At 43.0% G+C, this 60,948-nt stretch overlaps 2 protein-coding genes across 2 annotated transcripts; one reads left to right on the top strand and one right to left on the bottom strand.

Moving 5' to 3' along the window:
• Window positions 1-625: 625 nt before the first annotated feature.
• On the bottom strand, window positions 626-28,029 carry ALG12 (ALG12 alpha-1,6-mannosyltransferase). The gene is made up of 10 exons (XM_083701557.1): window positions 27,962-28,029; window positions 22,567-22,748; window positions 20,449-20,581; window positions 18,652-18,825; window positions 17,100-17,294; window positions 15,998-16,101; window positions 14,761-14,984; window positions 13,981-14,150; window positions 8,574-8,649; window positions 626-1,081 (listed from the first exon to the last, which is right to left on the bottom strand). The coding sequence occupies exons 2-10, from the start codon at window positions 22,726-22,728 to the stop codon at window positions 844-846; spliced, it is 1,476 nt and encodes a 491-aa protein (XP_083557683.1). The 5' UTR covers window positions 22,729-22,748; window positions 27,962-28,029; the 3' UTR covers window positions 626-843.
• Window positions 28,030-29,464: 1,435 nt separating this feature from the next.
• Window positions 29,465-51,065, top strand: CRELD2 (cysteine rich with EGF like domains 2). Its single transcript, XM_083701617.1, has 10 exons — window positions 29,465-29,809; window positions 33,266-33,348; window positions 35,807-35,917; window positions 40,562-40,653; window positions 42,133-42,309; window positions 43,945-44,040; window positions 45,822-45,905; window positions 47,618-47,713; window positions 48,156-48,296; window positions 50,539-51,065. Exons 1-10 carry the CDS (start codon window positions 29,642-29,644, stop codon window positions 50,589-50,591), a joined length of 1,101 nt encoding a protein of 366 aa, XP_083557743.1. The 5' UTR covers window positions 29,465-29,641; the 3' UTR covers window positions 50,592-51,065.
• Window positions 51,066-60,948: the final 9,883 nt, after the last annotated feature.

Genomic DNA, 60,948 nt, shown 5'->3' with positions numbered 1-60,948 from the left:
TATGTTTCCGAGCACAATTCAAAGTGTTGGTGCTGACCTTTAAAGCCCTAAACGGCCTCGGTCCAGTATATCTGAAGGAGATTCTCCACTCCCATCATTCTACCCGGACGCTGAGGTCCAGCACCTAGGGCCTTCTGGCGGTTCCCTCACTGCTAGAAGCCAAGTTAGAGGGAACCAGGCAGAGGGCCTTCTTGGTAGTGGCGCCCTCCCTGTGGAACGCCCTCCCACCAGATGTCAAAGAGAACAACAACTACCAGACTTGTAGAAGACATCTGAAGGCAGCCCTGTTTAGGGAAGCTTTTAGTGTTTGATGTATTACAGTATTTTAATATTTTTTTTGAAGCCGCCCAGAGTGGATGGGGAAGCCCAGCCAGATGGGCGGGGTATAAATAATAAATTATTATTATTATTATTATTATTATTATTAACAACAACAACAACAACAACAACAAAGGTTTTTACCTAGCAGTCAGCTGTGGAAGGTGGGGGATGGGGGACGGACACACGCAGTTTTTTACCTTTCACATTTACGTAAACGCGCAAGAAATAACATAAAAACACGACACATCTGTCAGATGTTTCAAAGTGTGCATCACATCTTTCTGGGACACACAATAAACAACTGTCTGCACGATTTATTTATTTTTTGCTATCAGGTTTTAGTTGTGTGGTAATACATATAGAATGTGCCTTATATATTGACATATAAATGCATGTCTATGCGATCCTCTGGCAAGAAAGGGGGGGGGGGTTTCTCCCAATCTTCCACAGCCACTGCGTTCCAGTTTGCAAGTGGCGCAACATCACTTCTCTGGCAAACATATGCGGCACTTGTTTGCAAAATTACGTTCCAGCCGACGAGGGGAACTTTTCCAACAATACTAATTTGGATTTCAAGTTCAAAGAAACAGGAGGCAGCGCAGTAAAATTCAATCTGATCCCACTGGTCCCATGTATGTGCGCCAGCACTCGGTGAGTCTTCTCGTAATGTGACAAGTGAACAGGGTTCATCTCCATAAGTATATGTGTGTAAGAAAACATGAGTGGGTCACCTGGCATGAGGTCTTCCCGTTTGTCATACCTGTTAAGGGAACAAGCAATAAGAAACTGCTATAAGTTTTATTTTTTCTTTTCAAAAGTAAGACCAGTCTGGAAATAAGCAAGGCATAGTAGTGGGAGCATTATTATTATTATTATTATTATTATTATTATTATTATTATTATTATTTTATCACATGCTGTTCCCTTTTCTTTCTTTCTTTTTTTTTTGCTTCTATTCATTCTTTTATTTATATTTTATATTTATTTACATTTTAAACATTCTTTTTTAATTGTAATTTTATTTTAACAAAGTAATAAAAAGGTAAAGGGACCCCTGACCATTAGGTCCAGTCGTGGCCGACTCTGGGGTTGCGGCGCTCATCTCTCTTTATTGGCCGAGGGAGCCGGCGTTTGTCCGCAGACAGCTTCTGGGTCATGTGGCCAGCATGACTAAGCTGCTTGTGGCGAACTAGAGCAGTGCATGGAAACACCGTTTACCTTCCCACCAGAGAGGTACCTATTTATCTACTTGCACTTTGACGTGCTTGCGAAATGCTAGGTTGGCAGGAGCTGGGACCGAGCAACGGGAGCTCATGCTGTTGCAGGGATTCGAACCACCAACCTTCTGAAGTCCTAGGCTCTGTGGTTTAACCCACAGCGCCACCCGCGTCCCAACAAAGTAATAATCATAAGTAAATAAGAATTAAGGAAATGCACCCCACCACCGAGACCATTCCATGGTAACTCCCCAAACTCCCAAAATTTCAACACCTCTTCCGATGGTTTGACCCCATTCCGTTTTAACAGTACACATTGTACAAACACCCTCCATATCTCCTCAGAATCATTTCTCCTGCATATTCCCCGTCTTACCTTAATGGCACATATTAATTTATCATTAATAGTTATATCCCACACCTTTTTATGCCATTCTTCCATTTTATATTCACCTTGCCCCTTCCACTTCCTAGCTATCATAATTTGTGCAGCTGTCAATAAATTTGTGAGCAAGTCCTTCATAGGAAGTCAGAAGAAGGACACTCTTTCCCACTTCCTCTTTCATCTCTATGTGCTTGTCAAAGCTCAGGTTAATTCTACTGGATCTGACCTCCACGGCCCATGGCACTCACTCAAAAAACCTGCAGGCACAAAAAAGGTTGCCGACCTAGGGCTACTGCAACAACTATTCCTGCACTATACCCAACTTTAGTAAAGGTAAAGGGACCCCTGACCATTAGGTCCAGTCGTGACCGATTCTGGGGTTGCGGCGCTCATCTCGCTTTATTGGCCGAGGGAGCCGGCGTACAGCTTCCGGGTCATGTGGCCGGCATGCCTAAGCTGCTTCTGGCGAACCAGAGCAGTGCACGGAAACGCCGTTTACCTATACCCAACTTTAAAACCCAGCAATAAAAATTGTGCATGCCACACAGCTTGTGACGCTGGACTCGTAATTCACATTACTCTCTGCTGTCATGGTGAGGAATAATAATGCTAGGCAACAACATCAGGAGGGCAGTGTTCAAAATTTGCCAGGCGCATTTTGCACCTGGATATTGGCCTCTTGCAACCAAGTGAAGACGCCCGGGCACCAGGATGGCGCATGACGTCTCCACCAACTGGAGGTTCCTGCTTGGGGGATCTTTGGATCTTGACTGTTTTCGGCCCCGCGTACCCATGATATTTCATCTGCATCATCAGAATGAAGCAGCCTTGGTGGTAGGAGTCCTCAACTTCTATCTCCTGGAGATGCTCCAGAAGGACACTATGGTCCACAGTACCAACAGCTGCCAAGAGATCCAACTGAACGAGCAGAGTGGTTCTCCCCCCATCTCCTTCCTGACAAATATCCTCCACCCGGGGTGCCAAGGCAGTCTGAGTGCCGTGACCAGGCCTGAAGCCAAGCCGGAATGGATCCCAGTAATCGGTTTCCTCCAAGCATGCATGAAGAAAACCAATGGCTGATGCCAAGAGTGGCGGGGAGTGCAGTTAATAACGCGCATGAGTGTCTTGTGATGTCTGCACCGACGGATCTGTGCCGGTTTTGTCAGCCTCTGCTCCTTGGTCTGCAAAAGTTCATGAGTTGCTTCTAGAGCGTTCAAAACGCTCTGCAGAATTTAAGGAGGGGGAAATGGTGGAGACCAGGGGTCAGCAAACTTTTTCAGCAGGGGGCCAGTCCACTGTTCCTCAGACCTTGTGGGGGCCAGACTATATTTTTTGGGGGGAAATGAACGAATTCCTATGCCCCACAAATAACCCAGAGATGCATTTTAAATAAAAGCACACATTCTACTCATGTAAAAACACGCTGATTCCCAAACCGCCTGCAGGCCGGATTGAGAAGGCGATTGGGCTGGATCTGGCCCCTGGGCCTTAGTTTGCCTACCCATGGTTGAGACTGTTCCAGCGTGGAAGGACTTGGGTTGTGGTGGGGCTCCAGAGCCACATTCTCTCTCTTTTGCATAGAACTTTTATTAAATTTTCTGTTTTACTCATTTTTACACCCTTGAAATATAAATGACTTCCTTTCTTCTCTTTCCACGGTTCATTCTGCATATCATAAATCCTTGCATATTTTACAGAAACTATACCATTCAGCATTCCATTATAACATCCATCAAAACTTATTTACACTGTTGAATTTATCTTAATGCTGCCAGCGTTTTCGGCTGTACACAGTTATTCCCCATATATTCAATAAACGTTTTCCAATCTTCTCTAAATGTTTGATCTTCCTGTTCTCATATTCTGTATATTAGGTCCGCAAGCTGTGCATATTCCATCATGTTAAATTGCCACTCTGGTAGGGATCTCGCTCATTTTCCATTTTGGGGCAAACAAAAACAGGCTGCAGTAGTGGCATACATAAATAACCTTTTTTGACACCTGGGAATTTCAGTCTGAATTATCCCCAACAGAAAGGACTCTGGGGTTTTTTTTTTTAGGAAAGTACTTTTAAACATTTTTTCCCAAATCATTATGGATCATTTCCCAATACACTTTTACCCTTTTACAAGCCTACCACATATGAAAGAACATTCCCTCCACCTCTATGCATCTCCAGCACCTATCTGATTCAGTCTTTATACATCTTAGCAAGTCTAAAGGTAAAGGTAAAGGGACCCCTGACCATTAGGTCCAGTCGTGACAGACTCTGGGGTTGCAGCGCTCATCTCGCTTTATTGGCCAAGGGAGCCGGCGTACAGCTTCTGGGTCATGTGGCCAGTATGACTAAGCCGCTTCTGGCGAACCAGAGCAGTGCACGAAAATGCCATTTACCTTACCGCTGGAGTGGTACCTATTTCTCTACTTGCACTTTGACATGCTTTTGAACCGCTAGGTTGGCAGGAGCAGGGACCGAGCAACGGGAGCTCAGCCCGTCGCAGGAATTCGAACCGCCGACCTTCTGATCGGCAAGCCCTAGGCTCTGTGGTTTTAACCCACAGCGCCACCCGCATCCCCTTAGCAAGTCTACTTGAAGTTAAATACTATCGGTAAATCATTTTCAAGTAGTTCTCCAAAGAATAACAGCATGTTATTCGAGAGCCACATTCTCATAAGGACAACCTTCACACGCACAACTCCCCATCCTTTTTCCGGGCAAGAGAGAGGCATCATCATTCAAGGTCACATTCCAGTCCCTCAAAAATGACTACAGAAGGGGGCAGAACACTGTCTGAGAGACAGAGTGGCCTAGGCAGTTTGCCCAGAAGAAGATAGGTCTGTGGACCACATTCAACTCCTGGGCCATAAATAGAACAGTGTGGAAAGAAACATGGGAGGTTATCTATGATGTTCTAGGGAGCAAGGAAGATTTTCCAAAAAAAAATATGCCAAACTTGGGCAATTTTTTAAAGCTAGGCTGTTTTGCCTATCCCACCACCCTATTGTTTTGTAAGTGAATAGCACAGATACTTATTTGCACTTCATTTCATTAAAAAAAAATAAAGGATTGTGGCAGCTGTTGCAGAAAGGGGAGGTGCAACATTAGACCTGCAGACACTGAAATCTGTCACCATCTACCCCAAAGAGTATCTAGCATAGATGTCACGAATACAGCGGTACCTCGGGTTACAGTCGCTTCAGGTTACATACGCTTCAGGTTGCAGACTCTGCTAACCCAGAAATAGTACCTCGGGTTAAGAACTTTGCTTCAGGATGAGAACAGAAATCGTCCTCCGGCGGCGCAGCAGCAGGAGGCCCCATTAGCTAAAGTGGCACCTCAGGTTAAGAACAGTTTCAGGTTAAGAACGGACCTCCAGAACGAATTAAGTTCTTCACCCGAGTATCACTGTACCCAAATCAACTGTGTTAGGACAAAGTGGGCATAGGTCAGAATGGCACATTGAAACACAACCAGAAGGGGCTGCTAATCAGCAGCGGAAGGAGCTACACCAAGGCAAGCCCGCGATAGGGGGCATCAAGCCTTTTCGGTGGGGCTGAAGCAGCAACAGGGCATAGCTGCCCGACTTGTAGCGATGGCAGAATGCCTGTGCGCATGGACTAAATGCAGCCCTGCCCACTATTCCGATTGCAAAAAGCTGCACGTCTTATTCACCTCCCCAAATCCTAAACAACATGTACTTCCCTTTGCTATTAACAATGCCCCAGAGAGAGGCATTAAAATTGATACAAGTTTCTTTGGGGATGCTTCAGGCGATTTAGCCGCATTTTCCAGACAGAACGGAGAACATGATGTGCACAGAAAATACTGGTCCAGTAAACATCTCATTAAGTCTACCTCATTTGCAAACTGTGTCTACGGCCAAGATGTAAAGAGCGTCTGATGTCTTTATTCTTTTTAAAAAATTCAAAACTGGAACCTGCCTTTAATGCTAAATCAGACTTAAGGTTTGTGAATAACAAACAGAACCGCATCCCTGCCATCAGTCTCTGTCTATCCCAAAGCATCTGAGATTAGGACAATGATTTCAAGTTCAGCGGATGCGATTCCTACGCAGCATTGAGCCCTGCCTTATTTTAAACACAATGCCTTATGGTCAGTGGAGGCCGCTACTTTATACATGCCAAACTTGGAGTCTAACCCACTGAGCCTCTTGGGCTTGTGGATCGGAAGGTCAGAGGTTTGAATCCCCGTGACAGGGTGAGGTCCCGTTGCTCTGTCTCAGCTCCTGCCAACCTAGCAGTTCGAAAGCACACCAGTGCAAGTAGATCAATAGGTACCGCTCCAGAAGGAAGGTAAACAGCATTTCCATGTGCTCTGGTTTCCGTCATGGTGTTCCATTGCGCCAGAAGCGGTTTAGTCATGCTGGCCACATGACCTGGAAAGCTGGACTTAACCCCCCCCCCCATATTTCATCTTCACAACAACCCAGTGAGGTGGAAAAAGTAAAAGGAACCCTGGACGGTTAAGTCCAGTCAAAGGCGACTATGGGGTTGCGGTGCTCAGCTCACTTTCAGGCCAAGGGAGCTGGCGTTTGTCCACAGACAGCTTTCCAGGTCATGTGGCCAGCACGACTAAACCGCTTCTGACGCAACGGGACACTGTGATGGAAGCCAGAGCACACGGAAACGCCATTTACCTTCCCGCTGCAGTCGTACCTATTTATCTACTTGCGCTGGTGTGCTTTCAAACTGCTAGGTTGGCAGGAGCTGGGACAGAGCAACGGGAGCTCACCCCGTTATCCGGATCCAAACCGCCAACCTTCTGATCGGCAAGCCCAAGGGGCTCAGTGGTTTAGACCACAGCGCCACCCGCGTCCCAGGTTAGGCTAAGAGATGGCAACTGGCCTAAGGGCACCCAGAGGGCTTCACTGTCTGATTGGGGATTTGAACCCTGCTCTCCCAAGGTCCTAGTCTGGCACTCTAACAGTTACGCCACCCTGGCTCTTCTCACAAACCGCACAGAAGGCGACGCAAACTTCTGTAGCAGACCACTACGACTCTTCCTCGCTAGCTATGGGTGACAAATTGTTCTGATTGTTCCCCTAATTTTTCACCCTTGTGCATCAGCTCTGCAACACTCGCTTGGCTTCCTCCGGCATCAGGGAAAGGTAGGCTGCGCATAGACACCCGGGGAGCTAAGGGAATAGCCAGGCTGGCTGGCTCCAGTTAATCGCACCCATTAATGTATTCAGCCCTGTGTTAGCAGCGCAGCCTATCTGAACTACAGGATCTGCAGCCCAAAATATCTAAGAGGCACCAGGTTGGCCAAGGTCCGGCCGAAAAGAACAACAACAGGCTGTCTGCTCCTCAGAATAATCTCCCTCCATCCCTAAGTATGAAGAACAAGTCTTGTGCAAAACAGTGTAGACTTTTTTGTTTGAGGAACCTGGCCTGTCACTGGGCAGATGATCCCGCCCTCATAAATTGGGTTGCAGTTGCCAGCTGCACGTAATCTAAGCTAGCTGCTAATTGAAACAGTAAGTATGGGATGCTTGCAGGAGAAAACCAAACACCTGGCTGGCTCCTCGGGTAATACTTTGCCCCCGGCTACTGAAGAAGCTGTCATTAAGGCGCAAGCTCTGCCAAACACTATTATTCAGCCCCATCCTTTCATCCTGGTTTTGCCCAGATGATAGAGAGCACGCCTTGTGTTAGCATGTCTGTCAAGCTGATGCGCCGTCAGTCACCGGAGGAAGACAATCAGCCGCCAGCCATTTTTCTTGAGGCAGATTTGAGGCACGGTGATGAAAAGGCAGCTCAGGTGTCCTATATGAGTCACTGAGTTTATGTAGGTGCTCAGAGCTGAAACACGGGCTCCTGCCGAAGGGCCGAGGCTTCTCACACACATCTTAGTCGTGCTGACATCCATTTAATTGAATTTAGGCAGTTCTGAAGGCGAAGGTTTGGGAAAAAGATTTGCCTAGATTTCCATTAATGGGAAATGGGGAAATTCCTATATCTGGCGATATAGTAAGCCCACAACTTACTCAATTTGCAGATTGCATCAAAAGCCAAAACTGCATCTAGAATAGAATCCTAGTTCTTATTCGCATTAAGAAGAATAAGAAATCAAGATAACATTTTCATATTTATTTTTTTTACAAAAGAACGGAAACGGTTTATTGAATATTTACCGATAAATTATAAACAGATAAAAACATTGGCAGGATTATGGTAATAACCTGCAGTTTTATAAGAGTATATATTTAAAGAAGATGAATAAATGAGTAAATTCAGTTAGTTTGGATATGCAGAAGATATGAAATTTTTTTGAAGGAAGCGCAGAAAGAGGCGGAAGGAAGTCAAGTTTTGAAATGTCAAAATGACTGTAAAATTAGTGAAATGTATAAACTTGAAAAGCATAAATAAATAAATAGTTTTATATTAATGATAAAATAATAGAATCCTAGAATTATAGAGTTGGAAGGGATCCCAGGGGTCATCTAGTCCAAACCCCTGCGATGCAGGAATCTCAGTTGTTGTACAACACTTTATCTAAATTATACAATTTGGCATTTGAAAAACTGGTATTAATAACTGTATTATAAATTGGTATTGTTGTAATGAGGCGATCACTGGACTGTAATGGAAAACTAATAAAAAATATTATTATATTTTAAAAATCTTACTTCCAATGCGAATTCACTTCTAAAAACCGAGACACTCCGGTCTGCGCTGCAGCTGCATCGATATGGACAGAAACATCTGAGGAGAGAACGAAAAAGTGCTTCTAAATAAATAAACGAAACGCTCGAAAGGAAGGAGTAAAACTTAATCTACACTGGGGCAGGGAGAATTTACATGCTTTTTAGTACGACCCTGTGTGTTGTCCGCCAGCTGGAGCCTGGTGTAAAATAATGGACATATACTTGGAATTACACTGGCTCCCAGTACATTTCCGAGCACAATTCAAAGTGTTGGTGCTGACCTTTAAAGCCCTAAATGGCCTCGGTCCAAGCTGAAAAAACACAAGAACTATCGTCCCATCTCCCTTTTAAATGTGGATTACAAAATATTTGCAGACGTTTTGGCAAGTAGACTTAAAAAAGTATTAAATGAAGTAATTCATAAAGACCAGGCAGGCTTTCTCCCAGGTAGACACCTGTTTGCTAACACAAGGAACATCATTGACATTTTGGAACTTTTGCAAACAGACATAAATACAAAAGCAGTGTTAATTTTTATAGATGCGGAGAAGGCCTTCGACAATATCTCTTGGAAATTTATGAAGGGGAATTTAAAAGAAATGGGAGTGGGACGGGGTTTTGAAAATGGGATTGATGCAATATATTCAGAACAAAAGGCTAAATTGATAGTTAACAATGTGGTTACAGAAGAGTTTAAAATTGAAAAAGGAACACGACAAGGCTGCCCTATTTCCCCTCTGCTATTTATTTCGGTTTTGGAGGTGCTCTTGAATATGATCAGAGGGGACCGGTTGGTGGAAGGAATCCAGGTCGGAGCGAAACAATACAAACTTAAAGCTTTTGCAGATGACCTAGTTTTGACCCTGCAGGAGCCAGAATCTAGTACGAAAAGAGTATTACAACTGATTCAAGACTTTGGTCGGGTGGCGGGATTTAAATTAAACAAACAGAAAACTAAGGTGTTGGGAAAAAATTTGACAGATACAGAGTCAGAACGGTTTCAGAGAGAGACAGAACTAACTGTGGTTAAAAAAGTAAAGTACCTAGGGGTAAACATAACAGCAAAAAATCTGAGTCTTTTTAAGGATAACTATGAAAAATGCTGGTCCGAAATTAAGAGAGACTTAGACAGTTGGACAAAATTGAAACTTTCTTTGTTAAGCCGAATTGCTGCTATTAAGATGAATGTATTGCCAAAAATGTTGTTTTTGTTTCAAACACTACAGATTGTGGACAAGACGGAGTGCTTCCGGAAGTGGCAGAGAGACATCTCTAAGTTTGTCTGGTAGGGCAAAAAGCCCAGAATTAAGTTTAAGATATTAACTGATGCGAAAGAAAGAGGGAGCTTTGCCCTGCCAGACCTAAACCTGTACTATGAGGCCGCAGCTTTCTGCTGGCTAAAAGACTGGCTACTTCTCGAGGACACTGACGTTCTGGATCTGGAAGGTTTTAACAATGCTTTTGGTTGGCATGCATACTTATGGTATGACAAGGTTAAGATCAATAAGGCCTTTACGAACCATATTGTCAGAAAAGCAGTGTTTAATGTCTGGACAAAATATAAAGACTTATTGGAAAATAAAACTCCAAGGTGGCTTTCACCGCTGGAAGCTAAGGCCCGAAAAAGACCCAATATGGAGGCCAAATGGCCAAAATATTGGGAAATATTAGAAAAAGATGGAGACAATTGGAAATTGCAGAGTTTGGAGAAAATGAAGGATAAAGTGCGAGACTGGTTACACTACGCTCAGATTAAAAAAGTTTTTAAAAAATGACAAAAAGTTAGGGTTCCAGGTGGAGAAATCGAAATTGGAAACAGAACTGTTAGAACCTAAGACTAAGGTACTTTCAAGAATGTATAACTTGCTGTTAAAATGGAATACACAAGATGAAATGGTTAAATCGGCTATGATAAAGTGGGCACAGGACATTGGGCATAATATCATGTTTGAGGACTGGGAAAGGTTGTGGACCAACGGGCTGAACTTCACTGCATGTAATGCTTTGAAGGAAAATGTAATGAAAATGATATATAGATGGTACATGACCCCAGTTAAACTTGCCAAAATATACCATTTGTCTGATAACAAATGTTGGAAATGTAAAGAAAATGATGGAACATTCTTTCACCTCTGGTGGACCTGCCCTAGAGTGAAGGCCTTCTGGGAAATGATATATAATGAGCTGAAAAAGGTATTTAAGTATACCTTTATTAAGAAACCAGAGGCCTTCCTTTTGGGTATTGTCGGCCAGAAGGTGTTAAAGAAGGACCGAACATTTTTTATGTATGCAACAAGGGCAGCAAGGATACTCATCGCTAAGCACTGGAAAACTCAAGATCTACCCACACTGGAAGAGTGGCAGATGCAGCTGATAGACTATATGGAACTAGCCGAGATGACCGGCAGAATCCGAGACCTGGGAGAAGAGAAGGTTGAAGAAGATTGGAAGAAATTTAAGATTTATTTAAAAAAGCACTGTAATTTGGTTGAATGTTAAGATGGAGGCTAGATCATAAATAATTGAGCATCACTAAATTAGATGGAATTAGGATGATAAGTGAGATTGAGGAAAAATCATAAACCTTTGGAAGAATTATTAGATTATATTTTAAATGAATGGGACACAAGAATGTAAACAAGATGATAAATTGCGGGCAAGAATTGACAACGATGCAAGTGGGAGCGGGAGACGTGAGGGAGTCCAAAGAAGTTAAGAAATTATGTTATGATATATGTTACATTGTTCATTATTTTTGCATTTATGTTTAAAAATCTTAATAAATATATATATATTTTTTAAAAAATGGCCTCGGTCCAGTATACCTGAAGGAGCCTCTCCACCCCCACCGTTCTGCCTGGACACTGAGGTCCAGCGCCAAGGGCCTTCTTGCGGTTCCCTCACTGCGAGAAGTGAGGTTACAGGGAACCAGGCAGAGGGCCTTCTCAGTAGTGGCACCCGCCCTGTGGAACACCCTCCCACCAGATGTAAAAGAGAAAAACAACTACCAGACTTTTAGAAGACATCTGAAGGTAGCCCTGTTTAGGGAAGCTTTTAATGTTTAATAGACTATTGTATTTTAATAGTTTGTTGAAAGCTGCCCAGAGTGGCTGGGGAAACCCAGCCAGATGGGCGGGGTACGGGGTATAAATTATTATTATTATTATTATTATTATTACTATTATTATTATTATTATTCAGAACATGGTACCTCTGATCACAAGCCCAGTAAAAGAATTAGTTTCCAGTACCGGAATCGAGCTCAGAGTCCCTTCCTGCAAAAATCCATTTCCGATTTCCTCTCTCCTCCAAGCTTTCTTTATTTCGTCAACCTATTTTATGTTATTTTGTGGGGGGGGGGGGACTTTATTGTCGCCGCTGCTGTTAAGCTGGCGGTGACCAACGTGCCGCCCCCTGAAATGTTGTTGAATCCTAACTCCCATCAACTCTAACCATTGGCTGTGCTGTCTGGGACAGATGGACCAGTGGTATCTAGAGAGCACCAGATCGGATGAGCAACTGAGAGCCAGGATATTTTTGCTGACCTGCTAAAAAAGCTTCCACTCAGTCTACCTGCCGCCCAGGGAATTTAAACCAGTGAATTCATAGGTGGCTACGTAACCTTTTCCTCAGTCACTGGCCACATTTTAAGCACACATTTTAAGCACTATGATGTCATCCCCCTCACTGTGATGTCATTCCCCTCCCAGAGCTGCGGCCCTCACAAGTTCCTAGTGAAGAGGGATTTTTAAAAAACACTTTGGGGAACTGTAGCTCTGGAAGGGCAACAGTGGTCTCCTAACAACTCTCAGCACTTTTAACAAACGACAGCTCCCAGAATTCTTTGGGGGAAGCTGTGACCTCAAAGTGGCATCTCGGCCTGGGTAATGCATTGATACAACCAAGGGCTGGTTTGAGGACCAGAGTGTAACGGCATCTTTGCCCGGTGGTATATCGCAGGTGAAACTGCTGCCATTCCCGAGTCAGGAGAGGTGCCGCCGTTCACCCACGATATGCCACCAGACTTAGGCGCCATCATGCTCTGCTCTTCAAACTGAGAGTAGAAGAAGAAGAAGAAGAGTTTGGATTTGATATCCCGCTTTATCACAACCCGAAGGAGTCTCAAAATGGCTAACATTCTCCTTTCCCTTCCTCCCCCACAGCAAACACTCTGTGAGGTGAGTGGGGCTGAGAGACTTCAGAGAAGTGTGACTAGCCCAAAGTCACCCAGCAGCTGCATGTGGAGGAGCGGAGACGCGAACCCGGTTCACCAGATTACGAATCTACCGCTCTTAACCACTACACCACACTGGCCGCAAGGTGCCAGAGTCAACGGAGCTCGTTTTCCCCTTGGTGTGCCAGGTGTTGAGAGGGACTCGCTCTGATGTGTGCAGAAGAACAAGCTGCCTTGGGCCGGGCCCCACAAGGCACTGGTGTGACTTTGCCGTCACTCCTGCTGAGGGATCAGAGGTGGTCTCACTGAATTGTGTCAGGCTTCACGGAATCAGCTTCCTCCCCCGTAGCCGATCAAACAAAAGGGAATTCTAACCAGTTAGCTTCTTTAATAAACACAAGGAAGGACAAAAGAAAGCATCTAATCAGAATGGCGGTGCTCCTAATTAAGGTCACTCCCCGCTCCGTCCCAATTGATGTACGTCACTCCTACATCTTGTAATCTGAGCATTGAGCCTCTGTGTTTTCTTTTGTGACACTTTCTGAGCCCTCCGGGACTTTGGGGAAGGGGGGGGGGTGTTGCCCAGAGACTGTGAATCTGTCTCTCTCTCTCTCCTACTGTTTCTTCTGCTAGCTGCTCCCCATCCATTATGTCCCAGCTTCTGCCTTCTGAACTATGCCCCTCTGCAAACCACTCTTCCAATTCCAATAAGCCACCCAGAGTGGATGGGGAAACCCAGCCAGATGGGTGGGGTATAAATAATAAACATATTATTATTATTATTATTATTATTATTATTATTATTATTATTATTATAACTGTCCTCCTGCTCCTGAGAAGATTCAGGATCAGGATTAGGAGGAGGGGACCCTCCTCAACACAGTCCCTGACACATTGCCTTGCAGAACCAGTCCCGACACAGCTCGTTTCTCCATCAGCTTTTCAACATCACGATATATCACCATATCACAACATTCAGCTGGTGATACATCGCAGTGTTGAAAACCTGGCGTCGCCCAGCCGCAGTGGCATCGCGGTGTTTTGGACGTATGCGGTGAACATAGGACAGTCGCTTCTCTGTTCCAAGCTGCCTCCTCAAAGCAGCTTCCCGAAGCCGAGCTACGCATCTGCAAACACACAAATGACGCCCCACGGACTGTAACGGGACCCGAGCCCAATAGTCTCCTCCTTAAGTTTCATCTCGGCTTCACGCACCTGCCGTTGGAGACACTAATTGGTGGAGTTTCTGCATGGCGACTCCTCCAGGATAATTGAAGTGGGAAACATACAGTGATACTCCCGAGTAGACAGCATTAGCTAGAAGATGTACTGCAACAAAGAGAGATGCCAACTTATACAACCAAGACTTCTTGTAGTTGTTTAGACTGCAAAGGAGAAAAGAAGACGAGACTTAGCGGCTGATCTTGTCTTTGCGTAATATATCCAACTCAAACACAGTCGTACCTTGGAAGTCAAACGCCTTGGCTCCTGAACAAATGGGCTCCTGAATGATCGAAATCCGGAAGTGAGTATTCTGGTTTGCGAATGTTCTTTGGAACCCGAACGTCCGACGGGGCTTCGATTGGCTGCAGTAGCTTCCTGCAGCCAATCAGAAGCTGAGCTTTGGTTTCCAAACGTTTTGGAAGTCAAACGGACTTCCGGAACGGATTCCGTTCAACTTCTAAGGTATGACTGTACAGGGCGAAAAAAACCCCACATTAGGAGTGCTGATCTTGTCTTCCCGTAATATATCCAACTCAAATATTGGGGGCGACTCCCACGTTGGGGTGGCTCGGTGAGTAAATAGAGAGTGAGGATGTGAATGGCTTCTAGGCCAACATAAATTCACACATTTTTCTTCCTTCAGGTCAATTTTACCTTGTTAGGTGAGCCTTGACGGAAGGAGGCAACTCAAAGCGATTCTAAAACTGGCAAGTAATGCATTACCAATAAAACAAAGGACGAAAATATTAAAAAAATAAAATCTTAACTTACATTCGTGAGCAGCCTTTGGCAGCCACAATATTGAAGATTGGGAAAGTGTATATAATAAACCGCAGTTCTTTGTGTGGGAGAAAGGAATACAGAAAAATAAAGCCAAGTGTGGGGAGAAGTAATATTCGAGTCCTTCTCTCTCCTGCACCTAGAGGTATGAATAGAATAGTGCAGCCCAGGGCACGAGGCATGGCTGAATAAAAATACCACAGGAAAGGAGAAGTCTACCAAAAAAAGAGTTAAGGATTTTAATTTTTTTTAAGCTGCCTTTTTGAATGTTTCCAGTGAAGAAGCATGTTACGTACTCACAGGCCCTGAATCAAGACAAAAGTTCTATTTTAGTGGAATACAGAAACACTAAGAATGTGTTCCAGTTTTTTGAATGTTTTTCGGAAGCTGAACGTCCAATGCGGCTGTTGGCTATTGTTTCCGTGGCGCCTGCGCCAATCAGAAGCTGCACCTTGGTTTTCAAACATTTCGGAAATCAAACAGACTTCCAGAACGGATTAAATTTGGCACTTTTGTTTTTGATATTTATTTTGCGTTTTTGTTTTTGAGGCTTTTTCGGTTCATTTGTTTTTCAAACTGTGTGGAATCCCAGTTCGGCTACTGATTGATTGATTGATTGTGTGGCTGCAGAAATGAATAAAAGCTGACTATCATCAGTGCAGGTAAGAAAAGAAATTAAATTTAATTTTTATCATCTACAATACTGCCTTATTTATTTTATAGTGCAGTATGATGATTATTGCTTTCATTTTATGGTCTCGTTAGATAGTAAAAGTCATGTTAAATTGCTGTTTTAGGGGTTGTTATTAAAAGTCTGGAACAGATTAATCCATTTTGTATTACTTTCTATGGGAAAGTGCACCTTGGAACGGACATCGGGAATGGGCTGAGTTTGAGAACCAAAGTACCACTGTGTTCCCATATGGCACAGCTTTGTAAAAGGGCAAAGTTTGAACAGAATCGTAAAGGGACTCCAGGGGTCAACTAGTCCAACCCCCTACAATGCGGGGATCTTTTGCCCAACATGGGCCTCGAAACTCACAATTAAAAGTCTCAATCAGTCGAGCCAAAGAGAGATAAAATAAGGGGGTACGATGTTACGTAACGTGATTATATGTAAAACCAATAAAAATCAGAGAGAGAGAAACTCACAGGGCATCAGCTGGGACGATCATGCCAGCTCAGAATACCTGACTTCACTGATGCTGTACCACACATTAAAGGATACTCCCCAGTTGGAACTTTTATTTAAAACGGTGTTATACCAAAGCACTTTCCCCTCAGGCCACAGAAGTTGCCTCCACAACATGGAATCCAAGGCTACGGTGAGGCCTAAAAGAAAGAAACATCCCAAATTAAAAAGTGAAACGGAAAACACCTTTTCTTTTCTTTTTCCCACTTGAAGCAATGAATTTGCTTCCTATATAGACATAAAACACAATTTGAATTACAGTTGAATAAAAACCTTCACTCTGGGTTGAAGTAGCAGGCAGGATTTGAAATACAGTGGTACCTCGGGTTAAGTACTTAATTAGTTCAGGAGGTCTGTACTTAAGCTGAAACTGTTCTTAACCTGAAGCACCACTTTAGCTAATGGGGCCTCCTGCTGCTGCCACGCCGCTGGAACACAATTTCTGTTCTCATCCTGAAGCAAAGTTCTTAACCCGGGGTACTATTTCTGGGTTAGCGGAGTCTGTAACCTGAAGCGTATGTAACCTGAAGGGTATGTAACCCAAGGTACCACTGTATAAGCAGCTGATTATTGAAAGAAATAATGATATCAGGGCTTAGATAATAAGTTTTAAAACAGCTAACAAAAAGGATTAGTAAAAATAAACATCAAGAAAGGTGGGGTGGGAAGTCTAGAAGACGTTGTGTATGTATAAAAAAACTATATGATGGTAAGTGATTTGAAATATCTTTGGAGACTATACTGTATATATAAAAATAAAAAAGCTATTTGATGCTTGGTGTTTAAGACTTAGTTTTTAGAAAGGGGTTATTTCTTCACTAGTCCAAAGGTGCATTTTAATTGTTAAATATTTCTAGGCCATCGTTGCTTTTTAGCTTCAAATCTTTCAAAGCAAACCATTCTCCCGAGGCAGTTTCCTTTATCGTTATAAAGCAACAACACAATTTCAGTAAAATACTTCAGAACAGTAATTAGAAAGATCTCCGAGTCCAGCCAAGCAATCCGTAAAATTAATGAAGCAGTTTTGGAAGGCTGTTCAAAAGCAGAAATAAAAATAGCTACTAATAACCCACAGCCAAGCTCTGGTTCTTCACAGAAACGCATCAACGCTAAAAGCAATGTGAAAGAAAAGACTTACCTAGGCAGAGAGCCCCTGCAGGAACACTATAGGAAAGCATTTTCACAAAGGAGAGCCTTTTATTAAATAGGGTTATCAGAAGCATAAGACCCAGGAATATGCAGAGCTCAGATCGGAAGACAATAATGGCCAACGCCGAGAAACAGATGAACAAGCGGTGCTTTTGCTGAATCCAGGATGTAACTGCCAGTAGAACTGGTTGACAAAGAAACAAAAGAATTTGTCAAAGTGTGACCAGATTAGGGTTTTAAAAATAACAACATAATTTTCATTAAATTTTCTGTTTTACAATTTAAAACATTGATTTAAGCTCTTTTTATATGCAATAACAGCAGCAAGAATATTATTGGCCCAAAAATGGAAGCAAGAAGAGTTACCGTCGATTGAAGAATGAAGGATGAAGTTAATGGACTATGCAGAATTAGATAAACTGACAGGAAGGATTCGAAACCGGCAAGACTAGAAATTCACGGAAGACTGGAGTAAATTTACGGACTATTTGAAAAGTAATTGTGAAGAAAATACGACGTTTGTAGGGTTGCAAGAAGTTTTGTGAGGAATATTATTAGAAGTATTGTAAAAATGGATAAGGGGGAGGATGATTTGTTAAGAGATGTAAAGGCAATATAAAGTTAAGAAATGCATAAGAAGTGGCTAAAACGGTGGATCATCAGAGGTGCTGATGGAAGTCCAAAAAGATTGCATAAGTGGTAAGTTTTGTGGTACATTTTATAATTTATATGTTAAAATTAATAAAAAATATTATTAAAAAATCAAAAAAAACATTGATTTAAACAACCTTAAAATATCAATTTCTTCTCTTTCCATGGTTAATTTTGCATACTTCGGCCAACCCTCCCCTAAAAAAAAAGGTCAACAACTCCTGGCAATGACAATGGGTAGATCACAGCCAGTCTTTTTATACTGTGAGTAGATCACAGTCCCTTGGAAGTTGGACGTGCCTGGAACTAGACCATTCAGTATTCCATTATTTCATTCATCAAAACTTATTTACACTGTTGAATTTATCTTAATGCTTCCCACCTTTTCAAATGTACACAATTCCCGCCCGTCCCCCGTATATTCAATAAACATTTTCCAATCTTCTCTAAACGTATGTTCTTCTTGTTCTCTTATTCTATATGTTAGGTCCGCAAGCTGCACATATTCCATCAGCTTAAGTTGCCATTCTTCTTTGGTTGGGACCTTGTTCGTTTTCCATTCTGGATTACCGTATTTTTTGCTCTGTAAGACTCACTTTTTCCCTCCTAAAAAGTAAGGGGAAATGTGTGTGCATCTTATGGAGTGAATGCAGGCTGCGCAGCTATCACAGAAGCCAGAACAGCAAGAGGGATTGCTGCTTTCACTGCGCAGCAATCCCTCTTGCTGTTTTGGCTTCTGAGATTCAGAATATTTTTTTTCTTGTTTTCCTCCTCCAAAAACTAGGTGCGTCTTGTGGTCTGGTGCGTCTTACAGAGCGAAAAATACGGTAACTACTGATCAAGCGGCAAGTTATTTCAGTCTAAAGGCAACGGCGGGTAAAACTGCTTACCGACGGGTAGTGCAAACACGTTGGGGAGCGTTCGAGTGCAGTAGAACATCAGGTGGAATTGCGTTGCAGTTATGAGACAGAACATCGTGGAGACAGTCGGACCGAACTGCTTTCTCACTTCTTTGTGCAATCGCCACAAGGCATAAATCACGCACAGCCCCAGGCTTCCTCGGACTTGCATGGAAATAAAACAAGGTGGGGAGGGAGGACAAATGTTATTTGTAGTAGAAATGGAAGAATCGACTGCTGCGTCACAAGATTACTCTGGCAATCTAACTGCATTAGAGATTGCAGCAGAGGTGAGGAACCTGTGGCCCTCTATGTGTTATTTATTTTTACTATTAATAATAATAATAATAATAATAATAATAATAATAATAATTTATTGACAAGTTTCAATTATTTTCAGAGTTTCCAGTTATAAAGAAATAAAGAGATACAAAGAGAAAGAAAAGAGAAAAATTAAAAGCTACAAAAATGTGCAAAGGGGGAAAAATATATAAATATATATGAAAAATACTCTAACCCATAAATATAAATTTGATATTATTATCCTAATACTTATGTAAATATTAATAGCTACTGCATTTTGTATAACTCATTCAAAGTTTCCAGTTATATAAAAAAAAGTTATATAAAGTAACAGAAAATAGAGAAAAATAAAAAGGCACTAAAATGTGTAAAGGTTGGGAGGAAAACTGCATTTTGTATAACTCAAAAGTTTCCAGTTATAAATAAATAAAGTGATACAAAGAAGCAGAAAATAAAAAAGGCACACAAATGTGTAAAGGTTGGGGAGAAAGCATTAAATGAATATATATTAAAAAATGCCCTAACCCATAAATAAAAATTTGATATTATTATCCCAATACTAATACTAATACTACTAATAATTTATCACTTATACCCTGCCCATCTGGCCGGGACTCCCCAACCACTCTGGGTGGCTTCCAACAGGATATTTAAAACATAATAAAACATCAAACATTAAAAACTTTCCTAAACAGGGCTGCCTTCAGATGTCATCTAAAGGTCAGGTGGTTGTTTATTTCCTTGACATCTGATGGGAGGGCATTCCACAGGGCAGGTGCCCTACCGAGAAGGCCCTATTTACATATTAATAGCATTTGGTATAACTCATTACAAGTTTTTAGTTATAAAGAAATAAAGTGATCCAAAGAAACAGATAAGACAGAAAAATAAAAAGGCACAAAAATGTGCAAAGGTGAAAAAACATTATATGAATATATACAAAAAATACCCTTGCCCATAAACAGAAATTTGATAATATTATTCCAATACTTATGTAAATATCAATAGCCTACTGCATTTTGTATAACTCATTCAATGTTTCCAGTTATAAAGAAATAAAGAGATACAAAGAAAAAGAATAGAGAAAAATAAAATGTGCAAAGGGGGGAAAAACATCATATGAATGTATACAAAAAATACCCTAACCCGTAGATACGAATTTGATATTATTCTAATATTAATGTAAATATGAATAGCCTACTGCATTTTGTGTAACACATTCCAAATATTGTCATATTTATCCCAGTCTGCATCTGTAAGCAGCCCGTTCATAAGTTGCAAATGTTCTCATATTGTCAATCCAGTTATTGTTGTTGAACTACAACTCCCAGAAGCTCCAGTAAGTGTGGCCCATGCTAAGGGATAATGGGAGCTGTAGTCCAGGATCATGGTTTCCTCATCCACAGTTTGCAGACTATTACAGAGGCGCCCCCACCCCCCATTCCTGAAAAGGGCCTTTCTTGACTTGAGCAACAGATCTCATACCTATCAGCTGGGAGTAAAACTTGGACATTTGCAGCAGGGACAGCACGCAGACGGCTGGGCTAGAAAGCAGCGCGACAAACAATGGGCCAAGGAACGTCCTCGGGACGACGCCAGGAAATTCGTGATGATCATACTGTCGTTGAAAAACAAAGAGGCTATAGAAAGGTAGCCGGCAAATGTTGCAAATAACAAAACGGAAAGCGCAATTTTTCTGTGGCAATGGTAGTTCTAAATTCGGTGGGTCTGCATAAACGGGGAAGCGCTCTCCAAAGTATTTGCTCCAGAATGGCCCTGCTGGTATTTGCGGAGGTAATTAAAAAGACGAGTAGTCTAATCCTGAAGCAGCAATTTGCCTAATACAGTACACTTTCCCACGAGTTCCCTCTGGAAGGATTACTATACTTTTCAGTGTATAAGACTACATAACACCGGTCTTGAAAGACCTATATTGGCTCCCAGCACATTTCCGAGCACAATTCAAAGTGTTGGTGCTGACCTTTGAAGCCCTAAACGACCTCGGTCCAGTATACCTGGAGGAGCGTCTCCACCCCCATCGTTCTGCCCGGACACTGAGGTCCAGCTCCAAAGGTCTTCTGGGGGTTCCCTCACTGTGAGAAGCCAAGTCACAGGGAACCTGGCAGAGGGCCTTCTTGGTAGTGGCACCCGCCCTGTGGAACGCCCTCCCACCAGATGTCAAAGAGAACAACAACTACCAGACTTTTAGAAGACATCTGAAGGCAGCCCTGTTTAGGGAAGCTTTTAATGTTTAACAGACCACTGTATTTTAATATTTTGTTGTAAGCCACCTAGAGTGGCTGGGAAAACCCAGCCAGATGGGCGGGGTATAAATAATAACCATTATTATTATTATTATTATTATTATTATTATTATTATTATTACTATTATTATTATTATTATTATGGTGGTCTTATTCATGGGGAGTGGATAGGGTGGACGTTTGATTGGTTGCTGCCACGGCTGTCAGTGGCTATTGCGCATGTTATTGGTTGCTGCGTCAATGGGTGGTGTTGATTGGCTGACACTGCAGCAACTGGGCAGGCGATTTGCAGCTTCTGCCGGTGAGGGACAGATGGGAGTTGGATTTAGTGACACGTGTGGGTGAGCAATTTTCAGCATTCCCCCCCAAAAAAAGCTCAACAACTCTGTGCAATCCTCCACAAAAAAGCCCAACAACTTTTGGGCAATCCTTCCTTAAAGAAAAGCTCAACAGACTGATAAGTACGGTATGTAAAATATTGGAGAGGCACCCATGCCCTCCTGCTGTTGCTAGATTCCAATTCCTATCTATACATATGTGGGGATCAGACTTGTACTGAATTCAATCCAAATATTTTGGCTTAGCAGAAGTGGAATGGCCTTTACTTCGTCATATGCACAGGGGATAATAAACTGATAAAACATTTTCCTCTCTAAAGGTAAAGGGACTTCTGACCATTAGGCACAGTCGTGACCGACTCTGGGATTGCAGTGCTCATCTCGCTTTATTGGCCAAGGGAGCCAGTGTACAGCTTCCGGGTCATGTGGCCAGCATGCCTAAGCCACTTCTGGTGAACCAGAGCAGCACACAGAAACGCCGTTTACCTTCCCGCCGGAGCGGTACCTATTTATCTACTTGCACTCTGACGTGCTTTCACACTGCTAGGTTGGCAGGAGCAGGGACTGAGCAACAGGAGCACACCCCGTCGCAGGGATTTGAACAACCGACCTTCTGATCAGCAAGTCCTAGGCTCTGTGGTTTAACCCACAGCGCCACCTGCGTCCTTTCCTCTCTAGAGGGGCATAAACACGGCTTCTTTTTTCATCCATGCCTCTGAACATGGGATGAGAATCAAGTGCTTAATCTCAAATCTCACCCCAAGAGAAAAAAAAAAACATAATGGTGCTCCTCTTTCTACTCCCTCAAGCAATGGGTGTTTGTTTCCATTCTACCACATCCATCGAAACTCAGAAGCTAAAAACGGAAAGCGTTAAAATCTCTGCTTGGTTGCGTGAAGTCCGCCCTTTCGTCCCATGAACCTAGCAACTCAGCAGGACACCAATCGTAAACAGAGGAAGGTTTCAGAAGAAGGACCCTCCCTGAGTATCATCCCGTTCACCTTGTCGAAGTCCAGTTTGTGCCAAAGGATGTCGTGGATGGCCTGAAGATTGAAGCTCTCTTCCACTTTTGCAAACGGGCAGACTGCTAGGTGCACAAAGGCCACGGCGATGATCAACAGCAACAAAAGCTGCTGTCCTTCTGAAGATCTCTTCTCAGCCATGCTGGATACAAAACATCCACCTGCACATGATTACAGTGTGAGATCAAAAGTGAAAAAACATGAAAATGATGTACAGTGGTACCTCGGGTTACATACGCTTCATGTTACAGACGCTTCAGGTTACAGACTCCACTAACCCAGAAATAGTGCTTCAGGTTAAGAACTTTGCTTCAGGATGAGAACAGAAATTGTGCTCCGGCGGCGTGGCAGCAGCAGGAGGCCCCATTAGCTAAAGTGGTGCTTCAGGTTAAGAACAGTTTCAGGTTAAGTATGGACCTCCGGAACAAATTAAGTACTTAACCTGAGGTACCACTGTACCAGTGGTATTTGGCTCCTAGTAAGTTAGCAAATATCACTGCAGATGGTGACAGCAGTCACAAAATTAAAAGACGCCTGTTTTTCGAAGAAAAGCAATGACAAACCTAGACAGCATCTTAAAAAGCAGAGACATCACCTTGCTGACAAAGGTCCGTATAGTTAAAGCTATGGTTTTCCCAGTAGTGATATATGGAAGTGAGAGCTGGACCATAAAGAAGGCTGATTGCCGGAGAATTTATGCTTCTGAATTATGGTGCTGGAGGAAACTCTTGAGAGTCCCATGGACTACAAAAAGATCAAACTTATCCATTCTGAAGGAAATCAGCCCTGAGTGCTCACTGGAAGGACAGATCCTGAAGCTGAGGCTCCAATACTTTGGCCACCTCATGAGAAGAGAAGACTCCCTGGAAAAGACCCTGATGTTGGGAAAGATGGAGGGCACAAGGAGAAGGGGATGACAGAGGACGAGATGGTTGGACAGTGTTCTCGAAGCTACCAGCATGAGTTTGACCAAACTGCAGGAGGCAGTGGAAGACAGGAGTGCCTGGCGTGCTCTGGTCCAGGGAGTCACGAAGAGTCGGACACGACTAAACAACAACAACAAGTTAGCAAAAATATATAAGACAGGTACAAATACCTGAGGGAAATGTAAAGGAAAAGAAGGCACCTTCTACCAAAAGTGTTGGTCGTGTAAGGTAATAAAAGCATTCTGGGAAATGATCTATAATGAATTGAAAAAAATGTTTGAAATAACCTTTATTTTAAAAAAAACAAAACACAGAAGCTTTTTTATTAGGAATTGTAGGTACCGACATCACAAAGGAAAAGACTTTTTATGTATGCAACAACAGCCGCGCGGATGCTACCAGCCCAGAGATGGAAAGAAGATACAGTCCCGACCAGAGAGGAATGGCAAACCAAGCTGTTAGACAACGCTGAAAGGGCAAAACTGACCGGAAGCTCAGGAACCAAGAAGACAAAAACTTCAAGAAAGAATGGAAAAAAACTGTAATTTATTTAGGAGGCCACTGTAAGCAGATGAAAACATTAGCAGGATTCTAATAACACTTGTAATGTAACAAACATTATGGACAATATGGAGAGATATAAAATATGGATTATGAAATAATGTGCAGTGGAAAAGGTTGACAATAGGACCCATGGAGGGGATGGGGGGAGTCTAGAGATTTAGAGAAATCTCTAAATATGTATTTGGTATGGTTATAAGTCTACGCTGGTAAAATCAAATAAAAATTATTTCAAAAAAAAGGGAAAGTTAAAAGACAAATCAGCATCTCTCCACAGAGCCAAACACCGTAGGCACAAAGAATAACCATGATGCTGGTTTGGGCACCAAGCTGTTCTAAACCAGCACAGCTTCACATTGCAAGCACGTTGAGCTCAGCCATTTCTGTTCCCTTTCTAGTTATCTGGATAGAAGGTACAGTGGTACCCCGCAAGACGAACGCCTCGGAAGACGAAAAACTCGCTAGATGAAGGAGTTTTTCGTTTTCTTAGCCGCTTCGCAAGACACATTTCCCTATGGGCTTGCTTCGCAAAATGAAGCTTGCCCTGCAAGCTCCGGGGATAGCGGGGAAGCGCAGCGCGTCTTCCCCGCTGTCCCTGGACCTCTTTTGAAGCAAGGGGTGGCAACGGGGAGAAGCGATCTTCTCCCCGCCGCCCCTTGCTTTAAACAGGTCCGGGGACAGAGGGGAAGGCGCGCACGCCTTCCCCTCTGTCCCCGGAGATTGCGGGGCAGGCAACGGGGAGAAGCAATCTTCTCCCCGCCGTCCCTTGCTTTAAACAGGTCCGAGGCAGGCAATGGGGAGAAGCACTCTTCTCCCCGCTGCCCCTTGCTTTAAAACAGGTCCGAGGACAGAGGGGAAGGCGCGCGGCGCTTCCTCTCTGTCCCCGGACGGTCTCCATAGGAACGCATTGATTGATTTTCAATGCATTCCTATGGGAAACCGTGCTTCGCAAGACGAAAAACTCGCAAGAAGAAAAAACTTGTGGAACGAATTAATTTCGTCTTGCAAGGCACCACTGTATTGTTATGAGTTTGTGGGTGCTAGACCCCCTACATGCCTGGGTCCAGTAGGTGTTGGAATTTGATTGTGGAAAACGTTACACTATAAATAGTGCCAGGTCAGTTGCTTGTGGTTTGTTCGTGGGTTTTTTTAATTAAATTTCATTAAAGAAAAAAACAGAACTTATGTCGAATATCCTCTCCTCCCCCACAAACTAAAACATTAATCTACGTATCTTATCAAAGGAAAAAAGAAAAGAGTAAGAAAGAAGAAAAAGAAAGGGTAGAGAGAAGAGAATAGTAATAAGAAAGAAGAAAGAAGAAAAAGTGGTACTTCTGCTTGGAATACGGCACAAAGTCAAAGAATTTCACAGTGCCTTTGCCACAAGTACTATTAGAACAAATATACCCAAAAACAAAATTGACCCCTTGCTCAACACAAATTTTCCCTAACAAGCAACACAGAAGATGCATTGTTCACACTGAGTATTTCACCATGAGTTAATTCCCCCCTTTTTTATTTTTATCTTTGGAAGGATCATTAATTCAGCCAAAGTGTTTGTTGTTGTTGTTCTTAAACAACAGCAGATAAAAGCGAGTTGGAATATGAAATACAGCGGAGGTTCTTTTAACAGGGCACACGGCCTTGTCAAACAGCCACCTTAAAAACAAAGCCAGGAAAAATCAATGTACATCGATTTTTACTAGAGTGTTTTGTTGATTGCTTTTTTGCCCTTACCAAGTCCTAAAGGTCCAACGCCAGGGTAAATCAATAAAGGGGAAAACCAATCTGGAGGAAGCGGGGTTGGTGTTTTGCAGCTCAAATCCAATCATTATTGGTTTCTATTGATTTATTGGTTGGTTGTTATTCTATCGATTTATTGGTTGGTTTGTTGACGCAGGTGGCGCTGTGGGTTAAAGCCTCAACGCCTAGGACTTGCCGATCGAAAGGTCGGCGGTTCGAATCCCTGCGGCGGGGTGCGCTCCCGCTGCTCGGTCCCAGCGCCTGCCAACCTAGCAGTTCGAAAGCACCTCCGGGTGCAAGTAGATAAATAGGGACTGCTTACCAGCGGGAAGGTAAACGGCGTTTCCGTGTGCGGCTCTGGCTCGCCAGATGCAGCTTTGTCACGCTGGCCACGTGACCCGGAAGTGTTTCCGGACGGCGCTGGCCCCTGGCCTCTTAAGTGAGATGGGCGCACAACCCCAGAGTCTGTCAAGACTGGCCCATACGGGCAGGGGTACCTTTACCTTTACCTTTTGTTGCTCGTATAGGATATCTTTTTTATGTTTGATGCTGTTTAGTTTTTCTGTATGTTTGTAAACTGCCCAGAGTGTCTGGGGAAGCCCAGCAAAATGGGCAGGATATAAATTTAAAAGTTATTATTATTGTTGTTGTTGTTATCTGTACCTTTTACTCAGCACATAACCTTGAAACTGCAATTAATCCAGAATACAGCAGCTAGACTGGGGACTGGGAGTGGCTGCCAGGACTATATAACACTGGTCCTGAGAGATCTGCATGGCTCCCAGGTTCCGAGCATAATTTAGTGTTGGTGCTGACCTTTAAAGCCCTAAATGGCCTCGGCCCAGTATACCTGAAGGAGCGTCTCCACCCCCATCATCCAGCCCGGACATTGAGGTCCAGCTCCAAGGGCCTTCTGGCAGTTCCCTCACTGCAAGAAGCAAGGTTACAGGAAACCAGGAAGAGGGCCTTCTCAGTAGCGGCGCCCGCTCTGTGGAACGTCCGCCCATCAGATGTCAAGGAAATAAGCAGCTACAGTGGAACCTCGGGTTACATACGCTTCAGGTTACAGACTCCGCTAACCCAGAAATAGTACCACGGGTTAAGAACTTTGCTTCAGGATGAGAACAGAAATTGTGCTCCAGTGGCGTGGCAGCAGCAGGAGGCCCCATTAGCTAAAGTGGTGCTTCAGGTTAAGAACAGTTTCAGCTTAAGTACAGACCTCCTGAACTAATTAAGTACTTAACCCGAGGTACCACTGTATCCTATTTTTAAAAGACATCTGAAGGCAGCCCTGTTTAGGGAAGTTTTTAATATTTAATGCTGTATTGTTTTTAACACTCGATTGGGAGCCACCGCCAGATGGGTGGTGAAACTCCGCCAGATGGGTGGGGTATAAATCATAAATTAATATTAACCTTGGGCAAGCTAACTGCCTCCATTATTACAAACAGCTGAAAAAGAAGCATTATAGGCACTATAGGATATCTGCCTCACCTATACAAGATAGAGGGCATTTAGCGTTTCTGTACCTTCGTTGTGCATAATACCTGCTCCCTGCCCCCCAACTTGGTTACATCCATATTGCCTTTCTTGCAGGGGCATTTAGGGGACAGAGATGAGACTTTCTTGCCTCCCTGGCGAAGCACGCATTGTTACGTTGCGAACATGCCACCACACTCTGGATTGAGGCGGGCGATCCTTGAAACCCAGAGGGCATCTTTCGATTGCAACTAGCACCGTTTCAACAAATCAACGACGCCCTCCAAAGAATCCGATTTATTATTATTTATTGCATTCGTAGACCCAGAGGTCGTAGAATAAAATCAAAATACAAAACCACAAAACACATAATCGAAATGGAAGTAACAGCCCAATTTGCAAGCCACGCCCCCGTAAAAAAACCCACAATTTAAAAGGGCATCGGATATTTGATCCGACTCTTTTCCCCGTTTACTTCTGCTTCTGCTCCATCCACCCCCCCAAAAAAAACCCCACATTTTAAAAGGGTATTGGATCTCTTGGTATATTTCCGCTTCTGCTCTCCATTCCTCCCTCCTTCCCTTCGAGATCAAGCCTGCCAAGCCCATCCGACGGAAGGATGAGAAATCCTGCCCGATCCGGACTGAGGAGGAAACTGGACTTACCCGCAAGGCACCCACGTGGCCACTCTAGGGAAAGCCAGCCCGCGGAGCACGTGATCCACTTCAAGGGCGGGGCCGGACGCGTCAGCTGACCAAAACGCCTGCGGAAGTAAGGGCGCCGAGCTAGCATCCCGGCCATCTTAGGGACTGGCAAAAAGCACAGGGCTTAAATGCAGGGCGCATTTAAGAGCTTGAATGGAGCAAGTGGGAAGGGAAGCTGAGGATAGTCCAAGCCCGTGCAATGCAGGAAGAGGCATCTGTCCCATAGGGGGATAAAAGATGCAATCTTGGTAGGGTTGCCATATTCCAAAAAAGTAAAAACCCGAAAGTTGTGGAGCTTTTTTTTCCGGACCAGCCTAGGGTGAAAATTAGAGTTGTGGAGCTATTATTATTATTATTATTATTATTATTAATTTATTTATTTCTAGGGGAACCAAAGATCTTGGGGTTTTTGTTTTTTTAGTAAAAGCCAGAAGGATTTTGGGGTTTTGGAACTTTTCAGGTTATTTTCCGAGGCGATTTCCAGGACGTATGGTAGGTAGCCTTTGCATTATCAGCACCAAACTCTAACCCAGGCACCCCCAACCTTCGTCCCGCCAGCTGTTTTGTACTACAATTCCCATCATCCCTGAACACTGGTACTGTGAGCTAAGCATCATGGGAGCTGTAGGCCAAAAACATCTGGAGGGTTGCAGGTTTGGGATGCCTGCTCTAACCCACTGAGCTATCCAGGCTATGGAGACGTTAAGGGTCAACCTTTCCCCCGTCTCTTTAAACCTCTTTTTAAAAAACATGTTTATGCCAGCCATGATAAATAATAGGATTGTAAGTTTTGCATAGGTTACCTAAAGGGTCATCCAGTCCAACCCCCTGCAAAGCAGGAATCTAATAGGATGGTGATAGAGCCAGAAGTTGGAGAAGGGCAGTTTAGACAGCTCGCTTCCTGCGCCCTGTCAAATCATCGCAAATCAACTGCTAAGTAGAGGTCAGAAGGCTTGGGCGCACCATGTGCTTTGTCCTTAGCGTTTAACTAAACCAAATTAAATTAAATTAATTATAAATATAAATATAACTAAATAATAAGGCTAAATAATCATAGCATGCAAAAATGAATGAATGAATGACACAAACACTCTCTTTACACCTATTTTTTATACTTTGGTGGTTAGACGTACCGCTGCCCAACCAAGCTCGAAATTCCGTTTCGTTTCCTAGGGGTGAATCTCTAAAAAAAATCCCCGGTGGGGCAGGGAAGGGATCTAAAGCAGGCATCCCCTCCCCCCAACTCAGCCCTCCACATGTTTTTTTGCGACTACAACTCCCATCATCACTAGCTAACAGGGCCAGAAGGATGATGGCAATTGTAGTCCCGAAGCAGCTGGAGGGCCGAGTTTGGGGGATGCCTGATCGAAAGGAACCCGGAATATCCAAATCACGCGCCCCTCTTTCCATTTTTAGCTCTACGGCCCGGCCCGTGCCTTTTTTTCCTTCCCTCCCGCCTCTTCTCCACGTGGGGCTTTCTCATTACGTCTCCCGGAGCGTGGCGGGCGCCGATTGGTCCACGTCGCCGGGCGCGAGGGCGCGCCGGGATTGGCCGGGCCCCAGGCGCGGGATGCCGGCTTCCCCCCGTCAGACGCGCGTGTCCCGCGGGCGCGGGCGAGGGGGAAAGGCTCGCGGGCGGCCATGAGGCGCCTTCCGTCGGGAAAGGCGCGCGGGGCTCCGCCGGGGTGGCTGAGCGGCGCCCTCGGGGCCTTCCTTTGCCTCGCCCTCGCCGCGGCAGCGGCGGAGAAGGAGCAGCGGGTCCGTCAGGCCTGCGACACCTGCCGCGGAATCACGGAGCGCTTCAGCCAGGTGAGGGATGCCGCGACTCCTCAGCCTCGTCCTTTCCTCCCTTTAACATAACTCCCTTTAAATAAGCTAGAGCTTGGGGCCCCACTCTCTTGGGGGACCCGAGAAAATTAAAGGAAAAAAAAACACCTGGATGTACATTTCCAAAAAAATTTAAAGGCCAAAAAACCCCCTGGATGTACATTTCCAAAATATAAGATAAAAAAATTAAAGGCAAAAAACCCCCTGGATGTACATTTCCAAAATATAAGATAAAAAAACAAGTAAAATAAAACCTACATACAGCTAGAGCTTAATAATTATTTTACTATTAATATGCTTCTTCTGAATTGTATTTCAGTCCAACAATTGCTTTGATAAAATACTTATTTTGTTATGTGCAAATGGCTTTAGATTATTATTATTATTTATTAAACTTGTATACCGCCCTTCACCTGCAGATCCCAGAGCAGTTCACAACATAAAATTGCAACATAAAAAAACAGAGTTAAGTCCATAAATTACCATATAGCATATATTCAACTCAAAAAACAGCGACAGTTTGTGGTTGACGAAGGACAGCTGGACATATAAAAGGCCCTATTACCTTCAGTAGCTTAGGGCCTCATCAAACCTAAATCCGGCCCTGTCCCCCTACATCAGGCATAGGCAACCTTCGGCCCTCCAGATGTTTTGGACTACAATTCCCATCATCCCTCCTAACCACTGGTCCTGTTAGCTAGAGATCATGGGAGTTGTAGGCCAAAACCTCTGAAGGGCCGAAGGTTGCCTATGCCTGCCCTACATCTTAATTCAGATTCAATTGTGACAGGTGAAGGGCTGCCCGCATCTTTGGCATGCCTTCTCTCTCCCTTTATCTTACCCCATCTCCCTACCTCTAGCCTCTCTTTCCCCCCTACCTTGACATTTAAAATTTTTAATCATAATTTTTATTTCATAATAATATAGTTATTTCTACCCAGCCACCCTGGGCAGTTTTCAACAGAACATTAAAAACAGGGGGGAGGGGACTTTAAACATTAAAAACTCCCCTAGAACAAACAGAAGAAGATTGGAAGAAATTTAAAGATTATCTGCAAAAACATTGTAAACTATTTGAATGCTAAAGTGATGCAGGATATAGAGATAGTGCGGCATTAGTGACAAAGTTGAAAGGAATGTGCAAAGATGTTTTATAAGTAACAAGTAAAGAAATACAGCAAAATTAATCAATGATGGGGGATTAGAAGATAAGTGGATAGTAGCGGTAATGGTTAATTTAAAAGAAATTAAGCAATATTGAAATCAGTCAAAATAGAGGAAGAATTTGCTGAAACTAAATTGGAAATTGGAATACAGAAAAGGGAGGTGTGAGGAAGTTGGGAAAGTAAGTTACATGAAATTAAGAGTTGAACTTATATATTTTTGTTTGATTTTTATGGTTTATATTGTGTATTGTTTGTTATTGTGTTGTCTTGTTTTGTTTGTTATGATAAAATTTGTTGAAACCTTAATAAAAATCTTTTTTAAAAAAATAAACATTAAAAACTCCCCTAAACAATTTTACAATTTCAAGTAAGCGATTTTACAAAAATAGCCAGTGACTTCCCTTCTTCTCTTTCCGCGGCATCGTGCCTTTATGTAGATATTTATGTGGATCAAAGCTGAATTCTAAAGGGGGGCAGGAAGAATAATCAGCATCATGTCTGTACAAGGTACCACTGTATGCAGATCCTTGGCTTTGGGTAGAGAAAGGTAGGGCAACTGAAATGATATAGGGAGACGGAGGAAATATCCTGTTCCCCGTGAGATGCGATGGAAAAACAGCTCAAAAAACTTTCCCCAGAAAGCTCAACAATTTGGTGGGTTTCCTATAAAACAAAACAAAACAAAAGCAGCTCCAGGTCAATGAAATTGGAGGGTTTTGCTGCAAATGTGTACAAAATCTAATAACGTGAACAAAACCTGGTGAAGGATCAATAATAACATTGCAATTTCCTTACTCCTTGGCGTAGCTTCTAGCCAGTAGAATAATAACAGAGAATAAATGAGTTTTTGCTGCTCAATCATTTTCCATTAGTAATTCCTGGCCTGTTTCCAAAAGTGCAAGCAGATTAATCAATTTAAAAAGGGGGGGGGAGGAGAGACTCTAGTGAAGAATACACTTAATAAAAATCTCCCTTGATCTCACCTTTTCCACAAATTAAGAAGGTCCCACATTGCTTCCACCTTTCCTCACAGGGGTATTTCCTCTGCCCCCCTGGATCATTTCAGTTGCCCTCTGCATTTTCAGCATTGCCTACCATATCATAGCATAGGGGTATAAATGATTATGATAATTTATTATTTATACCCCGCCCTTCTGGCTGGGTTTCCCCAACCACTCTGGGCGGCTTCCAACAAAACACTAAAATACAATAACCTATTAAACATTAAAAGCTTCCCTAAACAGGGCTGCCTTCAGATGTCTTCTAAAAGTCAGATAGTTGTTGTTCTCTTTGACATTTAGTAGGAGGGCATTCCACAGGGTGGGTGCCACTACCGAGAAGGCCCTCTGCCTGGTTCCCTGTAACTTGGCTTCTCGCAGCAAGGGAACCGCCAGAAGGCCCTCGGCGCTGGACCTCAGTGTCCGGGCTGAACGATGGGGGTGGAGACACTCGTTCAGGTATACTGGACCGGGGCCATTTAGGGCTTTAAAGGTCAGCACCAACACTTTGAATTGTGCTCAGAAACGTACTGGGAGCCAGTGTAGGTCTTTCAGGACCAGTGTTATATGGTCTCGGTGGCCACTCCCAGTCACCAGTCTAGCTGCCGCATTCTGGATTAGTTGTAGTTTCCGGGTCACCTTCAAAGGTACCCCCACATAGAGTGCATTGCAGTAGTCCAAGCGGGAGATAACTAGAGCATGCACCACTCTGGCGAGACAGTCTGCAGGCAGGTAGGGTCTCAGCCTGCGTACCAGATGGAGCTGATAAACAGCTGCCCTGGACACAGAATAATAAGTTAATTATTGAACTTAAATAATAAGTTTATTATTATTATTTATTACTTGGTTCTAAAGCACCAATAAAAAAGCCATAGGATGCTGCCTTATAATGATCCAGACCATTGGTTTATCTAGCTTAGTGTTGTCTACACTGTCTGGCAGCCATGCCCTGGGGTTTCAGAAAAGGGTATCTTATCAGCCACCCACTGTACATACGCTTCAGGTTACATATGCTTCAGGTTACACACTCCGCTAACCCAGAAATAGTGCTTCAGGTTAAGAACTTTGCTTCAGGATAAGAACAGAAATCGTGCTCTGGCAGTGCAGCTAAAGTGGTGCTTTAGGTTAAGAACAGTTTCAGGTTAAGTACAGACCTCCAGAACGAATTAAGTACTTAAAAACTCCGTTATGGTGATCACATACTAATCCAAAGTCTGTCTGGTTTTGCAATTGCTCTAGAAAATGAGATTGTCACAAAATGCTCTGTTTTTCAGGGTCTAACTGACACTGCAAAAAAGAACTTTGGAGGTGGCAATACAGCTTGGGAAGAAAAGACCCTGTCAAAGTATGAGTCCAGGTATGGTATGTGTATCTTTCTTTTCAATGAGGTCATATCCTTGTCTGCAGCTTGTAAAATAACTGGACTGGATGAAATAGTCTATGTCAGCAGGGGACATTTTTCTGAGAGCAAAGTTAGCATGCTGCTATTGTAAGAATGTCACATTGTGACACATTTGATACTTTAATCAAGCTCCATAATCTTAGTTTTGAACATATTGGCACCCTGCTGTTACTAGGTCATAATCACACAAATGTCTTTCATGCATTTCTGTAAAAAGTAGAATATTGTTCTGGGTTAGGTGTTGAAAAAGTCTCTGGCCCAAATTCAGCATAGATCTCCGCTGACATTCTCCCTCCTTCCTCCTTCTGTGTCTTTTCTCCTTTTTGGCTATCTCTAACCATACTTCGCCATAGCATCTGAAATGGGCAAAACAACAACAACAACAACAACCACCCTTGAGGAATTGTGTCCAAATGTTGCAGAACATTGTTTTGAAGTGAGCTTTCAGCCCACAGTGTAGGGAATATAATAATAAATAATATTTTTTAAAAACTGTCTTGCTGGGTTTCCCCAGCCACTCTGAGCGGCTTACAACATATATAAAAACACAACAAAGTATCAAACGTTAAAAAAGAAAATATCCTATATGAGCAACAAACAAACAAATAAATGTTGTTGTTGTTGTTGTTTAGTCGCTTAGTCGTGTCCAACTCTTCGTGACCCCATGGACCAGAGCACGCCAGGCACTTCTGTCTTCCACTGCCTCCCGCAGTTTAGTCAAACTCATGGTGGTAGCGTCGAGAACACTGTCCAACCATCTCGTCCTCTGTCATCCCCTTCTCCTTGTGCCCTCCATCTTTCCCAACATCAGGGTCTTTTCCAGGGAGTCTTCTCTTCTCATGAGGTGGCCAAAGTATTGGAGCCTCAGCTTCAGGATCTGTCCTTCCAGTGAGCACTCAGGGCTGATTTCCTTCAGAATGGATAGGTTTGATCTTCTTGCAGTCCATGGGACTCTCAGGAGTCTCCTCCAGCACCATAATTCAAAAGCATCCATTCTTTGGTGATCAGCTTTCTTTATGGTCCAGCAAACCAATAATAACAATAATAGTTTACAATTATACCCAAATTTAAATAACCACCAACCACAACCAAACATTTAACTAACATCAACCCAACAAAAACAAAACAGAGGAACCAAAATTATAACTGTTGAAAACATTTTAGCCAGTTGCCCCGACCCAAGAATATCTTGGTTAATGCTAACCATAGTTTCCCTAATTCGGATATCACAGCAAACTAGATAGAGCGAACCAAGAATGGGAGAACTGAAGGGGAGGACCACACAAATGTAGAGAACAGTCTTCCTGCTGGGACTTTCTACACAAATCCACTGAATTCCTGGAAGGCAGCTTAAATTGCTTCGGCTACTGTTCAAGGGCAGTGGTTCAGTGTAGTAGCAGTTCTGTGGACCAACTTTAAGGCAGGGACGAAGGAGAGAAAGGAACCTTTATAGCAGAGGTGGGATGCTTGTGACCCTCACCAAAGTCCTAGCCAGGATGGTCAAGAATCGGGAATGAACAGAGTTACAGCCCAACAACATCCAATGGACCGCAGGTTCTGCATCCCTGTTGTGAGCCCCGAGCACAGTTTCTTTGCAGGGGAAATACGAGTTGCTTCAAAGAGTCTGATCCAGGCCAGAGGGGATGTAGTTGGGAGCAGTAGTGGGGCAGGAAAAGAAGGGAGAACATGGGCTTACTCTTGCGTAGCCCCAGGCTTCCTGAAGCCTTATTGCAAGGTTTCAGAAGTTCCTTGTTTGAGAGTTCCCAGGTTCTCTTTCAACACATGCTCTGATATGAATGCTTATCTCTCCCTTTGGCATTTGTTAAGTATATTTCAAGATTAAATATTCTATAATTAAAGCGGTAAAGGCACAGCTTTCTTTGCTCTTGACCTTGCTGGGTGTATTTTGAGCTTCCTGTTGATTGCATATGCTGCACAAAAAATGCTTCATCATCATCATCATCATAATTTATTAGTATTTATACCCTGCCCATCTGGCTGGGTTTCCCCAGCTACTCTGGGCGGCTCCCAACAGAATATTAATAATAAGAATAAATAAAAAGCAATAAAAGTTCAAACATTAAAAACTTCCCTAAACAGGGCTACCTTCAGATGTCTTCTAAAAATCAGATAGTTTGAGTCTGAGTAGTAACAGATTCCTTTGCTGATCTGCACCAGTAAGGCATCATCTAAGACAACTTTGCTTAAATGTATCACTTCTACCCTGAGCAAAAGTTGGACTTTAATTTTGAAAAGTTTACAGCCGATGGAATAACAGAAACGAATAGTGACTCTAATATTCTTGACCCCCCCCTTTTTTTTAATACAAATGTCTTTTCATGTGTAAAGTTAGTGCCAAATTAGAACTCAGCAAAATAAACTGATTTGTCTTGGGTCTTTTCCCCCCATGCAGTGAAATTCGTCTTGTGGAAATAATAGAGAACCTCTGTGACAGTAGTAACTTTGAATGCAACAACATGGTAGAAGAGCATGAAGAACATATAGAAACCTGGTGGTTCAAATGGTAAGAAAGAAACAAGGCAATATTTTTTGTTGTGTTGCGTTCAGGATTGGATTCAAGAGAGGTGTAAATTAAAGACTGGATATAAACTTCCTGGAAAGCAATAAATTTTCAACCTGTGTTGACAAAACCAGCTTCTCGTATATTGTTAGCTTGGTAACTACTAATTTTATGAGATTCACTATAATATTTATTATTATTATTATTAATACCCCACCCCAGCCACTTTGGGTGGCTCCCAACAGAATTTACAGCACAATAGAACATCAAACATTAAAAACTTTCCTAAACAGGGCTGCCTTCAGATGTATTCTAAAAGGCCCTCTGTCTGGTTCCTTGTAACCTCACTTCTCGCAGTGAGGGAACTGCCAGAAGGAGCTGGACCTCAGTGTTCGGGTTGAACAGTGGGGGTTGAGATGCTTCTTCAGGTATACTGGGCCAAGACCGCTAGTCATAAGTATATGCAAGGCTTGGTATTGTGTCAGGGTTTGTTCTTTCTCACAGTGATGATTTCAAAATACTTAAAGGCACTTTCAAAATCGTGCATGCTAATTGAGGTCCAAACGGGCTTGGCGCTCTTCTTTTTCCACCTCGGCTAAAGCACAAGCAGATCAGGGTTTTATTCTGCAGACATTGATCCAAACAGAGATGGGTCACAATGGGTGATACCACATTAGAGAAGTGTAAATTGCAGTAAGTGGGGAAACCATTCTGAGCTACATTTCTTTATTGATTTCTCAATCTGGCAGTTAGGAAAAGCATGTAAAGCAGATGGCTTGTTGTGTCGAGTTGTTGCATCCATAACAAGTGAACCAGTCTGAGCTTTTGCATGGCCAACATTGATGGTTGCCAGTCTCTGTTGAGCTAGCTTAGTAACTTGCAAGAAGAACCAATTTCATGCTTGGGTATCTTGTGAAAGCACAGTATGGGCTTGCCTAGTAACCTTTAGGTTACCATTAATGTTGCCTATTAGTGCTGCTGTAATGCACATGATAACATTCTACAGCATTACTTAGTAGGATTCCATAAGGTTCTTATTAATTCCAGATTACTTCTGCTCCATTTGCTACTAAAGAAGATAGTTTATCTAACTACCAGCCATGACAGCTCCACCAGGAATCAGAAGGGCAAGTTGTTCCTCCTTTTATATCATCACTTAGCTTTAGAGACTACAAACCGGCATTCTACCTTCAGTTAAACCTGCACAATTTAACATTTTGTTCACAGAGACTTTTATAAAACGCATACCTGCTTAACAATTTTTGTGTGGGGTCCTTAGGATGAGAATGGGGATTCAAGTTAGAATTAAGCTTGGTTCTTTTGAACTCGATGGGTTGATGAGTCAGTAAGGAATTTTTGAAAAGCACACAGATAATCATAAAGTAGTTTTGGTTCATCTTTTATGATAATCCAAACCCTTTACCTCTTCCATTATGTCCAGATTATCATAAAAGATACAGGAGGAATTGATTAATAATAGGACCCACAAAGGGGAGGATGGAAGTCCAAGAGATTCCTTGGAATCTTGTTTTTATAATTTATGTTTGATATATCTTTGTAAAATGTTAAGTTGAAAAACCAAATAAATAAATAAATTTTAAAATAAATAAAGTAGTGTTGGTTCAAAATAGGGAGGTAGTCTGACTGTGCTTAATACAGTTTGGGTGGTGCACACACATTCTTTCATATGCTAGAGTGTGTTGTGGATGTTATTTAAGCAATAAATCTAGAAACGTGTGTGATTATAATGGTAACCAATAGTTACATCTCTGTATAGGCTATTATCACCTCCAAGCATAACGTATGCCAAGGTGCCGAAGTTTGCAGCAGCTGACAAAATATCAATTTGGTTGTCGAGATTCATATTAATATTTTCCTTCAGAAATTTCCTGAGTTTTCATCCTTAATGCAGAGTTTCTTGTGACATCTGAAAATTTGGGATATAGTTACCTGTGCTTTTGATTGTGTTAATTAGATAAGGAAATGGCTAATAATAATAATAATAATAATAATTTATTTATACCCCGCCCTTCTGGCCATCTTTGATGTTGAAGTTGTATTAACTTGCAACTATTGTTCTTTGGTAACATAGCATTCCTACAAATGAATTATCAGCCCCAAGCACAGCATTTGGCAGATATTTATTTTTATTTTATTTTTTAAAAAGCTTTGTTACATTTAAGGACAAGCCAGATGCATCTCAAAATGTTCAAGGCATCCTAAGAGAGATCCTTACTTCTGTCCATTCATCACTGCAAAATAACTGTAGCCATATGAATTTAATGTCATGAGGGAGGATATTTGTGACTATTTCTTAACCCACAAACATGAAACATAAAATGAGACTTGCATAGAGGGTTGTATCCAACTGAGCCTTACTAATAGTAGACCCACTGAAATCCTTTTGTTTTAGTCAGTGTTTTCTCAGGTATGATTTAGTCAGATACACCCCAGAATGTTTAATCTTTTTCTTTCCCTTCCCTTTTTGCAAAGGTGTGAATCATTACTGTTCACTTTGATACTAGCTCACTTAGCTACTATTATTTACTGTAGCTCTTCACAGGGAATTGGCACTCAGCCAACCAAGCAGGATTTAAGCACCTCTCATCAACTGATGCATGGGGTTCAATACCAACCCCTTCCTGAATCTGGCAACCCAAACCACCTGTGAAATTTGGCCGTATGATGAGGATCTGACCTGTGAAATTTGGCCCCATGGTGAGGATTTGGCCCAATGATGAGGTTCTGGCTGTGAAATTTGGCCCAACGATGAGGATCTGGCCATGAATTTTGGCCCAGTGGTGAGGATTTGGCCCGATGATGAGAATCTGGCCATGAAATTTGGCCCATTGATGAGGATTTGGCTCATTGATGAGGTTCTGACCATGAAATATGGCCCAGTGATGAGCATCTGGCTGTGAAATTTATCTCAATGATGAGGATTTGGCCCAATGTGGAGGATCTGGCTGTGAAATTTGGCCCAATGATGAGGATCTGGCCATGAAATTTGGCCCATTAGTGAGGATCTGGCTGTGAAATCTGGCCCAGTGATGAGGATTTGGCCCAATGATGAGGTTCTGGCCATGAAATATGGTCCAATGATGAGCATCTGGCTGTGAAATTTAGCTCAATGATGAGGATTTGGCCCAATGTGGAGGCTCTGGCTGTGAAATTTGGCCCAATTATAAGGATTTGGCCCAATGATGAGGTTCTGGCCGTGAAATTTGGCCCAGTGGTGAGGATTTGGCCCGATGATGAGAATCTGGCCATGAAATTTGGTCCAATGGTGAGGATTTGGTCCAATGATGAGGTTTTGGCTGTGAAATTTGGCCCAGTGATGAGGATTTGGCCCAGTGATGAGGGTCTGGCTGCGAAATTTGGCTCAATGATGAGGATTTGGCCCATGAAGCCAAAAAAGTTTCCACACCCTTGATCTACACTGGCCAGCAGCAGATATCCGGGATTTAAGTCAGGGGATATTCCTAGCCCTCTCTTGAGATGCCAGAGCTTGAACCTGGGAATTTCTGCATACAAAGCGGATGCTGTGTCCTGAGCCCTTCTCCCTCAGCCAAACTGCACCCTGGGGGTAAAGATGACTGTTCGCATTGGCAGAATACCTAGTGCTACATTGGAATGCTACCATAGGAATGTTTGCAATAATGGTGAGCTTAACATAGCATCTCGGAGCCTCTGATGGCTCAGGCAAAACCAGTAGTGTATTGGGAGGTAAGTGAGACAAAGCTGACCAAAGCAGGCTGCCACTTTTAGCTCTCTCCTTCCATCACAGATCTTTTGTTTCTATTTGAAGATGTGTTTGCTTGACACGCTGGACTGTTTGGCGGCTGATATATCAAATTTAAGGTTGCAAATGCTGAAGGTTGAGGCGATAAAGCTGCAGGCTGACCCCAGCCCACGAAACCATTTTCGCCACACTCTTCCAAAATCCAGTGCCGCCTCTTATCTTAAAAAGTGCCACTTCTCCTGTAGAGAAAGGGGCTCAGTTTTAGAAGGGCTTTTCTCCCCATAGCAGGGGAATGAGGAGGTCTTCTCTCTGGCTGAGTGTTTTCCTACCTGTAGTGTGTGTCTTACCCACCTAGCTACGTGTGGACCATATATGTTTATGTGTGTTGGATGTGCAATTCTGCACTGGCCAACCCAATGGTTAGGTACCTCTGTCTTAAAAGGTGTCTGGTGTGTGTGTGTGTGTGTGTGTGTGTGTGTGTGTGTGTGTTTGTTTGTTTGTTTGTTTGTTTGTGTGTTTGCAGACACCCCCAAGTTGCCCTCTCCACCCTGGGCACACCCAGAGGGGAAGGGAATACTTCTTGTATTTCTATTGTGACATCAGTTGGTGGTCTCTCGACCTCCACTATAAACCTGGGAGCCAAGTTTCTTATCTTGGAAGATGCTAGAAGGTGAAAAAGTACCAGATCAGCCATAAGAGACAATCTAATATCGCTGGCTATGCAAATTTATTACACACTGTACTTGCTTCCCCATCTAAACTCTCCATGACAATTTTAATTGACGTTCTCTAGAACTTTGATTTCAGTAAGTTCATACTAATGACAATAATACAATCGGATGTGAACAGAACTCTTACCTTCTGTTCAAGAAACACATTTTTGTTTTGTTTGTTTGTATTTACAGGAAGAAGAAATCTCCTGATTTGTTTAAGTGGCTTTGTATAGAAACAATAGAAGTTTGCTGTCCTGCTGGAACACATGGTCCAGACTGTGTTGGTAATTAAACAGCAATAATAAAATACTGGGGTGTCTTTAATCATACACAGAAGCTTTCATTTTAGTTCTAGCCTTTTACTATCATTGATTAGGTAAAGGTAAAGGGACCCCTGACCATTAAGTCCAGTCGTGACCGACTCTGGGGTTGCGGCGCTCATCTCGCTTTACTGGCCGAGGAAGCCGGCGTAGAGCTTCCGGGTCATGTGGCCAGCATGACTAAGCCGCTTCTGGAGAACAAGAGCAGTGCATGGAAATGCCGTTTACCTTCCCACCGGAGCGGTACCTATTGATCTACTTGCGCTGGTATGCTTTCAAACTGCTAGGTTGGCAGGAGCAGGGACCGAGCAATGGGAGCTCACCCCGTTGTGGGGATTCAAACTGCCGACCTTCTGATCAGCAAGTCCTAGGCTCAGTGGTTTAACCCACAGCGCCACCCGCATCCCTAGGTCACTGATTAGTTCGATTCAAAATGCAATAGAAGGTCTCAGTTTCAATAGCCGGCATCTCCAGGTAAGGCTGGGAGACGCTCCCTGCCTGAAACACAGGAGAGCAGCTGCTGGTCAGTGCAGACAGTACTGAGGTAGATGGAACAGTGATCTGACTTGGTATAAAGCAGTTTCCTAAGTTCCTACAGCTAAGTCTGGTGATGTGATGGTGGAAGAAGAAAGATGCTTCCGTGAGCTGCGGTTCTACCAGTAAACATAGGGAAGGTGCCTAGTAGGCCATTTTACTTTTTCAGTCTCAGTGATACTGATGTAAGAGGGAAAGCGGAAAATGGCTACGGGGGAGGGGGTGCCGAGGAGGGAGCGGTTACACCCAGTTTAGAAGTGTGGAAAAGGTGTATGACGAACATGTGCTTTGGGTTATTGGCTCACACAAGTGGATAGGCTACTTGGGGCCTTTGTTGGGTCAGTAGCAAGACGGTTCATAGAGAATGTGGCATCTCAAAAACCAACAAGTTATATTGTGGCATAGGCTGTTATTGCCGGGGGAGTCTCTGCATCAGGACACAGTTCGTTGAAAAAAGTTGAACTAAGCTGAAAGATCCACAGAAAGTTTGGCACTGTTCAGAGGGGTTTGGAGAGGCAAAAAAGCAAGGCATTTTGGGAGGGGGTGGGAGAAAAATCACAGCATGTTCAAGCCACAGAGGGCTCACTGCAGTAATGTTAGCTGCAGAGGCTTTTCATCCCCCCTGCCCTTTTAGATTCTTCTTCGTCTTCTTCTGGTTGCTGTGGTGGTGTTCCTCCTAAGCAGCTCGCTACCCATTTTGGGGGGGCAACCTGCAAATGGGCCTTCAAAAGTAGGGACAGAATATTTTCAGCACAGCTTTAGTAAGAAGCAAAGGGGAAAGCTTTTTGTGAAGAGGCTTGTGAATGTTGATCAAGAGGCTGCCGCGAGAGAAGTGGCCGTGGGGAGAAAATATTGTTCGGCTTCATTCACGTGAAATTCTTAAACTTGCTGTTTTTGTGTTAATCTAAGCTTGCCGCGGGGGATCAGAAAGACCTTGCCACGGAAATGGCAACTGTGCTGGAGACGGCACACGAGGTGGCGATGGATCCTGCCGCTGTAAAAGGGAATACCAAGGAGAATTTTGTTTGGACTGCTCCGACGGCTACTACAACTCTCACCGAAACGACACACATTCCGTTTGTACAGGTACGCCTGCATGCTTTACATTTAAAGCCTTTATAACGGTCCGGAGAACCGTAATTGCTTCCGCACAACAAATGGGACTTTGGACTGGAGTTTCTCTAGGAACATTTTGCTTTGTTGTGCGAGAAGCTGTTTGTGAGCTGGCATGGGAAAAGAAAAGTCAGAAGTCCCGTTAGATATGACACAGAACCGTGGGCATGCCCAATTGCTTGCAAGATTTCGGGCAGTGCTTTTTTACGGTTAAATGGTCGCTAAATATTTCTGAACTTTCTATATTTCAATCCAGGAGTGTTCCGTGAGGAGGGTCGGTGCCATGCTGCTGGAGCCACTGCTGCTTACTAGCAGAAGGAAGGGCAAGCTGGCAAGGGAGGTTGTTGCTAGCCAGGCACGACTGTTAGTCTAGCTCTCTCCCTCTGATGTGTCTTCACAGCACCATCTCAACCCTCTCCCAGTAAGTGGCACCACCTCTCTCCTCACTGACTGCTCCCGATCCACATCCCAAATTAGCTAGAACAAGCACAGTCCATGGAAAGAAGATAAGGTCCCTAGCAGAGAAGAGTGCCAGATCAAGTTGATGGACTATGCCAAAGTGACAAGAATCAGAAATCAGGAAGGCCAAAATTTTAATAAGCAATGGGGAAAATTTATAATCTATCTTAAAAACCATTGTAAATAGCTAAAATAATTAGCGGGATTGGAATAACACTTGTAGTTTAGTGGTGAACTTTGGAAATACAGTGGAACTTCTATTCACAACCAAAGTCTGTTCTGGAGGTCCTGTACTTATGGCGAAATGGGTTGCTGGTAGAAGCGCCATTGTGCACAGGCGCATTCAGGCGGCAGCCTGCTTCTGCGCATGTGCAGACAGTGGCAGCCGCTTTTGCACGTGGGTGAATCGCAGCAAACCTGGTGTTTACTTCCGGGTTTGCCGTGGTCGCAACTTGGAATGGGCTAACTAGAGCGGGACATAAATAGAAGTTCTACTGTAATGCAGATGTAAAAGATTTGGATTATTATAAAAGATGCAGGAGGAAATGATTAAGACCCACAAAGGGGAGGAGGGAAGTCCAGGAGATTCCTTGGAATCTTGTCTTTATAATGTATGTTTGTGATTGTAAAATTTTAATTTGAAAAACCGAATAAATTCATAAAAAAGAACAAGCACAGTCCTATACTCATCTACTCAGAAGTAAGGCTTGTTGAATTCAAGTAAGTGAGAATAGGATTATAGCTGTAATCTCACTTTATTCCGTCAAAGCCAAACTGTTTTGCTAAAGTGGAAGAAGAAACCCGTCCTGCGTGTCTTGTTGATCAGAACCCAAAAACAGTGGAGTCATTATTTGGGTGATAACCTGATAGCCTTTTTCAGTTTGCACGCTCACTACTTGTTCCACTGCTTTTATAAGGTAGTGCTTTATGTAACTTCGTAACGTTCCTACTTACTTTACGCGTTAATTAAATAACATGCCAGGATGTGCAAACATTTCATGAGCCAATTCACATGCAATTATTTGCATTATCGACGCCTCTAAAGTAACCCTAGAATCAGTTTAACTATATAACGTAAACCTAGATTCGGTTTTAAATGTGCTCGCCAGGATCTGAAATTAAGTCTCGAGTCTTTCTCTGTCTTCACAGCTTGTCATGATTCGTGTAAAACGTGCAGTGGAGCAACAAACACAGACTGTAAGGAATGTAAAGAAGGTTGGACCAGAAATGAAGACGCCTGTGTAGGTTAGTAAGACATCCAATAGAAAACGAAGCGTTCAGTTTAGAGAAGACCTAAGATATAATATATAACATGTTTATAATCATACACATGTAGATACTTGTCTTTGTGCCATTTCCCCCACCCCCCACCCCAGGCATCTTAACTGAAAGTTAAAAAGTACATTCAGTCGTACCTTCAAAGCCAAACGCCTTGGCACTCAAACGTTTTGGCTCCCGAACGCAGCAAACCCGGAAGTGAGTGTTCCGGTTTACGAATGTTCTTTTGGAACCCGAACATCTGGTGTGGCTTCTGCGGCTTCCAGTTGGCTGCAGGAAGCCACACCTTGGTTTCAGAACGTTTTGGAAGTTGAACAGACTTCCGGAACGGCTTCCGTTCGGCTTCCAAGGTACGACTGTAATTATACATGCACTAAACATGGTGAAACATAAATAAAAGAGAAAAAGAAAAAGAATCAGCACCCATGTAGAAGGTAAAGTAAAAGGCCTTTTCTCAAGCAGAGATGCAGGTACATAGATTCAGCTGCTGGGTTGCAGAACACTATTTTTAGCTGTTTTTAGCCAGTGTGGTGTAGTGGTTAAGAGTGGTAGACTCGTAATCTGGTGAACCAGGTTTGCTTCCCCGCTCCTCCACACGCAGCTGCTCGGTGACTTGGGCTAGTCACACTTCTCTGAAGTCTCTCAGCCCCACTCACCTCACAGAGTGTTTGTTGTGGGGGAGGAAGGGAAAGGAGAATGTTAGCCGCTTTGAGACTCCTTCGGGTAGTGATAAAGCGGGATATCAAATCCAAACTCTTCTTCTTCTAAACAAGTTTGGAGCTGGGAGGACTTCGTCGATCCAGGCTTACAGCTGTTGGTTTCAGATTGCTTTTTAACTAGTTGGCCCACTAAATTATTGGTTGACTCTCCTGATTTTGTTACATATGAAGGAGAAGATGACCTAAGACTGTTGATTCCTGATGTGCCTTTTGTTTTACTGAATCATTTCAAGGCTGTTGCCTGCCACCTCTCCATCGAATGCCAAAATACAGCATTTCCAATCGAAAGCAGTTGGGAAAAATCTATCGACAAATAACGATCAGCCATTCACCAAGAATGGCATAGTATAAATGCAAGGGTACGGTTAAATAGCGCAATCCCCACTTAACTGCATATCAAAAACAGAAAGCAAGTTCAAAGTCAATGAATGAAAAAGCTAAACCACCCCTTGCTGCTACCAGTCTCATTTGTGAAGCTTGGTTTGAATCTGGGTCCACAGAATTTGGCAGATGGAAAGGAAAGGAAAATCACGTCAATCCAATGCCATTTGGAAAATGGGTTTATCATAGAATTGCAAAGTTGGAAGCCCCCCCCCTCCCTGAGGGTCATCAAATCCAGCCCGCTACAATGCAGGGGTCTTTTGCCCAACATGGGTCTCTACCCTGAGATTAAGAGTCTAGTGCTTTACAGACTCATGACTTGAAAAGATACATTTTTCGTGAAGTAATTCATGCCATTGTAGGGGTCAGAATCGGTCACGTGCAAGGGTAAGAAGCTCATGGTTTTCCTCTTATTCATCCTCTGATTTCCTGCATTCCTTTCAAGGCTGTTCAAATCACGGTCTCCAAACAATTTGATGAGGCTGAAGTGGGAAAGAAGAATCAACAGCCCTCCCCTTATATGCATAATAAGCGCTTTCTGTTCATGAGCAGATCTCTTTGGATCCAGACATTCCCCGCCCTGCCCCCTTTGAAACATTCTGTTCATATGGCAATGCTAACTTTCCAAATTTATGTTCACCTTTGCAGATGTGGATGAATGTGCCATAGAAGAGTCTCCTTGCAGTACGGACCAATTCTGCTTAAACACAGAGGGCTCTTTCTCCTGCAAAGGTTTATTTTCCATATATCTAACCTTATGTTGTAGCTTGCTTAATTATATAAGAGCTGGAACAAATGTCAGATTTGTTGCGTGAAAACCATCGATAGATGTTCCGTGTTTAAAGAAGAGCTTGTTACGCTTCCTTTGGCATAAACAGATAAACCTCGGTTGTCGAACGTAATCCATCCCAGAAGACCATTCAACTTCCAAAACATTTGATAATCAAGGCTCAATGGGCGATCGGAAAATTACATTGAAAAAATAGAGAAATACACCTCGGGAAGTCATTTGACTTCCAAGGTGCGTTTGAAAACAGAAGCAGTTACTTCCAGGTTGTCGGTATTCAGCTTCTGAAACGTTTGGCAGCCAAGATGTTCAATAACCGAGATTTGACTATATATACTTTCTGGATTTGGTTTGGAATGAGGTGTACCGTATTTTTTGCTCTATAAGACTTACTTTTTCCCTCCTAAAAAGTAAGGGGAAATGTGTGTGCGTCTTATGGAGCGAATGCAGGCTGTGCAGCTATCCCAGAAGCCAGAACAGCAAAAGCTATCACTGCGCAGCAGTCCCTCTTGCTGTTCTGGCTTCTGAGATTCAGAATACTTTTTTCCTTGTTTTCCTCCTCCAAAAACTAGGTGCGTCTTGTGGTCTGGTGTGTCTTACAGAGCGAAAAATACATAACTATGGTACATCTCAAGTGGGATGCTTGTGTGGCTTCTCCACCACCCAAAATTATGAATCTTAGTGTTTGTCCTGCACAGAGTAAACTGCACAGAGAAATATAATATGTGAGCTACATGGATACACTATGTTGTGATTCAGTGGCTCTGGGAAGTGTCTCTGCAATTGCAGGAACCCTAGTAAAGTAATTGTGTAGCAACACTCCTCACATTTAATTTCTGCAGGTAGAATTTGATGACAGCACCCACATTTCCACTTGCCAGACAGAACAATTTCCCTTCTCTTCTTGCCATGTGCTGCTCTGGGGGTTCCCTTGACCCACCTCCAGAACACAAAGACTGTGTCTTCATGGATATTGGCATCAACAGGGAGGGGGAAGGAATGCAGCTAGAAAGCGATCCTTAGTCAATAATGTTGAGAGAAAGGGAAAAGGCACCCCAATAGGGGAGAATGATATGAACAGGGCAGGATAGAAGATAATGAGATCTCAAAAGAGAAGCAAGGAGTTAAATATATTAGTTGAATTGTGGCCATTTTCCCATTGACGACAGTAGTCTTGGAAAATTAGCAGAACGGTTTTTGTAATGTTGTTGCTTCTAACTTCATGTATACTTAGTTGGCTAGCAGTGTTAACAGAAAGCCGAAGGGTTGAACTGCAAATATCTGGATATAAGAGCATTCACATACGTACTGTTCTTTCTGGGGTTTGCGTAGCTTTGCCTCAACCCTGAGTGTAGCCATTGTGGTCTTCCAAGTAATGTTACTGTTTGACTAATTTGTACATAGACATTTGTTGTTCATTGGTTAGATTTCTTACTGTCCTTCACAATCCCTTTGCAACAATATATTCATAGCATTCACAACAAGCTTAAATTGGTTTATAAACTTATAAAAATAAGTTAAAGGATTCCATACAAAAAGCAACACAGTGTGGGTTAAACGCAACAGGTGCGACAAAAAAATTAGCTTCAGTTTGTTCTCTAAGCAAGTTTTCACCTTAGTTTACAGTGATTTTAAAAAGTTCCATTTTATGTTTCAGCATGCGATCGGGGCTGCTTGGGATGCACAGGAGAAGGGCCCAGCAAATGTAAAAGCTGCGTACCTGGCTATGAAATGAAAGATGAAAAATGCACAGGTTAGATTTCTACTTTTTTATGAAAGTCAGAGTCAAGACACAACTCTAAAAGCCTGGGAGAACAAAAAAAAGTATTTAACTGCTACCAAAAAGGCAAGAATGTGTTCCTGATTTCCAGGGAGGAGAATTTCATAAGTCATTTTAAGCATGTTCTATATGCTTGAATTTTTAATTCCTACAGTTCAAACTAGGCCTGCAAAACACAAATACTCATATTTATTTGTGTTTGTATGTGTGTTTATTGATATCAATAAACAGCAGCTGGCTACGGTTCAATGATTATCGGTGTGGAAATTGCTTCATTCTGCGTAATCTTTGTCGCTCCTTGTATATGTGAGCAAATAAAGTAAAAGAAACAGAACATTTGTATTAGAACATTTTCATCCGCGTGCATTTGCACTGAATTAAACTTTTCGCCATACTCTTTCCCTTTTTGAAATAGATGTAGATGAATGTACCTCGTCCGAAAAGGTGTGTGTAAGAGAAAACGAAGACTGCGTTAATACCGCAGGGGGTTACAAATGTGTCTGTTCCGAGGGTTTTCAAGATGAAGATGGCTCTTGCGTTGCAACGGTAAAAGGAGGTCAGTGGCTGTTTGTTACCGAAGGTTTTGCAGGCTATTGGTAGGGTAATGTAGCAAATCCAGTGTTAATTGCACAACTGCTGCTGCAAAATCGTCTCAGCCTCCCTTGCATTTTCAATCACCGTTCCCCAGCCAGATCTAACCTTTCTCATTTTGATTCTTTTGCATTATTGGTCCAGTGTGATGTCGTGGACTAGGATTGGAAAGGCTAATTTCTAGGTCTTCACCCAGCCATGAATCTCATTGAGTGACCTTGCAGCAGTTAATCCAACCATCTTCATGGGTGGAGGGGGTGTTTGAGCATAAAATGTATTGGGTTGCATCATGCACACTGCCATGAGCTCCTTGAAGGAATTGGGATAAAAATGTAGCAAATAAGTCCTCCACATATACAGTGGTGCCTCGCAAGACGAACGCCTCACAAAACGAAAAACTCGCAAGACGAAAGAGTTTTCCGTTTTTGAGTCGTTCCGCAAGACAAATTTCCCTATGGGCTTGCTTCGCAAGAAGAAAGCCCATAGGGAAATCTCCGGGGACCTCTTTTAAAGGCTGGCGGTGGGGAGCAAAGCCTTTTGCCCCCCTCCGGCCTTCAGAAGAGGTCCAGGAAGGCCGGCGGGGGCCGAAAGGCTTTGCTCCCCACCGCCAGCATTTTAAAAGCGGTCCGGGATAGCAGGAAAGCAAGCAAAGACTTTCGCCCACCGCCAGCCTTCAGAAGACCTCCGCTGTCCTGGGGGCTTTTAAAATGCTGGCGGGCAGCAGCAAAGCCCTCCTGTCCCCAGAGCTTGTGGGGCGGGAGGTGGGGAGAAGGGCTTTTCTTCCCACCGCCAGCCTTCAGAACAGCCTTCTGAAGGCTGGCGGTGGGAAGAAAAGCCCTTGCCCCCCCCCCCCCAGCCTTCAGAAGAGGTTGGGGCACAGACTGTCCCCGGACCTGGTCTGAAGGCGGTTTCCATAGGAACGCATTGATTGATTTTCAATGCATTCCTATGGGAAACCGTGCTTCGCAAGACGAAAAACTCGTAAGACGAAAAAACTTGCGGAACGAATTAATTTCGTCTTGCGAGGCACCACTGTACTTCTTTTTTTGTATTATTTTTTTATTAAGTTTTTCTGTTTCACATTTTAGAATACTCATTTAGACAACCTTAAAATATCAATGAATCACAGAATCATAGAGTTGGAAGAGACCACAAGGGCCATCGAGTCCAACCCCCTGCCAAGCAGGAAACACCAATGATTTCCATTCTTTCTTTCCATAGTTCATTTTACATATCATAGATCCCTGCATATTTTGCTTAAACTAAACCATTCAGTATTCCATTGTTACAACCATCAAAATTTATTTACACTGTTGAATTTATCTTAATGCTGCCAACATTTTCCAAAGTAGTAGTAATAGTAATAATTTATTATTTATACCCGCCCATTTGGGCGGCTCCCAACAGAATATTAAAAACACGATCAAACATCAAAAGCTTCCCTAAACAGTACACAATTTTCTCCCATATATTCAATAAACATTTTCCAATCTACTTTAAACGTATGTTCTTCTTGCTCTCTTATTCTATATGTTAAGTCTGCAAGCGGCACATATTCCATCAATTTTAGTTGCCATTCTTCTTTGGTTAGGACAGCACTCGTTTTCCATTTTGAGGCTAACAAAACACTCCCTATACACTTCTTTTCCCTACATCTGATTTGAAAATCCATTAATGGTTGGTCTTCATGGTCCAAAAAAATTGTCAAATTGAATGGCAAGCCCCTTGTAGATTCTCAGCATGGTCAAATTCTTGGCGTTGCTTAAAAAACCAAGGAAATTTGGTTGCCTTCTTTAAAAAGGGGGGGGGGGGCTAGATTTAGGGTGGTGCATGATGTGTTTTTTACCTGTGCAGAGAGCCTTTTCAGCCCGCCCGCCCCTTTCAGCAGAAGCCCCCCTCCCCAGTTGGCAGAAACCTTCTGGAGTGGTATCCTGTGAACTTGAAGAGCCCCCAGGTGAGGGTTGCAGCTTCCAGCAAATTATAAAACCACAGTAAAACATCACACATTAAAAACCTCCTGATACAGGGCTGCCTTCAGATGTCTTCTGAAAGTCTGATAGTTGTCTATTTCTTTGACATCTGACGGGAGGGCGTTCCACAGGGCGGGTGCCGCTACCGAGAAGGCCCTCTGCCTTGTTCCTGCCTCTTACAAATAGTGTTAACTGTGTAGGTGTTTTGTTTTAACAAAGATGCATTACTTTTGACAGAAGAGGAGACGCCCGCAAATGTATCTTCGTCAGATGCCCATGAGGAGTTATGATCTACATTCCAAGACAACAGACATTGGTATCAAACCTTTAAGTTATTGGACCGAACAGCTGCTACCTGAGATGTAAATGGTATTAAATAACCTCAGGTTGCCAGTAAGATTCTCTCTGGAACTTAATGATGGATTGCCCTTTCAACTGCATTTCTTTGTGAAACATACACAATTGTCACTTTTTATACCGCCATTGAACTACCTTAGTAGACGTTGTTGGAGATAGATACCCCGGTGTATTCGGTTAAATTGAACGACTTATTGCCGAGTCCTGCAAAACATTGCTCCTTGTGTAAAAGAAAATGAATTGGCTAACTTAAGTACTTTTAGATCAGAATGGATTTTCTATGACCAGCGCTTGTCTTTTCGATACCAGCAAAAGGAGATGCTGTTTTATGGAAAAGGCTCCTCTTGCAAATGAGAGCTGAATGTCAAGTGCGGCATTCAATAAAGATTTATTTTGACTGCTTTGTATTTTGTGTGCCTTCCGTGTTAGCATCTGTTGCATGGGAGTGTGGGGGAATTCTAAATCAGGGGTCAGCAAACTTTTTCAGCAGGGGTCCGGTCCACTGTCCCTTAGACCTTGTGGGGGGCTGGATTATATTTTGAAAATAAAAATAAAAATGAATCCCTATGCCCCACAAATAACCCAGAGATGCATTTGAAATAAAAGGACACATTCTACTCATGTAAAAAAACGCTGATTTCTGGACAGTCTACAGGCCGGATTTAGAAGGCGATTGGGCCGGATCCAGCCCCCAGGCTTTCGTTTGCCTACCCATGTTCTAAATGGTCTGCAGTGCAGCATTTGAGTGTTTTCAGCCACGAGAGGGCACCCTTCATCTCTTGCTAGCATAACTCAATGACTGAATAGTCTGTGGGGAAAACAATGTACCATATTTTTCGCTGTATAAGACGCACCAGACCACAAGATGCACCTAGTTTTTGGAGGAGGAAAAAAAGAAAAAATATATTCTTTGCGCAGTGAAAGCAGCAATCCCTCTTGCTGTTCTGGCTTCTGGGATAGCTGCGCAGCCTGCATTCGCTCCATAAGACGCACACACAGTTCCTCTTACTTTTTAGGAGGGAAAAAGTGAGTCTTATAGAGCAAAAAATACGGTAGTTAGTACAATGTAATAATACTAATGATGATGATGTTTAGCCTGAGAAAGAGGAGACAGAGAAGAGAGGATAGCCACCTTCAAATCTCTAAAGGACTTTCACATGGGAGAGGGAGCAAGTTTGTTTTCTCCTGCTCCGGAGGTTAGTCCCCAGAAGAAGGCATCCTAAACTGGAAACCAAGCTGGGAACGGTTGAGGGAGTTGGGTATGTTTAGCCTGGAAAAAAGGGAACTGAGAGGAGAGAGAATATCTATCTTCAAATATCTAAAGGATGGAGGAAGCTTGTTTTCTCCTGCTCTGGATGGTAGGACCCGAATGAATGGATTGTGCCCCAGTATGGACACAACTTGAATGCCTGGAATGGGGTTTGAGACCAATATTCAGCAGGGCAGGTGGATGAGAGGAAGGAAGTCAGTTTGCAGTTTGAATTTCAAAAGAGGTAGGAAGAGCTGTGAACTTGAAGCATCCTTGAGTCAAGCTCCTGGTGCCTGGTGCAGGATTAGCGACAGCGCTGCCTATTCAAAGAGTGTGGCTGCCTCCAGTATGCAAATATGACGACAATTTAAACCCGAACCAGTAGATTCAAGTCACAAGAAAGGAGATTCCGACTCAACATCAGGAGGAACTTTCTGACAGCAAGAGTTGTTTCAGTCACACTAACATAGACACAACACGTAGGCTAATAGTTGTTAGAGAATATATAATAGAATAATGATACCATTCAAATACAGTAGTACCTCGGGTTACATACGCTTCAGGTTACATACGCTTCAGGTTACAGACTTCGCTAACCCAGAAAGAGTGCCTCGGGTTAAGAACTTTGCTTCAGGATGAGAACAGAAATCGTGCTCTGGCGGCGCGGCAGCAGCAGGAGGCCCCATTAGCTAAAGTGGTGCTTCAGGTTAACAGTTTCAGGTTAAGAACGGACCTCCGGAACAAATTAAGTACTTAACCCGAGGTATCACTGTAGTGGGAATAAACCAACAAGAGTTCATATATACAGTGTAACAGAGAAAAATATAAAGCCATATGTTAAAGATGGGTGTCAAAAGACAGACTCACAATAGTCTTTCAAACGTTTCAACAGAAGACGTCTCAAAAGTATCAAAAGTAAAGTTTCTCAATAGGCTTTCAAAAGTTTCAATGGAAGACGTCTCAAAAGCCTCAAAAGGACAGTATCTCCGGAATGATGCTACTGTTTCGTAATAATCTTAATCAGCTGGAAACGTAAGATTTATGCTAAGGATCCACAATCCAACTGCATAGGACATATGAAGTAAGCCACAGGTATTTCTAATAACGATATACTTGAATCTTACTTACATATTGTTTTGAAAAATATTGGGTATGTAAAGGTAAAGGTACCCCTTGTTAGGTCCAGTCGCAAACGACTCTGGGGTTGCGGCGCTCATCTCGCTTTACAGGCCGAGGGAGATGGCATTTGTCCGCAGACAGTTTTTCCGGGTCATGTGGCCAGCATGACTAAGCCGCTTCTGGCGAACCAGAGCAGCACCTATTTATCCACTTGCACTTTGACGTGCTTTTGAGCTGCTAGGTGGGCAGGAGCAGGGACCGAGCAATGAGAGCTCACCCCGTCACGGCTATTTGAACCACCAACCTTCCAATCAGCAAGCCCTTAGCTCAGTGGCTTAGACCACAGAGCCACCTGCGTCCCTATTGAGTATGTACCTTTCTATCTATATCCTGTTTTGTATATTTTGTGTTATTATACGAGGTGTATGCAGGTAGCTCAGTTTTGTTATCATTCATTGGTAATATGCCTTGTATTGTATTATCAGCTGATGAAGACTATTACAAAACAGTAGCATCATTCTGGAGATACTGTCCTTTTGAGGCTTTTGAGACGTCTTCTGTTGAAATGTTTGAAAGACTACAGTGGTGCCTCACAAGACGAAAATAATTCGTTCCGCGAGTCTTTTTGTCTTGCGATGTTTTTCGTCTTGCAAAGCACGGTCCGTCGCAACTGCGCCTCTTCAAGCGGCTTTAGGAAAAAAGCGAACAAACTCGCAAGACGTTTTCGTCTTGCGAAGCAAGCCCATAGGGAAATTAGTCTTGCGAAGCGACGCAAAAACCAAAAAACCCTTTCGTCTTGCGGGTTTTTCGTTTTGCGAGGCATTCGTCTTGCGGGGCACCACTGTATTGTGAGACTGTCTTTTGACACTTATCTTTAACATATGTCTTTATGTTCTTCTCTGTTACACTGTATATATGAACTTTTATTGGCTTATTCTCACTATTTGAATGATATCGTTATTCTGTTATATATTCTCTAACAACTATTGGCGTATGTGTTTTGTCTATATTACTGTGATTGGTTCTCATTGCAACACAAGAGTTGTTTGACAGTGGAACAGTCTCCCTCGGGAGTTTGTGGACCCTCTTTCCTTGGAGGTTTAAGCAGAGGTTGGCCATCTTTAGATGCTTTAGATGAGATTCCTGCATTGCAGGGGGTTAGACTAAATGACCCTCAGGGTCCCTTCCAGCTACGTACAATTCTACAAAGAATCTCAAAGGCTTGCCCTTTTCCAACTGAGGGAACTGTTTCTAGAAGGCTGTAGGAAGTACATTCAAGAACAATTTGGACACCAACCCAACAGCATACATTTACACTTGCAAATAATGGTTGGGGTTGTTTAATATTTTATTGGTATACCTCAACATTTCTAGGACTCTGAAGAAACAATACACACAAAACTCTGCGGCTAATGGTGGCTGAAACTGCTCACTGGTAAGGAGAAAATATACATGGGCAAGCTTTGTGTGTGTCTGCTAAATTTCAACTCTTATAACCTGTTTTGGTGGAAGCGATGTGAAGGTTTGGTTTGCACAGACAGCTATTTAAAACATTGGCAACTCCCTGTTACTCCCTGTTTAAACAAAGCTGTCTCTTTCCCAACTATTGTTCTAAAAATAATGTGCTGTTTTCTTGGTACAAAATCAATCTTTTCCATTTCGCAACTGCCTTTGGATCTCTCCACCCCTCTCCCCTTGGATGTTTGGAAGTTGTCTCATGTTACGTAACAATACGGTTCGCCAATCCGTTGTTGCTGTTTCACTAGAAATGTGCCTTAAGGTTTAGCAGTTAAATTTGTTTGTTTGTTTTGAAATAATTTCACAAGTGTAGAGTTACAACAATATCAGATGCATATCCATATTTAGATATTTCTCTGAATCGCTAGACTTCCCACCTTCCCCTCCACGGGTCCTATTATAAACCTTTTCAACTGCATATTATTTCATCATAATTTATTTAACTTTTTTTTCTTTACATAAATCCATGGTTTGTTGTAGGTCCTTTTTATATTGCTCTGTCAAATTTTTCACCAAGACCTTAGTTTCATTTTTATTTAACTTGAAACCTGCTACCTGGCCAAATTCCTGGATCCTCTTTGAGACCCTTGGTATGCTACTCTTCGGATATTTCACAGTAATCGTAAGGTCCTTTGCAAAAGCTTTCAGTTTACAGTGGTACCTCGGGTTACATACACTTCAGTTTACAGACGCTTCAGGTTATAGACTCTTCTAACCCAGAAATAGTACCTCGGGTTAAGAACTTTACCTCAGGATGAGAACAGAAATCATGCTCTGGCAGCGCGGTGGTCCGGCCCCATTAGCTAAAGTGGTACTTCAGGTTAAGAACAGTTTCAGGATAAGTACGGACCTCCGGAACGAATTAAATACTTAACCCGAGGTACCACTGTATATGCTTTACTTCCTACCGTTATTCCTCTTACTGTCTCATCTGATCTTATATTCCTCACCAGTGTTTCTAACACTAAAATAAACAATAATGGTGATGGGGACACCCTTGTCTTGTCCCCCTCGTTACTTTGCATTTTTCAGTTATTGTGAATTGTGAATGATGTTTAGCAGTTAAATTTGTGATGGGTCCCTCATCAAATCTCAGCACCTTAACAAACATCTCCCAGAATTCATTGGGGGTAGCCATCGCTGTTTAAAGTGTCATGGGCTGGTTTTATGCAGAGGAACGATGGGAAGAACCAGCTTGGAAACCATCGATGGAGGAAGAATCGGGCCTCACGGAGTGGGGTTCAGTGCCTATACAGTGGTACCTTGGTACTCAAACTTAATCTGTTCTGGAAGTCCGTTCCAAAACCAAGGCATGCTTTCCCACAGAAAGAAATGCACAATGGATTCATCTGTTCCAGACTTTTAAAAACAACCCCTAAAACAGCAATTTAACGTGAATTTTACTATTTAATGAGACCATTGAGACATAAAATGAAAGCAATAAGCAATGCACTGCAATCACACAATCAATCCATAGCTGAAGTGGGTTCCACACAGACACAAAAACGAAACAAAAAAGCCGCAAAAACAAAAAACGCAACATATAAATAGCAAAAACAGACAGACCTCAGCGTAACACTCAAAACGGAAGGGTGGCACTCAAATCGGAAGCATAATACTCAAAACGGAAGGGTGGCACTCAAAATGGAAGTGCGGTACTCAAACTGGAACACATTCGGCTTCCGAAAAAAGTTTGCAAACCAGAACACTTCTGGGTTTGCAGTGTTTGGGTTCCAAGTTGTTTGAGTACCAAGGCGTTTGAGAACCGAGGTACCACTGTATGGGGCAGCTGCATATTCTTGTACTGCTGGCGGCTGGATCCTCAAGAGTCTCTTCCAACTGTACGATTCTGTGATTCTTCCTTCTTTAATGTGCTATTCCCCCCGCTCCACCCTGTTGTTTGAATTTATATGCTGCTTTATACCCAGAGGTCTCAGGGCAGTTCAGGGAGCCTTTTGGGCTTGATAATTTCTTCCCTCTCATGCCATGTGCCAGTTGACTAGACCTGAGAAACAGTGAGGAATTCTAGAGTTCAAATGTGCAGCTCTTAAATGATGGACTTGTAAAAGTCCATTTGGAAATAATCCATAATGAATTGATTTTTTAAAAAAAAATGTTTAAAAGTGCTTTAAAAGGAACCCACCCAGAGTCCTTTTTGTTGGGGATAATTCAGACAGAAATTCCCAGGTGTCACAAAAGATTATTTATGTATACCACTACTGCGGTCGGTGTTTCGTTAGCCCAAAAAAGAAAAATGAGCGAGGTCCTAACCAAAGAGGAATGGCAACTTAAACTGATGGAATGCACACAGTTTGCAAATTTAACTCCCCTTTTTAGTTAGGGGTTCAGGTCAAAATTGTTGAGTTTTTTTTAAAGGTGGGAAATACCTCATTGGGGTTCTGTTTCTGTTATTTGGGGGGGGGACTTTTAAGGGGGAAAGGGATTAGTCGCTCACCAAAAACTCTGTCTTCTGTTACAGATATCAGGAGAAAATCCAGCCAGGGGCCAGGGGGTGGGGCCAGGTACTCTTAGGCAAAAGCAAATGAAAATGAGCCCGCCATCGATAGAGATCGACTGCAACCTCCTGGGGATCGACCACTCGATCCCGATCGACCTGTTGAACATCCCTGACATATAGAATAAGAGAACAAGAAGAAGGCGTGTTTAAAGACTGGATAATGTTTACTGAATATCTGGGTGAAAATTGCATACAATTAAAAACGCTGGTAACATTAAGATAAATTCAACAGTATACAGTGGTACCTCGGGTTACATACGCTTCAGGTTACATACACTTCAGGTTACAGACTCCACTAACTCAGAAAATAGTGCTTCAGGTTAAGAACTTTGCTTCAGGATGAGAACAGAAATCGTGCTCTGGCGGCGCGGCAGCAGCAGGAGGCCCCATTAGCTAAAGTGGTGCTTCAGGTTAAGAACAGTTTCAGGTTAAGTACGGACCTCCAGAACGAATTAAGTACTTAAGCCGAGGTATCACTGTAAATAAGTTTTGATGGATATTGAAATACTTTATTGTCACTTGTACAACTTGTATACAGTGAGATTACACGAGCACCTCCCCCACTCAGCTCTCTTAGTCTTAATTCCCCTCATTTACTGACACACACCCACCAAACCCGAAAGTCAGTTGCCCTGTTGTTATCTTTTCATTCAGCACCTAACAGCCCATGGATAGAAGCTGTTCTTTACCTTGTTGGTGCAACTAATCGTGCTTCTATATCTTCTGCCTGAGGGTAGGAGATCAAGAAAGTGCCGGCCAGGGTGTGAATCATCCCTGAGAATTTTCCTCACTCTCCTGAGGCAATGTTCTTCCGTGATGTCATCCAGTGGATTCACGGGACAGCCCATAATATCTTGTGCTGTGTTCACCACCCTCTGTAGGCACTTCCTATCAGTTGATGTCAAACCAGCGTACCACACCGTGATGCAGTATGAAAGGACACTTTCTATTGTTGACAGGTAGAAGGAGATCATCAAATGTTGATTGACATCGTTCTTTCGCAATACTTTGAGGAGATGGAGTCTCTGTTGGACTTTCTTAACCACCTGGCTTCTATTTATTTTCCAAGTAAGGTCTTCGCTGAGATAAACTCCTAGGAATTTAAAGGAAGAGACTTTCTCCACACAGCCTTCCCCGATGTACAGGATATAACGATGGAATACTGAATGGTTTAGTTCATGTAAAATATGCAGGGATGTGTGGTATGCAAAATGAACCATAGAAAGAGAAGAAGGGAAGTCACTGATTTAAGGTTGTCTAAATGAATATTTTGAAATGTAATTTAGAAAAATTCAATAATTTTAGGGGGGGGCAGAGATGAGTTCTGCTGGTGAAAAGTTGCAAGTGTCTCCCCCTCCTGCTGTGATAAGCTCCCTGTGATGGCCTGGGAATCTGATTCAGAGGCTGAACCTGAAGAATCCCAGCCTGCACAGGAGTCCCCGCCTCCAGGGCTGGCTGAGCCAGGGCAGGGGCTTCAATCTCAAGGGCCCGCACCTGTGCCGGATCCTCAGGAGCAGACACCAGATGAATCCACTCTGGCTCCGGAGGTGATTGAGGACCCGTTACCTGCAGGTGCTCCTCTCCCAGCCCTGTCGGGGGAAGGTGAGGTTGCCTCTGGGTCCAGTGACCCTCCAGCCTCTCCTGAGCTGTAGAGGCTCAGGGCAGAGAGGCGGAGGGAACTAAGTTCTCACAGGAGGAGTGCTCGCCTTAAGGCTAGGAGAGGCGGGTCACCTGTGGGCTGGGACCACCCTAGGCCTCAGAGGAGATAAAGGCCAGTCAGCCCAGTCCCAGGTTGTGGGAGCAACATCGCTGGAAACCTGTTCCTGCCAGCACCCTGACCTGCTCTTCCGGAGATTCTGACCATGCCCGGCTCCTTGCCTTGGAACCCGCTTTGCCCTTGACAGACAGCCTCCAGACCCTCGACCCAGGACCGGACTCTGACCATGCCGCACGGTAACCCCCCCAGGACCAGCACACTCCCCTTCCCCTAACCAGGAGCGGCAACACAGACTAACCCTATACCTTGCCCCAACAAATCAGGGTTACTCTTCGATGGAGGGTCTCTGCCTCTTCTCATACCTGCCAAACATGCACAAACACACCGCTTTCAGGTCACTTTTGAAAGGATCCTAAGGTTGCCGTTGTATTTACCTAATCTCCTTATACAGATATGTTTTTATTAGTTCATGTTTGTTTGTATTTTGTATTTGTAAAACCAATAAAGATGATTTAAAATAAATAAATAAGCAAGCATCGCAATATACTAATATATTGCAATGTCAAAAATAAGGATGGAGCTTTGTAGAGGCATTGGCTGGCTTCACAGTTTTTCCTGCACTGTGATTTTTGCACAACACACATTTTGCAATATATCGCCAGGTCAAAAACCGTGAAACCAATATCACGATTTGGGCTTGAAACCAGTTTTGGATGATATATCGCCCAGCCCTAACAGCAAGGTTGACAAGCACTTTGACAAGGAGTCTTAAAGACGTATCACAAATGATCCAGAAAGAAATTGGAATGGAGTTCCATCCATGCCTGTAATAACTGCAAGAGCAGCTTTTATAGATCCCCACACCCAAAACAAAATATTTGTAATTGAGTGGTGCTAAAAAAAATATCAATGTTCAGATGCAAAGAAGTTTTTGTCTCCCATAGGAAGCTCTCATTTTTGTGTAATAAAATGCTGGCAATCCTGGGTGTCATTTTAATGAGTGCTTTGCTTAATTTTGGTTCATTAGCTGGAGCTGGGGGAAGGAGATTCAGCCAACTGAGGATATACCTCGGTTGGTAAAGCGACTGCTCCTTATATCTGAGCAATTTGTATCAGGTCTCAAGCTGCAAGCATCTTGTAAAAGACAAAAAGAGCATTGTCATTGGGGATGCTCAGTGATATGAATCAAGTTTACCACTATTAAATATATGCCCCCAACCACCTCGGGGGAAAGTACAAATTGAGCTGGGTGCAGAACAGCGAAAAATCAGCACAAACCTTTCTCAAACAGATCTGCATTGCGGTTTCTGCCTCCTCGACATGTTTTACCATACAGCAAAATCAACCATGGAATATGGTTTGGTTTTTTGAATTAGAGATATTAAGTAATGATGCAAAAATTTTGTCTAAAATGTATAAATTGCTGCTTGAATGGCATTTGAAGGATGAGGAGGTTATGATTCACTGGGCCAAAGATTTTGGGTACAATATACAGCTGAGTGATTGGGTGAAATTATGGAAGGAAGGTTTAAAATTTACTGCATGCAATGCCCTAAAAGAAAATGTGATGAAAATGATGTATAGATGGTATATTACACCTGTCAAGTTAGTGAAAATGTATAAAGTCAGTAATAAATGTTGGAAATGTAAAGAAAAAGAGGGAACATTTTATCACATGTGGTGGGAATGTAAAAAGGTGAAATGCTTTTGGAAGATGACATATAATGAGTTGAAAAAAATGTTGAAATATACATTTATAAAGAAACCAGAAGCATTTCTATTGGGCATTGTGGTGAGTTACATAAATAGAAAGGAATGTAAGCTCTTTTTATATGCAATAACAGCAGCAAGAATATTATTGGCCCCAAAATGGAAGCAAGAAGAGTTACCGTTGATTGAAGACTGGAGGATGAAGTTAATGGACTATGCAGAATTAGATAAACTAACAGGAAGGATTCAAAACCGGCGAGACCAGAAATTCACGGAAGACTGGAGTAAATTTACAGACTATTTGAAAAATAATTGTGAAGAACAGACAACGTTTGTAGGGTTGCAAGAAGTTTTGTGAGGAGTATTATTAGAAGTCTTGTCAAAATGGACAAGGGGGAGGATGATTTGTTAAGAGATGTTAAGGCAATATGAAGTTAAGAAATGCATAAGAAGTGGTGA

The sequence above is a fragment of the Podarcis gaigeae genome (assembly GCF_964106915.1).
Source record: "Podarcis gaigeae genome assembly, chromosome: 10".
Classification (NCBI taxonomy): Eukaryota; Metazoa; Chordata; class Lepidosauria; order Squamata; family Lacertidae; genus Podarcis; species Podarcis gaigeae.
The sequence above is the reverse complement of the archived record's forward strand: the minus strand, read 5'-3'. Positions and strand labels throughout refer to the sequence as shown.

Bases quoted from the DNA above. Each gene is read 5' to 3' on its own strand.
- ALG12 (XM_083701557.1), bottom strand. From the start codon at position 22,728: ATGGCTGAGAAGAGATCTTCAGAAGGACAGCAGCTTTTGTTGCTGTTG. The intron at 14,985-15,997 runs GTATCCTTTAAT...TTTTTTTGGTAG, and splicing joins ATAAAAGTTCCAACTGGGGA to ACTTCTCCTTTCCTGTGGTA. The intron at 8,650-13,980 runs GTGCGTGAAGCC...TTCTCTCCTCAG, and splicing joins ATTAGTGTCTCCAACGGCAG to ATGTTTCTGTCCATATCGAT.
- CRELD2 (XM_083701617.1), top strand. From the start codon at position 29,642: ATGAGGCGCCTTCCGTCGGGAAAGGCGCGCGGGGCTCCGCCGGGGTGG. The intron at 40,654-42,132 runs GTAATTAAACAG...TGTTAATCTAAG, and splicing joins ACATGGTCCAGACTGTGTTG to CTTGCCGCGGGGGATCAGAA. The intron at 47,714-48,155 runs GTTAGATTTCTA...TTTTTGAAATAG, and splicing joins GAAAGATGAAAAATGCACAG to ATGTAGATGAATGTACCTCG.